Source organism: Hibiscus syriacus, unplaced genomic scaffold (assembly GCF_006381635.1).
Source record: "Hibiscus syriacus cultivar Baekdansim isolate YM2019G1 unplaced genomic scaffold, ASM638163v2 tig00110270_pilon, whole genome shotgun sequence".
Taxonomy (NCBI): domain Eukaryota; kingdom Viridiplantae; phylum Streptophyta; class Magnoliopsida; order Malvales; family Malvaceae; genus Hibiscus; species Hibiscus syriacus.
The window spans coordinates 515,516-568,033 of NW_024062656.1; the positions used below are offsets into that span (position 1 = coordinate 515,516).

The 52,518-nt window shown below is 33.5% G+C and overlaps 1 protein-coding gene and 1 long non-coding RNA gene across 2 annotated transcripts; one reads left to right on the forward strand and one right to left on the reverse strand.

Moving 5' to 3' along the window:
* Nucleotides 1-11,843: 11,843 nt before the first annotated feature.
* LOC120115687 (transcription factor bHLH147-like) lies at nt 11,844-12,873 on the reverse strand. Its single transcript, XM_039136317.1, has 2 exons — nt 12,782-12,873; nt 11,844-12,697 (listed from the first exon to the last, which is right to left on the reverse strand). Exon 2 carries the CDS (start codon nt 12,614-12,616, stop codon nt 11,975-11,977), a length of 642 nt encoding a protein of 213 aa, XP_038992248.1. The 5' UTR covers nt 12,617-12,697; nt 12,782-12,873; the 3' UTR covers nt 11,844-11,974.
* Nucleotides 12,874-18,563: 5,690 nt separating this feature from the next.
* On the forward strand, nt 18,564-31,906 carry LOC120115724. Its single transcript, XR_005515499.1, has 3 exons — nt 18,564-18,640; nt 29,930-29,933; nt 31,894-31,906. It is a non-coding gene; the product is annotated as an uncharacterized LOC120115724 (long non-coding RNA).
* The last annotated feature ends 20,612 nt before the right edge of the window (nt 31,907-52,518 follow it).

Genomic DNA, 52,518 nt, shown 5'->3' on the forward strand with positions numbered 1-52,518 from the left:
ATTTGGTCCTTAATATTTACATATTCAATCAATTTAGTCACTATTTTAATTCAATTAAATAAATTTAACTATCCAATTAGAACGTGACATGTGTCAATACATGAAGACAAATAAATTTGGTCCTAAACTTTCATAACTTACATTTTAGTCACTAGTCAAAATTTGGGGCATTACAACAACCTTTCAGCAAATGCAGCAACAACGCCACACGCTTGAAATCTCTGGACTTTTCTCTAAATTGAAATATTCTTCAATGAATTTGAACCAAAAGAAGGTAAGATAAGATGAAGAAAAATACTTAGATGATATTTTCGATTGAAAAAATATTGGAACGGCGGTAGAAAATACGATGAAAGAAGATGATAATCAGTTTGAAAGAAGACTTGAGGTTTATTTGAGAAAAAAGTTAATCTGTCACACTAGCCTTTTTTTACGACGATGAAAGGAGATGAATTAAAAGTTTGATGATTGTATTGAGAATTTTTAAAGTTTGGTGATGAAAATGGAAGGACCCTAAAACTTGAGCGGATCTTTCTTTTTTTCTAATACAAATTGAATTTTATTTATTCTTTTTCGTTTATATCTCATTCAGCTTGTTTGGTATTTGCTTTGCAATGGGGAACTAAGACCCTCCCTTCCCCTACATAATTATATTATAAGTAAGTTATATTAAAATACCTTTTCATCATTAAAATCTCTAAAATGGTTTTCAAATAATTGTTAATTATTATAAAATAGCCTTCAAATTTATTGAATAATTACAAATAGTTTTTGAATTTTTTAAAATTTATTACTATTTTATAACATTTAGTGATCATTTTATAACAATTGAACAAGTTTAATGATATTTTATAACTTTTAAATCTTCAATGATCAAAAAGATTATTTTAACGTAGTTTAATAATCATTAAAGCATTGACAGTTAAAATGAAAAAAAATGCACGATAATTTAACTCATAATATGAACATATTTAATTGGATTAACTTAAAACATGTTACAAATATGAAAAGACGATGTACATAAAGAACAAATTAAATCATTTGAATACAAAATATAATAAAATCATTTTGTATGTGATCAATACAGTTTAAGTTTGTCCAAGTTCAGTGTGATCCGAGATATATGAATTTAAAATTTGTTCAAATCCATCTTTATTTGTAAATGGCTAATTCAAACTCATTTTTTAATTGTCTATATTTTTTAATTTAAAATATATTTAATATAAATTTAATTTGTATGATATATAAAAAACCATGATGTATTAGAAAAATAAAAAGTTCATCGTATCTTAATTGGTCTGAAGTATTATCTAAGTGCTACAAAAACATTATCTTTAAATTCTCAAACATTAATGGAAACTTCTTCAAATCGTGTATAAATAATTGTTATGCATCAGGTAAGTTAAGAATAAGTTTAACTAAGACTATTAATTTAATATATCAAGAAAATATATAATTTGTTCTCATGATATCAAATATCTTGTAAAAAAATAATATAAACTGTTTAACTAAATTGAAAAAAATGATATATTAAAGGAAACAACAAAATATATTCTCAAAACTTTCTTCTCTAGTGATTTTCAGAAGAATTGTAATATAAATATTCATAGGATTCATTCAAGTAAAAATCTGAAAGATCTATTCGTTAGTATATTGTGTACTTCAAAATTTGAAGATAGTATTCAAAATCGAATTGTGAAGTTTCAAAGATCTTATACGATCTTTTTATGAGAAAAGGTAAATACGTATTGTACCCTTTTTTCGTTAACATACATTTTGTCCCATTAAGCTTCTTGATAAGATTTTTAACGAGGCTACATGTTTTGTGTATTAAAGATATTTGTACTCATTTTCTTTTACTAAGAACTTTTCTCATAAGTAAAACTTGAGAGATACACATTATCTCCAATGGACATCCAAGAGGTATTATGAACATTAGTTATTTGTGGATATTTGTTATGATTAGAACTCTATGAATTATATAAAATTTTGATGTACTTTATTATTAGAATTTTTTTATTTATTAAGATAAGAGTTATGTATTATATCTATGACTATAAATATATAATTTAAAAAAACATTATAGATACTTTATATTAAAAAAAGAATATATAATTCTATTTTTATTTCTCATGCCTCTTATTTTCATTTTTCTTATACTTTAATAATTTTGTAATAATTATAAGTTAATATATTATTTTGAAAGATTTTTTAAAAGACTAAAGTCAAAATATTATTGTAAGCATTAACACATCCATAAATATTATTTTAAAACAGACATATTTTTTAATAATATATTTTTCTCGCATATGATAAGTACAAATAAAATTCTAGAATAGATATCATTAAAAGAATGAATAACTAATTATAAAATATTTGGATTCTAATAACTACCTAAAATATATTTGAGTAATTTTGAAATAATAGTTTTTTATATATTGCAAGTTTTTTTTTTGGGTAAACAATAAAAACGGTCACTAATATTTGAGTAAGTTTTAGTTTTCCCTACTAAAGTTTAAAAGTAAAAAATTGATCTCCAACACCATGGACACTCTCTCCTCTTCAAACTCCATCGCCTGCAATAAGGCAGTTCCAATTTTTCGAAATTCGCAGCCTCTAGGCACATTGTTTTACTTCTGCCATCACATCTCTCCGCCTGTGGGGAATACTTAGAGAGTTCGGGCCGGGAAGCTCGTCTTTCACTTTGATTTTCCATTCTTCAATGAATTAGAACAAAAAAATCAATAACACCCTATAAAAGAAAGCATTCGAGTTCTTTGATCTTACTCAGGTCGGGTTCTTGTTTTATTGCTTTGTTGATTCATTGTGTTTCGTTCGAGAAATACAGTCCGCCTTCATTTCCTGTCCGGTACTTGTAAACTCAACCCCATTAAACTGACTGCCTTTGTCTCAGGTAGATCGAGACATTTCTCGTAAATCATAAAGTTCATTTTCCGGATGCAGGCATGTAGAGAGTTCTTATATCTCTTCCTATCATGATGTAGACATTCATCAATATCCTTTTCAGTGAAGTCACCATCTTCGACGTCTTTTAAATGCGGATTCCAAACAAGTTTCGATGAATAATTTACATTATTCGACAGATAGTTAATCCTTAATGCTTCCAGATTATACACAGTAACATCGAAACGATAATCCTTTCGTATTTGAAGACCAAGAAGTACCCAAGGCAGATGGAATATTATTCAAAAACATATTCCAACTACAATCGAGCCATATCTTTTTGTAATCTTTCCACAATTCCACTAGCCATTGGCGGATACCAGGAATGGTGAGCCTAGCAATCGAAGAGAGTTCATCGTAGAATCTCTCACTATACTTATTAGGGATCCGGGTACAAAAACCTAGTCAGAATCAAAGAGGTATCATAGTATTGGTTCATCAGTCAGTTTTATTGCACAAGAAACAACAAAAACGTGTTCTTATTGTTCAGACATTGTAGTTGAAACACAAATGCTAGTCACAGTCGTTAATTATCTTCGGAAATCTTCAAACTTCGAAAGTGAAATCGAATCTCAAGATTATGTACTATTTCAATTAGAGAAAGTGGCCCTTTCTTAGCTAATACATAGCTTATCAACGTGAGATCATTTTGACTACATGAATATCAAGATATGATCTTCAAACAATACTCGAAATAGACACATAAACGTATCCTACACTCTAGTCAATAACATGTCTTAAAAACCTCACAAAAACCCAGATATCAAAGAGAGAGAGAAAAACAAAGAAAAAGCAAGAATTTTAACTTTCTGAGTAAAATTCCCTCAGTTTCAGTCCTTTTGACATTGATGTAAGAAGAACAATGAATGTGAGATTGGTTGATTTTCTTGTTCAAAATATTTTATTAATAAATAATAAACATGAGCACCAGTGGCCAAGATCCTGGCAATTAACAAAAGCATTAGAGTTACACATGAGGTTGGTGGGTGGTTGCTGTCAGTTGTGACTCTTCGAGTTCAAACAAAGTATTCTTCTTTAGAGTCGAAATATGATAGTGGCTCTGAGAGCTAAAACCATGTACCAGTGAATACTTTTCAGACTTCTTGCTTGGTAGTTGTGCTAATGAAACTTCTTGCTTTTATTCGGTTACGTTTGCTTTCAGAGTCTGTGAAAACCAACCTTTTGAGATTACAATCTAGTGGATATTACCTATTTACCTTCCTGTTTTTGAAGAGGAGATGCAGTGGTAGAGGAGAGCATGCAATGGAGTATGAAGAGGAGAGAGTGTCCATACTCCATAGTGTTTTGGAATTTGAAATGGCTTTAATGATGAAAGGGTGACCTGTCAATGGCCAGGTAAACGGTCAATATGTCAAATAAGTTGGATAACTCGGCTTTCATTTACCTAAGTTAACGGTAGGGATCAATTTAATACAAATCAATAACGTTAGTGACCAATTTATTACTTCTAAAACTTCAGAAAAGAAAATAAAAATTTATTCAAACAATCAGTAACCATTTATTTATGTAGTTACCCTTTTTTTCTTCAATCATCCAATTGGATGGTGGGCTGGTAGGCCAACTGGGTTGCCAAAAAGGTTTACTCTATCTTCTGTTCGTCTAGGGGCCTCCTCCCTCCACCTTAATTGGTCTCTACTCCCTTTCCATGTTATCCTCTTAAATCCAAAATATTTTAAATTATCTAAAGTAAAAAACTAATATATTTTTCGATTCAATTTATCCCAAACCAGTCAATTTGAACTTAACAAAGAAACCAACTCTGTGGTCTACATGGAACCTCCATTCGGATGAAAAAAAGCTTTAGCTTGAAACCATTCAAAACATTTTAACGCATGTCCTTTTATTCAATTTCTTTTGCTCTTAATCGTTTTAGATAATAGTTCATGGATGGATTCAAGGGCGTTGAGGTATGATCGTATCTTTTGGAAATTTTAAATCTTTATATAGTTTAGATATTCTTTTTTATATTTTTTATTAATAATTTAATTTCACATTTCTTAATATCTTTTAGTATTCTTAAAATTTTTAATACAAATTTCTAAACTCGCACCACTATCGCTCCCTTAATAATATAATCACATGGTGCATGCCATACCCATAGTTTAAAAAAGGTAAGCAAGAGGGAGGCAGATAAGGGCATGGCCACAAGGGAGGGTTAATTAGTTTGCTTTTAACATGGCACATAAAGGTATGTTGAATGAAATACCGAAAGTGTCGGGCTAAACCTTCACATCTCCACATGTGACTCATCATATTTTTTCACATGTTTCTTTGAATCTTTATCACCACTTTTTTTCGGCAATCCTTTTATCAACCTTCTTTTTAACATGGATGATTTCATAACTTTTTAGTGGGTCTAAATTGAAATATAAATTTTATGAGAGTTAAAATATAAATTTATCTTTATATTACTTTATAATTTTATATTGATTTAATTGAAAAATAAGTTTTCAAAATATATCTTTTGTTTATTTTAGGTGTTTAAAGGTTTTTTTTCATGAATCAAGTGTTCTTGGTGGGTAAACGATTTGTTGTTATCTTTTAAGATTTCAAATTTAAGCACTGTCAATGCAGAAATATGAACATTCATTGTCAAATGGTTGTGAGTCTTTGAATAAGTACTAAATTGCATCTACCCTAAGATTTATAAAAAAAAAACATTTTTAGATTTTATATTATTAAGATTAAATCGTAATTTTATCATTTTAAAAATTTATATGTAATTTTATCATGGGGCAAACTATTTTTTCACTCATTTATTCTCATGTTTATATTTTAATAATCCAACTAATTTTTTAATCGTATCTAATGTAATATTTGACCTTTATATTTGATCAAAAGTTGTTAGTTTCGACCCCGTTAACTTAATAAAAATAATGATGTAACATGAGATGATAATAATTTTAATCTCTAAAACTTACACATTATATCAACCTAATTCTAATTCAAAATAATTTAACAAATTTTCTGTGCTTAAAACACAACCTGCTATTTTGTTGCCACTACCGTCATCGCCAATTCCTTACACTTCTCAGTCAACAATCGCCACCAATCCTCTGCAAAACCAAATTTTGATTTTTTATATTTCGATGTGGATATTTTAACTTATACATAGAATATGTATAAGTTAAAATATCCACATCGAAAGGATGAAAATTTATTAATCAAATGATTAATATTCAAAGTAAGAAAGTGATTATGAATCTTAATTATGTAATTAATAAAGTTTCTATCATTTCCCATTTTTATCATTCACACCAAGCAAAGCTTTAAAGTGAAGACTCATTCTTGATACATTTAACATGGAATTTGGTGCTAAGTGGCTGGTTAAACTAACAAAACATCTCATGTGTCTTAATGGTAAACGTTAATGGTGATTTTCATATATAATTAAGACAACAGCAGCTGCATGCTCTAAAACAGTTGCTCTTATCTTCGTTAAACAAGAAAAAGATTGGTTTGATTATAAAGCAAAGTAACAAATGGGGTGCCGCCAGATGATTTATAAGCATCACCGCAAAGCTTGTGAAACCCGACGCCCACCACATGCTCACCACTAAGCCAAGATGGAGCCATGGGGGATCATAAATATTTTTCTTGGCGCACACATATTAATTATTAAATTTTTTTGTATGAGTTTGACACACATAAAATTTTAGAACAGATAATCATAATAAAATGAACAATAAAAATTTAAATTCTTGGATAAGCACGTGTCCGCTTTGCATCAGTCACTGAATAAAGCCCACAATTCTCTCTTACATTTCAATCATACAGGTTTCATTTTATTATACCTTCGAATGAATTTAAAAAATTATCAGCTCTATTTTACCTAAGAATTATGGATAAATTCTTTAATTATCGAAATTTTCAAAGAATCTATTTTTTTTTAGAAATCTATGAATTTATAAACGTATAAACGTGGTTTTGATAAGATCTTTGACAAATTTTAGTAATTTATCAAAACGGAATCTAATTTGATTATTAAATCCACTTAGCTTATACGTCTACAAATAACCATCATGTCCCATAGTTGATATTTGCAATAAAAACCATTATAAATATCCTACAACAGAGTCGAAAAAGGAACTTTCACCTTCTAGAATGAATACCCATTTTTCTCCTTCTCCTTTATGACCAACTCTCTCTGATAAAGAAGTGTTAAACAATAGTCATCTTCTTATCGGTCGTTATTCTTTATCTAAATTAAAAAAAGATAAATCGTCAATGACGAACGAGATAAATTTATTATCATCAACACATTTCATAATTATTTTTATTGATTATAAATCTTGGTAGGGTGTTTAATTTTTAAAATATTAGATCATCTCTAATAATATAATTAGTTTATTGTTTTTTATTATTATTTTCATTCTTATTAAGTAGAATGTATCAAAATAAATAGAGGTAAAAATGTCCAAGAATCTCATAATGATAATATGAGATTGCCCACATAAATTGTAGTATTAGAGTTGTGATGTATTATTAAATCTTGATTTATTATAATTTTAAAGTAATTTTTTTCATGATTAGATGATGTGTATGTTTGACTGAAAAGTTTATAAAATAAAATTTTAATTTGTAATACTAAAAATTGAGTGTTGTGATAGAATATATTATACTATAAATTTATTTATATTATTAAGGAATAATTATTATCTCTTAAAGTTTCAGGTTCAAACATCACATATGTTAGGAGTATAAGCGTTAATTGTCAAATGATTGAGGGTATTTGAACATATATTTTTATTCATCCCAAATTTTATATGTCATGATAAAGGAATTAGTGTTATTCTTTGAGGTCTCGAGTTCGCTTATAAGGAATGCTAGGGGAATGACCATCAGGGGCGGACCTAGGACAAAAATTCAGGGGTTGCAAGAGCCCCAGGGGTGGCACTTTTGAGAGGTGACACTTTTGATAGGTGACACTTGTATTAATTTTGAGGGGTTTCTACATGGACTTGTTGTTGGAGAAGAATTTTGAGGGCTTGCCTGGGATACCCAGGGCACCACTCTAATGTCAAATGATTGAGAGTTATCTTTGAACAAATATTACTTTGTATTATCCATATTTATCAAAATAAATAAATAAGTAGATAAAGATGTGTATTTGAAAAGTAAATTACACTATCTATATATCACTCAATAATTAGTATATATTATAAATGTATTATTAAATTTTAAAGGCTTAACGGTCACCTTTGCTTTTGTAGAAGACTCAATTTATTATTTTTGCTCCTATCATAATTTTGCATCAATTTAGTCTTCAAAGTTGTTTAATTGCATCATTCTATATCCTACCCCTAACTTAAAACACCAAATTATAAACCTTAAGTTAATGTTTAGGTTTTAGGGTTAATGGTTTAAAGGTTATGGTGTTATAAATTAGGGTTTATGTTTTTAAATTAGGGATAAGGTATAGAATGATGCAATTGAGCAAATTCGATGACTAAATTGATGCAAAAATACGATAAAGACAAAAGTCGTAAATTGGATCCACTACAGGGGTAAAAATTGCCGTTTTGTCAATTTTAAAAAGTTTTGAACAAATCATTCAGTTAATCGATTCATACAAACAAGTTACTTTAATGTTAAAAAATAAAATAAACACTAATCTTTTAGTTTTAATTGGGTCACTCTGTTTCGTTTTTTAACTTTAGAGTTTTGTCTTGTTTTTTATAGATCTAATTTTCTTTTTTTTATATTTTATTTAGTCAACACAATAGCGATTTTGATGTTATTTACCGTCCAATAGTTTTATTTTCTCTTTGTTTCTTAATTTTTTAATAAGAATACTTCTACCTTTATGTCACGTTTTTCTCTATCTTTATAACATATTTTTTTGCCTTTGTGACACGTGTTTTCTTTCTTGGTTGTTTGGTTGTTCTTTTATTTATATTTTATCATGGTGGGATTTGACGATACCACGGACTGATCAAGATGACACATACTTGTAATCCTGTTGATATTCTCTTCTATAGACTCTCATATTGAATTTGGATGTGCTATTTTACATTTGTGGATAATTTCTCACGATGTTCGACTCTAATTTACAATTCTCGATGGTCTTTCAATAGATTAATCCCCTTTTGTGGTTCGCTTTCCGTTCCAGTCATATTTGTTCGTATCAATTTTTTGTTTGAGTCTTTTAGTTGGATTTTTAACCTTTTTCATATATTGTAACCCCATAGACCCGAAATATACGATACAACTAAATCTAACGGATTACAATAAAAACATTTTAAAAACATTTTCAACACTTTAAAAACTAAAACCTCTTTTAAAATATACTTATATTAGAAAAACCCAAAACGAGCAATATAAAACATTAATTATCACCAGTGATAAAATTAATACATACATCAGAGGTGATAGGAAGTAGGACATAAAACCAAAGTACCAAAATAATAGGCACATGCTACCAAAATAAAGGCAGTTCGAAAGATTAAAACATTATAACAAAATATATTGTATATGATATGTCGATCCTCCAAGTGTTGATCTGGGTTCCTATCCAAAATATCTGAAAATGGGAAGGATGGGGGAGTGAGCTAGGGAGCTCAGTCTGTTCCAATGGAGCAAAGTAAAACTTACGTATAATTTTAAAAATCAATTCAGTTTTATAAAGTGAAATTAACAGTATATTTTTCAGTAAAATCACCGAAGTGGTGGTGGTGGTGCACACACCGCTGGCCGATGATGGGGTGAACAGCGACGATATTGTTAGGTCGGGTTTGGGTTTTCTGGGAGGTTTGGGAGATTTCACAAACTGAATTCTGATGGGGAATTGAGAGTTAAATGAAATGGGTAATTCATGATTCAAGTCCTTGAATTGATGGGAATATGACGAAATAGATCCTAATTTCTCAAATTCTCATAATTTAGTCCCTCGAAAAAATCATAAAAATTATTAATATTAATCCAAAAATTTTGGGGTGTGACATATATGGTCCTTATATGATCTAAAGTGAATAATTTCAGTGTTATAGAAAAATGTCTAAATTATATAATTAGTATATGATGATAATTGTAAAGTATTATTATAATTTTTGATATTTTTACATTTTAATAACACTAGAAACTTATATTTAAAAAAATAGGCCACTCTCTTAATCAATGATAACATTAGATATTTTACTTATGGATCATTACAATCACGTTTCTTTAAAGGAGTTACAATCATGTTACTTAATTGTATTTAAAAAAATAATTATCATTATACATTGAACGATAAAATAACATTTTTATAATAATCGTTTCATTTGAACGTTAAAATTTGAGGATATGAAATGAAAATGAAACCGCGGCAAATGTTGACTGGGGAGAGTTAAAAGCGACTACTTTTTCTTGGTAAATCCCTCACCGACTCTTAAACCGCTTATCCATCAAACTCATTAGGTTCACAACTAAATTATGAGTGATTATTATCGGGAAAGTAGAGATTTAAATTTAGTAAAAGTACAGAAATCATACGCCAACTATTTAGTTAATAATATTTAGCAAATTAAATTTGTAAAGAAAATGATGATGAAGATGGCAAAAGTGAGATGATATGAGAATCATATGAAATCTTAAAAAGGCATTTGGATTTGCTAATTTCATGTCACAGTAACACAAATTTCATTAGGGTGTTTAATAGGTCGGTTTGATTCATCGATCGAACCGAACTTCTAAAATTTTATTAATCGAATTATATTTTTTAACCGTTAATCAAATCAAATATTTTTGAAAATAATTAATCAAATTGAACAAAGTTTGGTTCATCGGTGGGTTAAGCGAATTAATGAAAATTTATAAATAATATATATATGAACTGTTTTACATTTTCGGCTAATTTAGTTAAAAATAAAAGTTTAAACACTCTAATATATAAATAATATATAATATATTATTTTTTAATAATTTTGATTAATTCAATTAATTTAGATAACAAATTTAGAGCCAAATTAACCGATAAAAAAATCATTAACTGTTAATCTATTGAACTTAAAATTAACCGACCAATTAATCGAAAAAAACTTCGATTCAATCAGTTAAATCAATTTTAATCGAACTTTGAACACTCTTAAATTTCGCTGATGAAACTTAGGGATGATAACAAAAGAGGGTAGAGCAGCCCTGAAATGTTATTTGATATAAAATTTTATTATTATTAATATATATATATATATATATATCATTTTATGTTTTTATCACTAAAACGTTGGGAAGATGGATATTGCCTATCATATACATAAATACTCAATTTCATCACATAAAATCTATAGAAGTGACTACAATTTTGGGGGCAATGTTTACAAAATGTGGGGACATATACCCACATGATACCTGCCATGCCGGGAGACTTCTCATACTACAGCTTTGGCGCTATCCTATCGCCACCTTTTGGTCTATGCACATGCAGCGCCAAATTCTTAGTTTTGTTTTAAGGTACAAACATGCTTATCTTAAAATTTAATTTTTATTCAATTAATTATTTATTAGCGTTCATTCTTAAATTTTTTTTATTCATCTCATTTAAAATTTTTACATATATTCATCCTTAAAAATATTTCTAAATCCATCTCATTGCTTATGCATATGATTTTCCATTTTTCTTATGCACTCTTACCATCTTCCCAAATAAAGGGAAAAAAGAAAGATCAGTACATAGTATATTTTTGGAAAATCAACTGCATTTTGTATTTTTCAAAAACCATACCCACCGTAATAAAAAAACCAAAGTATGTAGCAAATTTTGAGAGGCAAATCAATGAGTAAATAACCCTACAGTTATTGAGTATTGCAATATACTTCGAACAGTAGCCTAATAGTTAAGGGAAATTCTCTGCTAATTCTTTTTTGATAAAATGAAAATATGAGATAAAGAAGACATATATTTAACAGGAGATATGATTACTTAGAGAGAGAGAGAGAGAGGCAAGGGGCAAGATAATAAAAATTTAAAGGAGATGAAGATGACTCCCCAGCTAAGCAAAATGAAAAAGTATTACTGACTATTCGGAGGTGATGGCGGAGGAGCTGAGCCAGAGGTGGTCGCACGGGATCCAGATAACAGCTCGGCCAGAGTAGTCATGGCTCGAACCTGCATTTCAAGCGCAGCTATATAATCAGTCGCTTCTTCAAGAATAACAGGTAACGGTTGCTTACGGCAACCGGGAACCAACCGGCCAAGAAACTTGACTTTTCTTTGAACAGCCGGTAAGCTTTTGGCCTTCAATTTCGAAACACTAAATCTCGGTTTCTTCGACCGGCTACACCCGGTGACGGCAGCCACGGCGGATCCTCTCTGTCTCTTCTGCTTCCTGAATTTCAGCTTAAGCCGGCTCGTCAAAATGGCCCGGCTCCACCTTGTTCTCCCTTTAGCAGCAACGGCCAAGGCTCTATCGGCAGCTTCACGGACGGCTCGGCCATCGCGCGGAGCCGAAGAAGAATGAGCGTCGATACTGATCTGGCTCAAGGCTTGAAGAAGCTTGGAGGAATAGATTTGCTGCTGCGCCTCTGATTTCCATCTGGTTATCTGGGACTGGTTATGGTTCGTCTGAATGTCTTTAATCATTGATTTCTTCTTTTTCCTCCTGCTCCGATCAGAATTCGGGTTTGTCACTGGATTCGTTACCATAGGCGCCATCACGCCAGATCAAATCCGCTCCCCGAATCTATCAATCTCTATCTTTTCACCGTATGATTGGGTGAATTGTAACGGTACCGTCTGCAAACAAAAGAAGGAAGGGATTTTGAGATAAAACAGAGATTCAAATTACGATTCCAGAAAAAAAACAACGAAATTTATTACCGATTTTAACGAAATCACAGAACGGAACGGAACGGAACGGGAAATGGAAGGATGGAGGAGAGGCTTATAAAAGGAATGGAATGAAAACACAGCATGCTGCAATTTATTTATTCTTTTTTTTTAATAAAATGATCGCCTATTATAAGGTTCTATTTTATATAGTTCATTTATTATTAAAAATTATAAAATAATCACTCGATTATTTATAAATTTTCAATTATCCTTTTAGTTAAAAAATTGATGTACGTTTGAGCTGGACATTAACATACTTACTAAGATATGATAAAATCATATTTTTAGTGATGTTTGTTGACACCGCCATTGTTTTCAAACATTGGTTCGATGATATAATGTTTCAAGCACTAGCTCGTATAAACGGAGACTCAATCCACGAAATACAATTCAAACGATTATGAATACGATTTTATCAGATCTCATTCAATATGTTACATCAAGCTCAAATAGCGACCAATTTTTCAATGAAAAAGACTAGTTGGAACATATGGTTAGTTAGATTACCATTTTGTAACTTTTAACACTTGAAGAACTCAACAAAGCAATGTCCTACAATAAAAGAATCATTTTTATAATTTTTAATAATTAAGGGACTCAATAAAGTAAAATCCTATAGTTAGGAGATCATTTGTGTACCTTATCCTTAGTTTTACTTGTTCTACACTTTATTTATTTGAGATTTCTTTTTAGGCTTAATTAGAAAATAAGTGTCCAAACTATACTTTTTTCTTAATAGGTGTCTAAACATTTTTTGAATTCATTCATGTACCTAATGTTACAAACATTACAAGTTTAGGTGCCCCGATTGTAACATGTTAAAAATCTTCGCTAAGGACACATGTTACATTTGGTAATTTTGAGAATTCTATTTTAAAAAAATAAAAATTTTTATATATAAAAATAACATTAATTTATCTTAAATTACAAAAAAACCCAAAACTCTAAATCTCTAACCCTAACTTACATCGTCATCCTTGTTGTCGATTGGTCATCGGGATCGTATAGGTCACGATTTGTAGCGTTGGGGTACACGAGCCGATTGGTTCCCGTTTCGGTGGCTTTTCATGGAGTAATTGGTCGTCGGGTGGAGGTGAGGTCGTGTGAAAGTTCATCGACGGAAAAAGAGTAATCAACGTGTCTTTAGGGTTGAAATTATGATTTTCAAAGTTTTTTTTATAATTTTTAATTTTTTTAAAATAATAACATTTTAATTTTAAATATTTTTTTGAAATATTAGAACTTGACACTTGTCCTTTGAAGAAAGAATTTAAATCATTATGGTCGAGGCATCTAAGTAATAACGTTAGACACTTGAATGAATAAAAAAAGTCTTGACACCTATTTAAAAAAAGTATGCTTTGGACACTTGCTTTCTAATTAAATTAAGCCTTCTTTTTATTATTTTGTGGTGCCAAGGTGATGGTCGGTCCATTTGAGCTGTTATGTTATGATTCGAGGCAGGGGTTATGATTACGTATTAGAATTGAGTTTGAAATCTTCACATAAATTAACATTGAGCCCTTTTAATAAAATTAATAAATAATACGTTAAATTGATATTAAAATTAATGTTAATTATTTTTCTAAAAATAATTTATTATAATTTAAATTATAAAATAATATTATAACATATTTATTTTATAATGTTTCATGAAACATTTTTATGATGTATATTTTGATAGAGAAATTATAATATTTTTATAAATTAATATTATTTAGCGTAAATATTATTCTGTATCAAAAATATAAGTTTTTGTTTAGTCTAGTAGTTAGATGCTAGAGGTAGCAAATGGGTCATATTGGGTTTGAGTCGGGTTATCTTGGTTTGGGTCATTTTAGGTATAGATTATATTTGGTTTATTTTATTCAGGTCGAACCGGATCTGGTTCAAAATTAGTTCGAGTTTATGGTAAATCGAGTCATATCAGGTAGTGAATCGGGTTAATTTTCCGGTGGATCAATTTTTGGGCAGGTTGACTATTGGATCATTTTTTTATTCGGATCAATATAAGATCGGTTGATTTTTTGGGCGAGTCAATACGGATCGGTTAGATTTCAGTCGGATCAATATCAGATCGATTGATTTTATTTGGATCAACCTTTGGAGTAAGTCAAGTTATATTGAATTGGTTATAAGTCTAATCAAGTATATGTAGAACTATTGATATGTTCTTGTAAAAATGTCTTCGTTTGTTATCTTACCATTTAGGCTTAATTTGGTTAAGTTTAATCAAGTATATATAGATTTTTTGTTCAAATTGCTTTCAATTCGGATTAATTTCAGATCGAGTTAAATTCAGTTCTGGTTGCTTTTCGATTTGAGTTAAACTTAGTTCAAGTTGTTTCGATTCGGGGTATTTTCAGCTCGGATTGCTTTCGGTTCGTGTTAATTTCGATTCAGATTGTTTTCTATCCAATCAAATTAGATATGGGTCCATATTGGGTCAGCTAAAATTTGGATCGGATATGGTTCATGTTTCTGATTAAATTTGAATATCATATTCGGATTAATATCAAGTATTGAGTTGGATAAATTGATTCGAATAATCAAGTTCGGGTCAAGTTTACCAGGTCTATTATGCTACACTCTTCCATTATAAGTAGTAGGTTTGATCGCTTTTTATATTATGTATTTTCTCTAATTTTATTATTAAGATAAATATACATGTTATCTTATTCAGATATATTAATTTATTAAAAATGACACACACACATATATATATATATATAACACGTATCGTTTATTAACGATAACAGATGATAATAATTGTTATAAAACGAATTAAAAGTTTAATAATTTTAATAAAATATTAAAAATATTGATGATTAAAATATAACACTTTAAAAGTTCAAGAATTACTTTATTAAAAATTGGTGATTAAATATAACACTTTAAAAGTTCAAGAATTACTTGTGTAATTTACCTTAAAATCACACATAATCAATTTTTTCTCTCTTTCCTATCACAAGGTTAATACGAGGGAAAGGAAATGTTATTTAGCTCTGAATTTGAGGTGTTCATATAAAGTTTTAATTAGTTGTCATTTATATTATTGATAAGATTTTTAATCGTCTTAGTTAGTACTATCTATATTGCATAATTTAAAATTTTTTTAAATAACTTTTTATTATACAGAGTAAATACAAAGTAATATTTATTCAAAGATAACTTTGATTTTGACAGTTACTGTCGTAACCGTTTTTCTGAGGGACAATCGTTTGATTGTTTTAAAAATAGTTACGACTTTTAATTTTGGAAAAATAGGTTATTTTGGATTAATTTGGAATAAATTTGATAGAATTAAAAAGAGTCGCCATCAACCTTTGGGTTAGGTAGGTCGAATACCTAAAAACGTCTTTTAAAAACAATTTTAAGAAAAGCATTTTTTAAGACAAAAGCTGGCCTGCGTTTACCAAAGATTCGTTTAAAACGAGTTCGGGAGTCGGTTACGCGTGGGGAAGGATTAGCACCCCCATAGCGCCCAAAATTGGTACTGGTTCGCTTACCCGTTGTCGTAAATGGTGAAAATCATGAATTAAATATAAAATTAAATTATGATCCATTTATTGAAATTTAATTAATTGCTTCGAACTAGTAATTTAAAGAAAATCTTTTAACTCGATAAATTTTTTGAAATTTGGTATCCTCCGTGGGAAAGCTATTCAAACTATTTCTCATTCATAAAAAAATATTCTCTTAGTGATAAAATACGAATTAAATATAAATTAAAAATTGACGTTTTGCATAAAAAATAAAAAATAAATTAATAGAACCACATTGACTCATTCACATAAAAATATTAAAATATATAAGAAAAATTATCATGCAATATGACATCTTTATACAAGAATTATATACATATTTTATATATATTATAACTTATTATATGAATGTGTTATAATCAATATGACTTAAAAAATAAAACATACCACATCAACTACAAATTTTAAAAAAACTATACAAATTAAAATATTGATTAAATATCTTTAGTATTTTAAATACAAACCATACAATAATTAAAGTGAAAATTCCAGAATTATACTATAAATGAAACTGACACAAAACAAAACACCATTGTAAGGAACTAACACACAATAAACCTTAAATATGCATAGGACTAAGAAACGTGCAGAAAATTAGATGTTAAATTCTAAACAACCAAAATTAAATAAACAAACAATTAGGACTAAAATAAAATATACATAAAATGAAGAGACCAAATTAAAACATCAAAGACTTGATTTTAGGACTAAAATGAGTTACAAGTAAAACCTAAATGGTTACATAACAAATAGGCCATGCGTGAAATATATATTTCCCTGACATTCATAAGACGTTATTTTAAAGATTAATAAATATTATTTTAAAATGAATTTGCCCTAATTTTATTTGTTTCTCCTCTGTGCCGTTTTTCTTCTTCATTCTCTTCTCCCATCTTTTTATTCTTCGGTATTATCTAATTGAAACCCTTCTCAATCCCGCTCATCTTTCTCGGCCGCTCACACCTCCTAAATGTTGGTCGGTTCCTAGCCCAAAAATCAACTCCACTTTCTCTTATACATATCTATGGTTGCTAATAACAGATCTTAGAAGACTTCCTTTCATTTTTTAGTTTTATTTTCTATTATATTTTTATTATGTTTATTGCAGATGTTTGATTCCTCTTTACCTCTCAAGATTATTCCTTTAGTCTTACAAAGAAAGGAGTGTGTCAAAAGAGTTCAACTATTGGCTTAAAAGGTAACAACTAAGTTATCTCTATTTATTTTAAAGTTTTGAAAGGTGAGAACTAACGCAAATACACGACAGACAAGGTTTCAAACGAAAAGAATTGACCATTCCGGCGACGTAAACTACCCAACAGCTTTTAAAAACGATAAGGATTCGAATAAACAAGGTAAGCAAAGAAATCTCTTCTTGACTATTCGTTTTTTTATTATGATTTTTTTATCTCTTACACTCTCAAATAGTGACTAATGGAAACCAACTATTACCTTCATGAATTACAGCAATTAAACTAGCATGCAACTGTCGTTCATTGGCGACAGTAACATCACCAAAGTGTGGTAAATTCCCGTGAGGGAACCCGAATCTTTGGTAAATAAACCCCCAAATCCTCTTTATTTATATTATTTTTTTTATATCAACCTACTTATTTTACTTATGATCAAACATGTGTTGATTTCTTTGGGTAATTACTGGAATATGAAAATGGTTATAACATAAAGAACAGATTGTTCTACTGCTGATTTGGGTTCGAAATAAAAAAACAAATAAAGTAATATATAGTGGAAATTGAAAACGAAACTAGGATTACCTCAAAAATACTTTTATTGCTTTCGAATAGATAGATGGATTCCCCTGTTTACAGTTCTTTCTTTAAAGAAAAAGAAACCCCTCTTTTTGTTACCAGTGTTTTGAATAAGATTCCGATCTTTTTTCAATTCCCCTGTTTTTCTCCCTCCCTCTCTTTTTTCTCTCCTCCTTTTATGGTCCATCCTCACCGAATCCCCTTGTTCCTTTCCTTTTTTCTTACGTTTGGTAAGATGTTGATGGGTTAGGTGAGATTTGTTGGATTTGCTGACTTTGGTGATGGTTAGGTAGAATAGTTGCGTGGGTCTATAATTCCACTAACAATTTTTTTAGCCTTCCATCATGCAGATAAATCCAATTGAGGTTTCAATTCCCCTGTTTTTCTTCCCTCCCTCTCTTTTTTCTCTCCTCCTTTTATGGTTTCCATCCTCACCGAATCCCCTTGTTCTTTCCTTTTTTTCTTACGTTTTGGTAAGATGTTGATGGGTTAGGTGAGATTTGTTGGATTTGCTGACTTTGGTGATGGTTTAGGTAGAATATAGTTGCGTGGGTCTATAACTTCCACTAACAATTTTTTTTAGCCTTCCATCATGCAGATAAATCCAATTGAGGATGGTGCCCATATCCTTGAATCTTGTCACTACTAGTATGGTGCACGTAATACGGCCTGTTGGTGAACATGTCGTGAAACTGCTGGGGAGATGTCTCGGGTCTGTATGTGGTATGCATCAAAATATTAATTAAATAATAATAATAATATTTATAATTTTTTTTAAGCCAGTCAAAACGGGTGTCTACAGCTGCCCCTCTTTGCATATTCTTGTGTTAACAAAATAGGGCAAAGATGAAAAAGACAACCAGTTTTTTGTCCGATCTTCCTTTTTTATTTAGCGTTTGATTTTGATATCCTTCGTTGTAAAGCGTTGGATTGAACAAGTTCTTCTCATTATGAACTTCTTCTCTCTTGTTGGATGAGTTCTTCTCATTATGAACTCTTCACTGAAAATGTTGATCCACCTCCTTCTGTGATGAAATCAAACCAAGGTTGAACAAGTTCTTCTCATTATGAACTTCTTCTTCCTCTTTGGATGAGTTCTTCTCATTATGAACTCTTCACTGAAAATGTTGATCCATCTCTTTCTGTGATGGACTTGAAAGGAACAAGTTCTTCTCATTATGAACTTTCCCCTTTAGGACGAGTTATTCTCATTATGAACTCTTAATTAGAAATGTCAATCCCTCAAGCGAGGTGTCACTGATTCAAAATGCCGTGAATCGAGTGATAGGTCGAACAAACTCTTCTCATTATGAACTTCTTCTCCCTCTGTCGGATGAGTTCTTCTCATTATGAACTCTCCATTGGAAACACTAATGCGAAGTTGGACAAGTTTTTCTCATTATGAAATTATTCTCTCTCGTTGGATGAATTCTTCTTATTATGAACTCTTCATTGGAAATTTTAATCCATCTCTTTCTTTGATGGATTTGAAAGGAACAAGTTCTTCTCATTATGAACTTTCTCCTTTAGGACGAGTTCTTCTCATTATGAACTATTCTCTGGAAATGTTGATCCCTCAAGCGAGTCACTGATTCGAAACGCCATGAATCGAGTGATAGGTCGAATAGGCTCTTCTCATTATGAACTTCTTCTCCCTCTGTCGGATGAGTTCTTCTCATTATAAACTCTTCATTGGAAATGTTGATCAATCTCTTTCTGTGATGGATCTTAATTGTTACTGACTCTCTCTGAATTTCTGTCAAAACATTCAAGCATTTCAATGAATATGAATGAATGAGCATGTTCCTATTTATAGATGCTTACTGTATGCATGATGGCATTTATTATTATGAACTTTGTGGTCCTGCAAATTTTCATTTTAAATGCGTCATTTGTCCTTTCGTTTGCACTCCACATTTTGCTTGGGCTATTTTACACAAATTCTCATTTCTCTTGTTCCCATGCAAATCCTTTTATGTTTCCTTTTGAACTGCTCATCTTTGTCAGCGTATCAAAATATCAGTGTTTTCAATGTGTTTTCTTTTCTCAACTCACATGCATTTTCTTTGGCTATATCATACCCTAATCTTTTTAATCATTAGGGCTAGAATCTCTAATATGGAAGTATTAATTCAGAGTAATACCAAAAATCTTTTATTTTTTAATGTCATGTCAATCTACTTATAAGAAGAATGAATAAAATTGGAACTTGAAATAACAAACTTCGAATTTACTGACAAGAAATTGAATTTACAAAGTTATGGCAATCACATGAATAATGGAAATTTAAAACCATAAGTCAAATATCCTTATGGATCATTAGCACGAATGTTCCTGAATCAATCCACTTGATATAACTATTGAGTTGAGCTTCTGTCTGGAGGACTTCGAGAATTGCCAAAATGTCTATAGATGTGAAGCTTCTCTCAAAATATCAGACCCTCAAGAAGATTTAGTTGTCTGATGCCTAATCTCAAAATGCTTTTTGAGCCGCCTTTTCAGGTTTTCAACTCAAAGTCTTCCTTTGGTTTCAAGATGTCCTTTGCGGATTTTCATCTCAAACCCTCCTTTTTCTCTTTTCATTTTTTCATTTCTTTTTTTCATTTTTCATTTTTTTTTTTTTTCATTTTTTCATCTTTTTATTTGTTCCTTTTTTTTCTTCAAGCATAGTACTTCTTGACAGAGTCTGAGTTTACTGGATTTCTCAATTTTTCTCCATCCATCTCTGCCAAGATCAACGCTCCCCCAGAGAAGGCCTTATTGACAACATATGGACCTTCCCAATTAGGCATCCATTTCCCTCTGAAATCTTTATGAATTGGCAGGATCTTTTTTAGCACTAGATCACCCTCTCGAAATTATCTTGGATGAACTTTCTTATCATGAGCTCTCATCATCCGTTTCTGATACATCTGACCATGGCAAATAGCTTTTAATCTCTTTTCTTCAATGAGATTCAATTGGTCAAACCGAGCCTGAACCCATTCAACTTCATCCAATTTTACCTCTTTCAAAATTCGAAGTGATGGGATTTCTACTTCCACTGGCAAGACTGCTTCCATCCCATATACTAAAGAGAAAGGTGTTGCCCCTGTCGAAGTCCGCACTGTAGTTCGATATGCATACAAGGCAAAAGGTAATTTATCATGCCAATCTTTATAAGTATCAGTGGTCTTTGTGATGATCCTTTTAATATTTTTATTTGCTGCTTCCACTGCTCCATTCATCATTGGACGATAGGTCACTGAATTAGAATGTTTTATCTTAAACTGAGTACAAAGTTCTATCATCATCTTGTTATTCAAATTAGTGGCATTATCTGTGACAATTCTTTCTGGCAATCCATACCGACAAATTATCTCCTTTTTTATGAATTTACAAACTGTAGATCTCGTGATATTTGCATACGAGGCAGCCTCAACCCACTTAGTGAAGTAATCAATTGCCACAAATATGAAACAATGTCCATTCGAAGCCTTTGGTGTAATTGTCCCAATGACATCCATGCCCCATATAGAAACGGCCATGGTGTGGTCATCACTTGAAAAGGTGACGATGTATGAATCTTATCCCCATAGATTTGACATTTGTGACATTTTCTTGCATAATCAACACAATCTGAATGCATAGTGGCCCAATAGTATCCATATCTCATGATCTTCCTGGCCATAGAAAGCCCATTTGCATGTGTTCCACATATCCCTTCATGCACTTCTTCAAGTATACCTTTTGCTTCTCGGGCATCCCACATCTCATCAAAACTTGATCACCCCTTTTTTGTACAGAACTTCCCCATCTAATACATATCCGGCAGCCATTCTCCTTATCTTTTTATCGATCTCAGACGCACATTGTGGGTAAGTTTGATGCTTGATGTATTGCAAAATATCATAATACCATGGACGACCATCTACCTCTTCTTCGATATCATAACAGTGTGTCGGGGTATTATACATTTGCATATTAATTGGCATCATGTCAACTCTTCTATTTGCTTGGAACAATGCAGCAAGTGTGGCCAAAGCATCGACCATTTGATTATCTTCTCGAGGGAGATAATTGAAAGTGACATCTTCAAATTCTTTTACCAATTCAAGGATCAATCTTCGGTATTCCACTAACTTTGGATCCTTCGCCTCCCATTCTCCTCGCAATTGATACACCACTAGTGAGGAGTCTCCATATACTTGGAGCACTTTGATTTTTCTTTCTATAGCTACTCTTAACCCCATGACACAAGCCTCATACTCTGCCATATTGTTGGTGCAAAAGAACTCCATCTGCTTGTAAAAGGATAATAGACATTTTCCGGGGAATCAGTACTGCTCCAATTCCTTGTCCTAAAGCATTAGATGCCCCATCAAATACAACCTCCAAGATTTATCATCTGAAATTGTTTCCTCCTTGGTTGTGATGCACATCAGATCCTCATCTGGAAAATTAAAGTTTAAGGACTCATAATTATTTGAGGCACGACTTGCAAGGAAATCTGCTATGGCACTCCCTTTGATTGTTTTTTGGTTCACATATACAATGTCAAATTCTGATAACAACATTTGCCATCTAGCCAATCTACCAGTTAAAGCTGGCGATTCCATTAAAAATTTCAAAGGGTCAAGCTTAGATATCAACCAAGTAGTATGGTATAATGTATTGCCTGAGCCTTCGAGTAGTCCATACCAAAGCACAACATAGCTTTTGAATTGGCGGGTATCGAATCTCACAATCAGTGAACTTTTTGCTTAGATAATAGATAGCTCTCTCTTTCTTTCCAGATTCGTCATGTTGCCCCAATACACGTCCCATTGAATTTTCAAAGACCGTTAGATAAAGGATCAATGGTTTACCAGGGACTAGTGATACCAGAATTGGAGTATTAGACAAATATCCCTTGATTATCTCCAAAGCCTTTTGGCACTCGTAGTTCCAAACTTCGGGGTTGTTCTTTCGAAGCAATTTGAAAACCGGGTCACATTTTTCAGTTAATTGTGAAATGAATCGAGATATATAATTTAACCTTCCTAAGAATCCTCGAACTTTTTTCTGTGTACGAGGCGATGGAAGATCTTGAATGGCCTTTACTTTATCTGGATCAATCTCAATTCCTTTTTTGACTTACCACGAACCCAAGAGTTTCCCTGACGTTACCCCGAATGTGCATTTAGTTAGATTAAGTTTCAATTGATATTTCCTTAACCTTTGGAAAAGCTTCCTCAAGTTTTGAATGTGTTCACCTTCAGTCCTGGACTTGGCAATCATGTCATCCACATACACTTCAATTTCTTTGTGCATCATGTCATGGAAAGAGTCACCATAGCTCTTTGGTAAGTTGCCCCAGCATTTTTCAAACCAAATGGCATCACTTATAACAAAATATTCCCCACATACTCACAAATGTGGTTTTTTCCATGTCTTCAATGTTCATTTTTATTTGGTTATACCCCGAGAAGCCATCCATAAAGAAAACCACGAATGACCAGCAGTGTTATCCACTAAAGTATCTATATGAGGCAATGGAAAATTGTCCTTCAGGCTTGCTTTATTAAGATCTCTGTAATCCACCACACATGCGAACTTTACCATTTTTCTTTGGCACAGGGACTATGTTGGCACCCATTCTGGATATTTTGCCGCTTGAAGAAACCCTGCATCAATCTGTTTCATCACTTCCTCTTTATTTTTAACAACATTTCTGGCTTTATTCTTCTGAGCTTTTGCTGAACTGGCTTACACTCATGCTTTATTCGGAAGCTTGTGCACTACTATATCTGTACTCAGCCCTGGCATATCTTGGTAAGACCATGCAAAGATGTCCTTGATTCTCGAAGAAGATCTATCAAGTCTTGCCTTATCTCAGCAGAAAGTGTGCTGCCGATTTTCACTTCTCTCTTATCATCATTAGTTCCCAAGTTTATACCTCAGTTTCTTCCTGGTGAGTAAAATCTGTTTGTCCTCATTTTCTACCAGTCTTAATAGCTCGTTAGGAACATCACATTCTACCTCATCTTGACACTCATTGATTTCTTCCAGACATATGGGCTGCTCAAGTTTATCTCAGTATTAAATTCATAAACATTCATGCTATTGATATGGTGACACCTACAAAGGGAAAATTGAATCGAATATATATTTTGAAGGAGACCAAAATTTATGAAATGAATGTAAAGAATAAAGAATAAAGAATGAAAATATAAAATAATGATGGTCATTTAAGAAACAAAAGATTGTCTTTTATTGAAAGCAAGTAGAGTTACATAGCTGCCCTTATGAAAATTCCTTAATACTTGCGGGCACAATATAAGGATTAGTACGGGTATTACTCTGAATTAATCTTAAAAACTATAGGGAGATCCTCTGCATCCAATTTTTCAGTGTTTCCCCTGGGAAGCAAGGACGAATTCCAGCCAAATATCTTCATGCTTTATCATCCCCAGTTATCATGTTAATGACCAAACCCTCCATAGCTTCATTGAACAAGTTTTGGCTTTCATCTGCTCTTCTTCGTCAAGCTCTCTGGTTAACTGTTGCTCTATATCAAACACTCCTCCAAACTTGAAAGAGCTCATCAGAGGAGGAAAGACATATGCTCCCATGGAATGTCCTCTCCTTTCAGTGTAGCTCTTCTTATTTCACCTTTCTTTTTCGTTTCTTTTTCTTTCTTTGCTGAAAATCAGGCTTAAATCCTAGCCCAAAGTGATCGCTCTTCATCATGACAAATTTGGGATATAAATCCCTTGCAGGTATCTACCAAGACCCTTCCTACTTGGCTCCTTTTCCTAGAGTCTCTCGCACAATCATCTTTAGTACAATCAGATAACGTGGCGAGGAATCTTGTTTCCTTTAGCAACAAAAGTAGCATTACAAATTCTAAGGCTCTGAAAGAACACTCTAGAGCATTCTCATTCGTCTCAATATATGGGGCTCAGTCGTCACAGAAGCAATAATTTCTTCCTCTGCCCCAATACTAATCAACTGCCATCTGACACTAATTTAATTTTTGGTGTAAGAACAAAGGGACTGCCCCTGCAGAATGAATCCATGGCCTCCCAAACAGCATTATATGAAGGGTTGATGTCCATCACCACAACAATATTTAGACAGTTGGTCCATCAAGTGGTACCTCTATCTTTCCAAGCACATCCCCTGAGTTCCATCAAAGGCTCTGACAATGTTTTGGTAGGCCTCATATGTGAGTTGTCCACCGGTAACCTTCGTAATGTGGCCATAGGCATAACATTAATGCAGACCCATTGTCAATCAAAACACTTGTAAGCCATGACCATGATAGTGATTGTGATATTGAGGGCTTTTACCGATCCCATTCCTCCATCAGGAATTTCATCATCAGTGAAAGTTATGTAGTTGTCAGCAGCTATGTGCCCTACAATTCGATCCAACTTGTTCACTGGTATATCCTCAGGCACAAACGTTTGATTGAGCACTCTCAGTAAAGCATTCCGATGTACCTCTGAATTTATTAACAAATCCAGAATCGAAATCCGTGCTTGTTGCTTGTGTAGCTGCTCAACTACACTATACTCACTATGTTTTAGAAACTTCAAGAATTCTTGAGCTTGTGTTTCTGTTACCGTCTCATTGATCATTGGTGGGGATTCCGTTGAATATATTATGCGGTACCACTACAACTTTTCCTTTTGCTTTCACTTTGTCTACTTCTTTCGATATCTCAGGAGAATAGCACCTCCCACTTCTTGTGAAGTGACCAACTTCATTCACTATTTCAGTCATCAAGTTGCCTCCTGTGCTTCACCTTCACTACTACCTTTATTTTCTCTAGCGAACCAGACTCCCTTATCATGAAACATTGGCAGTGTAGTTCCAAGGCACCTTGCGGGTGTCTTTAAATGAGAATGGTGAAGGAGCTGTGATTACAACTTTTGGTGTTGACGACCCAGAATTCATTGCTGGTTTCACAGTAATGACCACTGGCTTACTTGTTCTGTGAACGGGCTCAGAATTTTCTGTCGTGAAGACATCTTCTTCTCTTTTTCTTTATCTTCCTCAAAGAACTCTACCTCCTTATTATCCATCAATCTTTGTAATAACCCCCTGAATTCAGGCAAGCTGAATTTCATGTCCTTCTTCTTGGTGATATTTGCAATAGTGTCCACACTCATTGTCTTTGGCTTAGGATCTTGTCGAATCATGCCAGCCTGACAGTTGTTGGAATACCCAACTGAAGGGAGATTTAATTTCATGAACGTCTTTCTTTGCCTTCCTCCTATTATCCTCCTGGATTGCATTTATACCTTTGCCTCCATGATTCGGTAGTGGGTGTTTTTTTTACATCTGTGAGTCAAACTGTAATCCTCCTGTGTTAATGAGATTTTGCACTATCTTTTTGAAGGCAAAACAATTCTCAATAGAATGGCCAGCAATTCCATCGTGGAAATCACAATGTGCATTTGCGTCATACCAATGAGGGTACGGTGGTTGAAGAGGAGTCAAATGGTAGGGGCGTACCACATCTGCTTTTAATAATGAAGCGTATATCTCTGAATAGGGTACGGGTAGTGGTGTGAATGATACTTTTTCTCTCTCCTTGCGAGGTCCCTTGAAATTATTTCTGACGGTGTTCATATCATTCTTCTCCGCCCTTGATTGGGTTATTGTGACACTATCTGCAGTATTCTTGTGGTATACACTTGCAACTTCATTCTCCTTTTTCCGGTATACATGTTTTTTGGAGATAGACCCTTCAGCTACTTCTATCTTGCCACTTTTTATAGCATTTTCGATGAGCTCACCAGAGATGATCAAATCAGCAAAATTTTTGGTGGCATTTCCAAGCAAGTTCCCCAAGTATGGAGCTTTCAAAGTGTTGAAAAAAATTACAGTAGCTTCTTTTTCGAGTAAAGGGGGTGGACCTGGGCAGCAACATCATGCCACCTTTGGGCATATTGTCGAAAAGTCTCATTACTTCTTTTTTCCATATTCTGAAGAGTCCACCGATCATGAGCTATATCTGTAACATGGTGATACTATTCTAGGAATGCTTTTGCCAAGTCCTTCCATGATTTGATGTGAGCCCTAGTTAATTGGTTATACCACTTGGCGACAAAACCTGTTAAACTGTCTTGAAAATAGTGAATCAATAATTTTTCATCATTCACATGGCCAGCCATCCTCCGGCAAAACTAGTAATGAGAGGAAGGGCAAGTGGATCCATTGTATTTTTTCGAATTCAGGAACCTTGAACTTTATAGGGATGATCAAGTCTGGGACCAAACTCAGCTCTGGCGTCAGACCCATAGAACGGTTCAATCATTTCTACTGATTACCATTTCTTCCAATTTCTTCAACTTGAGTATTTGTTCATTGGCTTCCTTTTCAGCTAACTCATTTAGATCTGGAGTTCAGTGTTCATTAACAGGCTGATAATTGTTTGGGAATGCAGATCCCATATGGTGTTGCTGATTTCATTGCTGACATACATGAGGTCGTGTTTCTTGAGGTACCGAAGGGTGAGCAGAGATGTGTACAGGTGTGAAACCAGGAGGAGGACCAGATTCTGGTGTAAACCTTGGTGGGTGCTGGGAATCAGAAGTAAACCCCGCAGGATGTGATACCCCTGGTTCAAACCCTGAGGATATGATAAATCTTGCTCGGATGACGTTATTTGGCCATTCGTGATCCTTCTACCTATAGAATGTTTCTTAAACATTTCTTTCATCCTTGTAGTAGACCAGCTTGTGAATTTGTTATCTCTGCTTCCATCTTATTTAATCTCTCTCTCATTTCTTCTTGAGCTTGTTTTTGTTCTTGCTCAAGTTGAATCATTCTAGCTTCCATTTTCTTAGTTGTATTCCAAGTACGTACGGGTGTGAATTGAATGCCAGAATAACTACAATGATTGAAAATTATATTTTACATTATTTTTGGTGTTTTAATGAATGATGCATGTATTAATGCAAAATATTTAAAATAAATGTAATGCAGAATGAATGTATGTAAAAGGTATTGATCTCAAAAAGTTAATTATCATAGAACAACTTCCATTGGAACACAAAGTTTTTATTACACAATAGTTCACTTCTACATATACGGCCTAGCCATCCGATTAAGTTCGACAACTTCTTTAATCAACCAAGACATCTTCTTCCCAAACTCAGAAACTGGATTGATGTGATGCTTTTGCTTCGACAGCTAATTCCCAATGTATCTGGCAACTTCACTCATATGTATTATAGCCTCGACTACCATATTGCTTCTATCTGCACTCTGTTCTTCATAGAAATCATTCGATGTTTTCCACTGTTCAATAGTTCCTTGGAGATTTCCTTCTAGCTCAGTGATTCGTACTTGACAACTCTGCAGTGTGCTTTCCAGGCTTGAATTCGATTTCACAGTAAGGCATTCTCTTCATAACTTTCCTGAAGGTTACTTGGTCCCATGATAATCCTTCCTCGGAACAAGGATTCTTCGAGTTGCAGGATATAATTATCGAATTCTGTGATTTTTAGCCTGACATTGAGCCAGATCATCTTCAAGTCTCGTTTTTGTTTCCTGCATTCTTCGATTGAGACTCTGTATTTGTACATTTTTATCTCCACACCTTTTCATCCAGCTGTTGCTTGTCTCTTGTCTTGCTTCGAGCCTAGTATTGAAGTGTTTCTTTTGTAGTTCCCACATATTTCTTTTAATATCAAATTCTTCGATTTTTGTCCTCTAATATCAAGTTCGACAAGCATATTATTTATTTCAGTTTCAAATCCCCTGATCGTGATGGTCTTCTTAGCTTCTAGCTCTTTGACTCGATCTTTCTCCCTTTTAGTTCTTCCATAGCTTTGCGACTCGGCCTTGTATCTTATGATCCGCTCCTCTTATCAAGCTCAAGCTCTTCTATTTTTCTTTCCCTTTCTCCAAGCTCTTGAGTAGACAATCGTTTTTTTCCTTCAGATCTCTATTTCGATGTTTCTCTGCGTTTAACCTTTTGGTTAACTGGGCTGATGCTCTACTTGACCCAATTGTTTATCCTAGATTTTTACAGCTTGTAGTAACCCTTTTCAGATTTTTCAACTCCGAAACTACTTTTTCTTTTCTCTTTCTTAGCATTGCAAATTGCGGCATGAAAGTCAACATCAACTCAACATGAATTTGTCTTGTCGAATCTCTTAGTTCTTTCGACCAACCTTCTTTCTCAGCTTCGAATTCTGCTCTTAAGATCTCTATCTCCGATGGGACTATCTAATTCGTTCCTCCATAGTTATATCCTTACTTTGGTCAGGTAGAGGAATATTTTCATTCTTTCTTATAGACCTCCATTCCTCATAATTTGGCGTCAACATTACCTTGGTTGCATCGGCTCTATAGAAAGTCTTCTTCCATCCTCTAACTGCATCCGAGATGTTTTTCTTGTAATTGTTTCCGTAGAATACAAACTCAGATGAGTGCAACGCAGTGACTGGGATAAATTGATGGCCACCATATTGCCTCATAACCAAAAGTGGTGGTACCCAATGCTCCCCATAACCCGAGCAACATCACCCAATTATAGTCACCGCACTTATAGAGGAACTCACTTTGTATTTGCCAAGGGGCACGCCAAACGATATCCTTGTCTTGCATATTCTTAAGGGCATCTATCCACATGTCTTTAGTGACTCCTTTTGGCCAATCTTTCTCTAGAAATTCTCTCAAAGGCGAGTAACTTGTACTAAACCGATGATATGAAATTTTTTCAATTTTCCAGAAGTGGTTACGGATCCAGACATAGTAATTGCGCGCATCCTGAAAATCGACCACTCCAAGCCTTCGACAAGCATTCAAGGATCGAAAAGTCTCTGCTAAAATTACAGGAGCAGGGTTGATCCTTTTTGTAATTGCTCGAATAAATCCACAACTGCAGCCTCAATAAATCCCAAGGCCTTCGGGAAAATGACTAAGCCATAAATACCCAGTGCAAAGAGGTCAAATCGCACCTTCTCGTCAGGATGACTTTGAATGATCCTTTAATAGCAATCCAAGAAATGCCTTCACTTTCACCTTTTTGTTTGGTACGAGCAACCACCCATTCCTCACGCACTCCTGCGATTTTGGCTAATTGATTCTGAAGGGTTGAGTTTTGATGGACTTGGAATAAATCCGATTCTCTTGAACATCATCTATGCGCAACAAGGCAATATATTCTTCGATGGTAGGAACCATGTCTTCTTTATTGAAAGTGAAACAGTTGTACCCTGGATTCCAAATTGAATCAAGGCTCGGATCAACTCATCATCTATATCAACATATAACAGATAGGAAATATCCCCCATAACACTGGTAAAACTGCCGCTTCTTACTCGACTCCCATTTTCCCAAATGTCTCGTAAGTCCTGGATGTCATTTCTTTTAAGAGAAACGGAAGCATAACCCGCTAAATCTAATGTGATCAGCTAGCACTGTCCCCTTCCAATCTTTGCAATGCTTCAGCCCACTGTCGTACCTCAGTTTTGAACTACTTGATTTAATACTTTTCGTCCATTATTGAAAGCTTTCCAATTTGACGATTAACTAAAGATCAACACCCTTAATCTTGAATGATGCAATGCAATAACAAAAAAACACAAAAAAATGAAAATGAATTAGTACAAGTAAGAAAATTGAATACAAATAAAATGTCATTTAAAGATGAATATAACACCTACCCGTCATATATCTACCCAACATATTATACCCACAATGATTTTTCAAGAAATTAATCCTATATGGTATCTAGTTCGCATGCTGTTATTAAACAATATTTAAAGCAAAAAGAAAAAGTTCAGACGTTCTCCTTTGTGTACACCTATTTTGGGTACCTACTGACAGACATAGGTTCGATATATCTATACCTCAGGTGATCGTTCTACGGTTCACTATATGCATGGTTGCGTTTCTAACAGAAAAAGGTACTCGAATTGTCCTTGATGTTAGTGCCCCCTTGGGCTACCAAACCCTCAATCCTCACCCATTATAGGCTTAACGGATCGAGTTCAATTCGAGAGGATACATTCCATTAGTCTATGCGGAGAATAAATTCTCACGAAAACATAAGTATATGAATCCCGAAGTTACTTCTATACCTTAAAATCACCATAATCAATTTTTTCTCTCTTTCCTATCACAAGGTTAATACGAGGGAAAGGAAATGTTATTTAGCTGAAGCAATTAAAAACTTAAATAAAAGGATCATAAGTTAACTAAAGACTCGAACTCATAATTTCTACCAAACGACAATAAGCGACTTACAGACTGATTTAAAAAATTTCCCAGTGGAGTCGCCACTGTCGTAACCGTTTTTCTGAGGGGACAATCGTTTGATTGTTTTAAAAATAGTTACGACTTTTAATTTGGAAAAATAGGTTATTTTGGATTAATTTGGAATAAATTTGATAGAATTAAAAAGAGTCGCCATCAACCTTTGGGTTAGGTAGGTCGAATACCTAAAACCTTCTTTTAAAAACAATTTTAAGAAAAATCATTTTTTAAGACAAAAGCTGGCCTGCGTTTACCAAAGATTCGTTTAAAACGAGTTCGGGAGTCGGTTACGCGTGGGGAAGGATTAGCACCCCCATAGCGCCCAAAATTGGTACTGGTTCGCTTACCCGTTGTCGTAAATGGTGAAAATCATGAATTAAATATAAAATTAAATTATGATCCATTTATTGAAATTTAATTAATTGCTTCGAACTAGTAATTTAAAGAAAATCTTTTAACTCGATAAAATTTTTTGAAATTTGGTATCCTCCGTGGGAAAGCTATTCAAACTATTTCTCATTCATAAAAAAATATTTCTCTTTAGTGATAAAATACGAATTAAATATAAATTAAAAATTGACGTTTTGCATAAAAAATAAAAAAAATAAATTAATAGAACCACATTGACTCATTCACATAAAAATATTAAAATAATATAAGAAAAATTATCATGCAATATGACATCTTTATACAAGAATTATATACATATTTTATAACTATATTATAACTTATTCATATATTAATGTGTTATGAATCAATATGACTTAAAAAATAAAACATACCACATCAAACTACAAATTTTTTAAAAAAAACTATACAAATTAAAATATTGATTAAATATCTTTAGTATTTTAAATACAAACCATACAATAATTAAAGTGAAAATTCCAGAATTATACTATAAAATGAAACTGACACAAAACAAAACACTACTGTAAGGAACTAACATCACAATAAACCTTAAATATGCATAGGACTAAGAAACGTGCAGAAAATTAGATGTTAAATTTCTAAACAACCAAAATTAAATAAACAAACAATTAGGACTAAAATAAAATATACATAAAATGAAGAGACCAAATTAAAACATCAAAGACTTGATTTTAGGACTAAAATGAGTTACAAGTAAAACCTAAATGGTTTACATAACAAATAGGCCATGCGTGAAATATATATTTCCCTGACATTCATAAGACGTTATTTTAAAGATTTAATAAACATATTATTTTAAAATGAAATTTGCCCTAATTTTTATTTGTTTTCCCTCTGTGCCGTTTTTCTTCTTCATTTCTTCTCCCATCTTTTTCTTATTCTTCGGTATTATAATTGAAACCCTTCTCAATCCCGCTCATCTTTCTCGGCCGCTCACACCCTCCTAAATGTTGGTCGGTTCCTAGCCCAAAAATCAACTCCACTTTCTCTTATACATATCTATGGTTGCCTAATAACATCTTAGAAGACTTTCCTTTCATTTTTTAGTTTTATTTTCTATTATATTTTTATTAGTTTATTTGCAGATGTTTTGATCCTCCTTTACCTCTCAAGATTATTCCTTTAGTCTTACAAAGAAAGGATGTGTTCAAAAGAGTTCAACTATTGGCTTCAAAAGGTAAACAATCTAAGTTATCTCTATTTTTTTTTTAAAGTTTTGAAAGGTGAGAACTAACGCAAATACACGACAGACAAGGTTTCAAACGAAAAGAATTGACCTATTCCCGGCGACGTAAACTACCCGACAGCTTTTAAAAAAACGATAGGATTCGAATAAACAAGGTAAGCAAAGAAATCTCTTCTTGACTATTCGTTTTTTATTATGATTTTTTTATCTCTTACACTCTCAAATAGTGACTAATGGAAACCAACTATTACATTCATTGAATTACAGCAATTAAACTAGCATGCAAACTGTCGTTCATTGGCGACAGTAACCTCACCAAAGTGTGGTAAATTCCCGTGAGGGAACCCGAACATCTTTGGTAAATAACCCCAAATCCTCTTTATTTATATTTTTTTTTATATCAACCTACTTATTTTACTTATGATCAACATGTGTTGATTTCTTGGGTTAATTACTGGAATATGAAAATGGTTATAAACATAAAGAACAGATGTTCTACTGCTGATTGGGTTCGAAATAAAAAACAAATAAAGTAATATATAGTGGAAATTGAAAACGAAACTAGGATTACCTCAAAAATACTTTTATTGCTTTCGAATAGATAGATGGAATATTTCCCCTGTTTACAGTTCTTTCTTTAAAGAAAAGAAACCCCCTCTTTTTGTTACCAGTGTTTTGAATAGGATTCCGATCTTTTTTCAATTCCCCTGTTTTTCTTCCCTCCCTCTCTTTTTTCTCTCCTCCTTTTATGGTTTCCATCCTCACCGAATCCCCTTGTTCCTTTCCTTTTTTTCTTACGTTTGGTAAGATGTTGATGGGTTAGGTGAGATTTGTTGGATTGCTGACTTTGGTGATGGTTTAGGTAGAATATAGTTGCGTGGTCTATAACTTCCACTAACAATTTTTTTAGCCTTCCATCATGCAGATAAATCCAATTGAGGATGGTGCCCATATCCTTGAATCTTGTCACTACTAGTATGGTGCACGTGATACGGCCTGTTGGTGAACATGTCGTGAAACTGCTGGGGAGATGTCTCGGGTCTGTATGTGGTATGCATCAAATATATTAAATAATAATAATAATAATATTTATAATATTTTTTAAGCCAGGTCAAAAACGGGTGTCTACAGCTGCCCCTCTTTGCATATTCTTGTGTTAACAAGAATAAGGCAAAGATGAAAAAGACAACCAGTTTTTGTCCGATCTTCCTTTTTTATTTAGCGTTTGATTTTGATATCCTTCGTTGTAAAGCGTTGGATTGAACAAGTTCTTCTCATTATGAACTTCTTCTCTCTTGTTGGATGAGTTCTTCTCATTATAAACTATTCACTGAAAATGTTGATCCACCTCCTTCTGTGATGAAATCAAACCAAGGTTGAACAAGTTCTTCTCATTATGAACTTCTTCTTCCTCTTTGGATGAGTTCTTCTCATTATGAACTCTTCACTGAAAATGTTGATCCATCTCTTTCTGTGATGGACTTGAAAGGAACAAGTTCTTCTCATTATGAACTTTCCCCTTTAGGACGAGTTCTTCTCATTATGAACTCTTAATTAGAAATGTCAATCCCTCAAGCGAGGTGTCACTGATTCAAAATGCCGTGAATCGAGTGATAGGTCGAACAAACTCTTCTCATTATGAACTTCTTCTCCCTCTGTCGGATGAGTTCTTCTCATTATGAACTCTCCATTGGAAACACTAATGCGAAGTTGGACAAGTTTTTCTATTATGAAATTATTCTCTCTCGTTGGATGAATTCTTCTTATTATGAACTCTTCATTGGAAATTTTAATCCATCTCTTTCTTTGATGGATTTGAAAGGAACAAGTTCTTCTCATTATGAACTTTCTCCTTTAGGACGAGTTCTTCTCATTATGAACTATTCTCTGGAAATGTTGATCCCTCAAGCGAGGTGTCACTGATTCGAAACGCCATGAATCGAGTGATAGGTCGAATAGGCTCTTCTCATTATGAACTTCTTCTCCCTCTGTCGGATGAGTTCTTCTCATTATAAACTCTTCATTGGAAATGTTGATCAATCTCTTTCTGTGATGGATCTTAATTGTTACTGACTCTCTCTGAATTTCTGTCAAAACATTCAAAGCATTTCAATGAATATGAATGAATGAGCATGTTCCTATTTATAGATGCTTACTGATGTATACATGATGGCATTTTATTATTATGAACTTTGTGGTCCTGCAAATTTTCATTTTAAATGCGTCATTTGTCCTTTCGTTTGCACTCCACATTTTGCTTGGGCTATTTTACGCAAATTCTCATTTCTCTTGTTCCCATGCAAATCCTTTTATGTTTCCTTTTGAACTGCTCATCTTTGTCAGCGTATCAAAATATCAGTGTTTTCAATGTGTTTTCTTTTCTCAACTCACATGCATTTTCTTTGGCTATATCATACCCTAATCTTTTTAATCATTAGGGCTAGAATCTCTAATATGGAAGTATTAATTCAGAGTAATACCAAAAATCTTTTATTTTTTAATGTCATGTCAATCTACTTATAAGAAGAATGAATAAAATTGGAACTTGAAATAACAAACTTCGAATTTACTGACAAGAAATTGAATTTACAAAGTTATGGCAATCACATGAATAATGGAAATTTAAAACCATAAGTCAAATGTCCTTATGGATCATTAGCACGAATGTTCCTGAATCAATCCACTTGATATAACTATTGAGTTGAGCTTCTGTCTGGAGGACTTCGAGAATTGCCAAAATGTCTATAGATGTGAAGCTTCTCTCAAAATATCAGACCCTCAAGAAGATTTAGTTGTCTGATGCCTAATCTCAAAATGCTTTTAGAGCCGCCTTTTCAGGTTTTCAACTCAAAGTCTTCCTTTGGTTTCAAGATGTCCTTTGCGGATTCATCTCAAACCCTCATTTTTCTCTTTTCATTTTTTCATTTCTTTTTTTTCATTTTTCATTTTTTTTCTTTTTCATTTTTTCTTTTTTTCATTTTTTCATCTTTTTATTTGTTCCTTTTTTTTCTTCAAGCATAGTACTTCTTGACAGAGTCTGAGTTTACTGGATTTCTCAATTTTTCTCCATCCATCTCTGCCAAGATCAACGCTCCCCCAGAGAAGGCCTTATTGACAACATATGGACCTTCCCAATTAGGCATCCATTTCCCTCGGAAATCTTTATGAATTGGCAGGATCTTTTTTAGCACTAGATCACCCTCTCGAAATTATCTTGGATGAACTTTCTTATCATGAGCTCTCATCATCCGTTTCTGATACATCTGACCATGGCAAATAGCTTTTAATCTCTTTTCTCCAATGAGATTCAATTGGTCAAACCGAGCCTGAACCCATTCAGCTTCATCCAATTTCACCTCTTTCAAAATTCGAAGTGATGGGATTTCTACTTCCACTGGCAAGACTGCTTCCATCCCATATACTAAAGAGAAAGGTGTTGCCCCTGTCGAAGTCCGCACTGTAGTTCGATATGCATACAAGGCAAAAGGTAATTTATCATGCCAATCTTTATAAGTATCAGTGGTCTTTGTGATGATCCTTTTAATATTTTTATTTGCTGCTTCCACTGCTCCATTCATCATTGGACGATAGGTCACTGAATTAGAATGTTTTATCTTGAACTGAGTACAAAGTTCTATCATCATCTTGTTATTCAAATTAGTGGCATTATCTGTGACAATTCTTTCTGGCAATCCATACCGACAAATTATCTCCTTTTTATGAATTTACAAACTGTAGATCTCGTGATATTTGCATACGAGGCAGCCTCAACCCACTTAGTGAAGTAATCAATTGCCACAAATATGAAACAATGTCCATTCGAAGCCTTTGGTGTAATTGTCCCAATGACATCCATGCCCCATATAGAAAACGGCCATGGTGTGGTCATCACTTGAAAAGGTGACGGAGATGTATGAATCTTATCCCCATAGATTTGACATTTGTGACATTTTCTTGCATAATCAACACAATCTGAATGCATAGTGGCCCAATAGTATCCATATCTCATGATCTTCCTGGCCATAGAAAGCCCATTTGCATGTGTTCCACATATCCCTTCATGCACTTCTTCAAGTATACCTTTTGCTTCTCGGGCATCCACACATCTCATCAAAACTTGATCACTCCCTTTTTTGTACAGAACTTCCCCATCTAATACATATCCGGCAGCCATTCTCCTTATTATCTTTTTATCGATCTCAGACGCACATTGTGGGTAAGTTTGATGCTTGATGTATTGCAAAATATCATAATACCATGGACGACCATCTACCTCTTCTTCGATATCATAACAGTGTGTCGGGGTATTATACATTTGCATATTAATTGGCATCATGTCAACTCTTCTATTTGCTTGGAACATTGCAGCAAGTGTGGCCAAAGCAACGACCATTTGATTATCTTCTCGAGGGAGATAATTGAAAGTGACATCTTCAAATTCTTTTACCAATTCAAGGATCAATCTTCGGTATTCCACTAACTTTGGATCCTTCGCCTCCCATTCTCCTCGCAATTGATACACCACTAGTGAGGAGTCTCCATATACTTGGAGCACTTTGATTTTTCTTTCTATAGCTACTCTTAACCCCATGACACAAGCCTCATACTCTGCCATATTGTTGGTGCAAAAGAACTCCAATCTGCTTGTAAAAGGATAATAGACATTTTCTGGGGAAATCAGTACTGCTCCAATTCCTTGTCCTAAAGCATTAGATGCCCCATCAAAATACAACCTCCAAGATTTATCATCTGAAATTGTTTCCTCCTTGGTTGTGATGCACATCAGATCCTCATCTGGAAAATTAAAGTTTAAGGACTCATAATTATTTGAGGCACGACTTGCACAAAAATCTACTATGGCACTCCCTTTGATTGCTTTTTGGTTCACATATACAATGTCAAATTCTGATAACAACATTTGCCATCTAGCCAATCTACCAGTTAAAGCTGGCGATTCCATTAAAAATTTCAAAGGGTCAAGCTTAGATATCAACCAAGTAGTATGGTATAACATGTATTGCCTGAGCCTTCGAGTAGTCCATACCAAAGCACAACATAGCTTTTGAATTGGCGGGTATCGAATCTCACAATCAGTGAACTTTTTGCTTAGATAATAGATAGCTCTCTCTTTCTTTCCAGATTCGTCATGTTGCCCCAATACACATCCCATTGAATTTTCAAAGACCGTTAGATAAAGGATCAATGGTTTACCAGGGACTGGTGATACCAGAATTGGAGTATTAGACAAATATCCCTTGATTATCTCCAAATCCTTTTGGCACTCGTAGTTCCAAACTTCGGGGTTGTTCTTTCGAAGCAATTTGAAAAACGGGTCACATTTTTCAGTTAATTGTGAAATGAATCGAGATATATAATTTAACCTTCCTAAGAATCCTCGAACTTTTTTCTGTGTACGAGGCGGTGGAAGATCTTGAATGGCCTTTACTTTATCTGGATCAATCTCAATTCCTTTTTGACTTACCACGAAACCCAAGAGTTTCCCTGACGTTACCCCGAATGTGCATTTAGTTAGATTAAGTTTCAATTGATATTTCCTTAACCTTTGGAAAAGCTTCCTCAAGTTTTGAATGTGTTCACCTTCAGTCCTGGACTTGGCAATCATGTCATCCATATACACTTCAATTTCTTTGTGCATCATGTCATGGAAAAGAGTCACCATAGCTCTTTGGTAAGTTTCCCCAGCATTTTTCAAACCAAATGGCATCACTTTATAACAAAATATTCCCCACATAGTCACAAATGTGGTTTTTTCCATGTCTTCAATGTTCATTTTTATTTGGTTATACCCCGAGAAGCCATCCATAAAAGAAAACCACGAATGACCAGCAGTGTTATCCACTAAAGTATCTATATGAGGCAATGGAAAATTGTCCTTCAGGCTTGCTTTATTAAGATCTCTGTAATCCACACACATGCGAACTTTACCGTTTTTCTTTGGCACAAGGACTATGTTGGCAACCCATTCTGGATATTTTGCCGCTTGAAGAAACCCTGCATCAATCTGTTTCATCACTTCCTCTTTAATTTTTAACAACATTTCTGGCTTTATTCTTCTGAGCTTTTGCTGAACTGGCTTACACTCAGGCTTTATCGGAAGCTTGTGCACTACTATATCTGTACTCAGCCCTGGCATATCTTGGTAAGACCATGCAAAGATGTCCTTGAATTCTCGAAGAAGATCTATCAAGTCTTGCCTTATCTCAGCAGAAAGTGTGCTGCCGATTTTCACTTCTCTCTTATCATCATTAGTTCCCAAGTTTATAACCTCAGTTTCTTCCTGGTGAGGTAAAATCTGTTTGTCCTCATTTTCTACCAGTCTTAATAGCTCGTTAGGAACATCACATTCTACCTCATCTTGACACTCATTGATTTCTTCCAGACATATGTGCTGCTCATAGTTTATCTCAGTATTAAATTCATAAACATTCATGCTATTGATATGGTGACACCTACAAAGGGAAAAATTGAATCGAATATATATTTTGAAGGAGACCAAAATTTATGAAATGAATGTAAAGAATAAAGAATAAAGAATGAAAATATAAAATAATGATGGTCATTTAAGAAACAAAAGATTGTCTTTTATTGAAAGCAAGTAGAGTTAACATAGCTGCCCTTATGAAAATTCCTTAATACTTGCGGGCACAAGTATAAGGATTAGTACTGGGTATTACTCTGAATTAATCTTAAAAACTATAGGGAGATCCTCTGCAGTCCAATTTTTCAGTGTTTCCCCTGGGAAGCAAGGACGAATTCCAGCCAAATATCTTCATGATTTATCATCCCCAGTTATCATGTTAATGACCAAACCCTCCATAGCTTCATTGAACAAGTTTCTGGCTTTCATCTGCTCTTCTTCGTCAAGCTCTCTGGTTAACTGTTGCTCTATATCAAACACTCCTCCAAACTTGAAAGAGCTCATCAGAGGAGGAAAAGACATATGCTCCCATGGAATGTCCTCTCCTTTCAGTCTAGCTCTTCTTATTTCACCTTTCTTTTTCGTTTATTTCTTTCTTTGCTGAAAATCAGGCTTAAATCCTAGCCCAAAGTGATCGCTCTTCATCATGAAAAAATTTGGGATATAAAGTCCCTTGCAGGTATATACCAAGACCCCTTCCTATCTTGGCTCCTTTTCCTAGAGTCTCTCGCACAATCATCTTAGTACAATCAGATAAACGTGGGCGAGGAATCTTGTTTCCTTTAGCAACAAAAGTAGCATTGAAAAATTCTAAAGCTCTGAAAGAACACTCTAGAGCATTCTCATTCGTCTCAATATATGGGGCGTCAGTCGTCACAGAAGCAATAATTTCTTCCTCTGCCCCAATACTAATCAACTGACCATCTGACACTAATTTTAATTTTTGGTGTAAGAACGAAGGGACTGCCCCTGCAGAATGAATCCATGGCCTCCCAAACAAGCAATTATATGAAGGGTTGATGTCCATCACCACAAAATCAATATTGTAGACAGTTGGTCCAATCAACAGTGGTACCTCTATCTTTCCAAGCACATCCCGCTGAGTTCCATCAAAGGCTCTGACAATGTATATTGGTAGGCCCTCATATGTGAGTTGTCCACCGGTAACCTTCGTAATGTGGCCATAGGCATAACATTAAGTGCAGACCCATTGTCAATCAAAACACTTGGTAAGACATGACCATGATAGTGAGTTGTGATATTGAGGGCTTTTACCGATCCCATTCCTCCATCAGGAATTTCATCATCAGTGAAAGTTATGTAGTTGTCAGCAGCTATGTGCCCTACAATTCGATCCAACTTGTTCACTGGTATATCCTCAGGCACAAACGTTTGATTGAGCACTCTCAGTAAAGCATTCCGATGTACCTCTGAATTTATTAACAAATCCAGAATCGAAATCCGTGCTTGTTGCTTGTGTAGCTGCTCAACTACACTATACTCACTATGTTTTAGAAACTTCAAGAATTCTTGAGCTTGTGTTTCTGTTACCGGCTCATTGATCATTGGTGGGGATTCATCGTTGAATATATTCTGCGGTACCACTACAACTTTTCCTTTTGCTTTCACTTTGTCTACTTCTTTCGATATCTCAGGAGAATAGCACCTCCCACTTCTTGTGAAGTGACCAACTTCATTCACTATTTCAGTCATCAAGTTGCCTCCTGGTGCTTCACCTTCAACTACCTTTATTTTCTCTAGCGAACCAGATTCCCTTATCAATGAAACATTGGCAGTGTAGTTCCAAGGCACCTTGCGGGTGTCTTTAAATGAGAATGGTGAAGGAGCTGTGATTACAACTTTTGGTGTTGACGACCCAGAATTCATTGCTGATGGTTTCACAGTAATGACCACTGGCTTACTTGTTCTGTGAACGGGCTCAGAATTTTCTGTCGTGAAGACATCTTCTTCTCTTTTTTCTTTATCTTCCTCAAAGAACTCTACCTCCTTATTATCCATCAATTTTTGTAATAACCCCCTGAATTCAGGGCAATGCTGAATTTCATGTCCTTCTTCTTGGTGATATTTGCAATAGTGTCCACACTCATTGGTCTTTGGCTTAGGATCTTGTCAAATCATGCCAGCCTGACAGAGTTGTTGGAATACCCAACTGAAGGGAGATTTAATTTCATGAACGTCTTTCTTTGCCTTCCTCCTATTCTCCTCCTGGATTGCATTTATACCTTTGCCTCCATGATTCGGTAGTGGGTGTTTTTTTACATCTGGTGAGTCAAACTGTAATCCTCCTGTGTTAATGAGATTTTGCACTATCTTTTTGAAGGCAAAACAATTCTCAATAGAATGGCCAGCAATTCCATCGTGGAAATCACAATGTGCATTTGCGTCATACCAATGAGGGTACGGTGGTTGAAGAGGAGTCAAATGGTAGGGGCGTACCACATCTGCTTTTAATAATGAAGTGTATATCTCTGAATAGGGTACGGGTAGTGGTGTGAATGATACTTTTTCTCTCTCCTTGCGAGGTCCCTTGAAATTATTTCTGACGGTGTTCATATCATTCTTCTCCGCCCTTGATTGGGTTATTGTGACACTATTTGCAGTATTCTTGTGGTATACACTTGCAACTTCATTCTCCTTTTTCCGGTATACAGGTTTTTTGGAGATAGACCCTTCAGCTACTTCTATCTTTTCACTTTTTATAGCATTTTCGATGAGCTCACCAGAGATGATCAAATCAGCAAAATTTTTGGTGGCATTTCCAAGCAAGTTCCCCAAGTATGGAGCTTTCAAAGTGTTGAAAAAAATTACAGTAGCTTCTTTTTCGAGTAAAGGGGGTTGGACCTGGGCAGCAACATCACGCCACCTTTGGGCATATTGTCGAAAAGTCTCATTACTTCTTTTTTCCATATTCTGAAGAGTCCACCGATCAGGAGCTATATCTGTAACATGGTGATACTATTCTAGGAATGCTTTTGCCAAGTCCTTCCATGATTTGATGTGAGCCCTAGTTAATTGGTTATACCACTTGGCGGCAAAACCTGTTAAACTGTCTTGAAAATAGTGAATCAATAATTTTTCATCATTCACATGGCCAGCCATCCTCCGGCAAAACATAGTAATATGAGAGGAAGGGCAAGTGGATCCATTGTATTTTTCGAATTCAGGAACCTTGAACTTTATAGGGATGATCAAGTCTGGGACCAAACTCAGTTCTCTGGCGTCATATCCATAGAACGGTTCAATCATTTCTACTGATTTTACCATTTCTTCCAATTTCTTCAACTGTTGAGTTATTTGTTCATTGGCTTTTTCCTTTTCAGCTAACTCATTTAGATCTGGAGTTCAGTGTTCATTAACAGGCTGATAATTGTTTGGGAATGCAGATCCCATATGGTGTTGCTGATTCTCATTGTTGACATATACATGAGGTCGTGTTTCTTGAGGTACCGAAGGGTGAGCAGAGATGTGTACAGGTGTGAAACCAGGAGGAGGACCAGATTCTGGTGTAAACCTTGGTGGGTGCTGGGAATCAGAAGTAAACCCCGCAGGATGTGATACCCCTGGTTCAAACCCTGGAGGATATGATAAATCTTGCTCAGATGACGTTATTTGGCCATTCGTGATCCTTCTACCTATAGAATGTTTCTTAAACATTTCTTTCATCCTTTGTAGTAGACCAGCTTGTGAATTTGTTATCTCTGCTTCCATCTTATTTAATCTCTCTCTCATTTCTTCTTGAGCTTGTTTTTGTTCTTGCTCAAGTTGAATCATTCTAGCTTCCATTTTCTTAGTTGTATTCCAAGTACAGTACGGGTGTGAATTGAATGCCAGAATAACTACAATGATTGAAAATTATATTTTACATTATTTTTGGTGTTTTAATGAATGAATGCATGTATTAATGCAAAATATTTAAAATAAATGTAATGCAGAATGAATGTATGTAAAAGGTATTGATCTCAAAAAGTTAATTATCATAGAACAACTTCCATTGGAACACAAAGTTTTTATTACACAATAGTTCACTTCTACATATACGGCCTAGCCATCCGATTAAGTTCGACAACTTCTTTAATCAACCAAGACATCTTCTTCCCAAACTCAGAAACTGGATTGATGTGATGCTTTGCTTCGACAGCTAATTCCCCAATGTATCTGGTAACTTCACTCATCTGTATTATAGCCTCGACTACCATATTGCTTCTATCTGCACTCTGTTCTTCATAGAAATCATTCGATGTTTTCCACTGTTCAATAGTTCCTTGGAGATTTCCTTCTAGCTCAGTGATTCGTACTTGACAACTCTGCAGTGTGCTTTCCAGGCTTCGAATTCGATTTCACAGTAAGGCATTCTCTTCATAACTTTCCTGAAGGTTACTTGGTCCCATGATAATCCTTCCTCGGAACAAGGATTCTTCGAGTTGCAGGATATAATTATTGAATTCTGTGATTTTAGCCTGACATTGAGCCAGATCCTCTTCAAGTCTCGTTTTTGTTTCCTGCATTCTTTGATTGAGACTCTGTATTTGTACATTTTTATCTCCACACCTTTTCATCCAGCTGTTGCTTGTCTCTTGTCTTGCTTCGAGCCTAGTATTGAAGTGTTTCTTTTGTAGTTCCCACCTATTTCTTTTAATATCAAATTCTTCGATTTTTTGTCCTCTAATATCAAGTTCGACAAGCATATTATTTATTTTAGTTTCAAATCCCCTGATCGTGATGGTCTTCTTAGCTTCTAGCTCTTTGACTCGATCTTTCTCCCTTTTTAGTTCTTCCATAGCTTTGCGACTCTCAGCCTTGTATCTTATGATCCGCTCCCTCTTATCAAGCTCAAGCTCTTCTATTTTTTCTTTCCCTTTCTCCAAGCTCTTGAGTAGACGATCGTTTTTTTCCTTCAGATCTCTATTTCGATGTTTCTCTGCGTTTAACTTTTTGGTTAACTGGGCTGATGCTCTACTTGACCCAATTGTTATCCTAGATTTTTACAGCTTGTAGTAACCCTTCTTCAGATTTTTCAACTCCGAAACTACTTTTTCTTTTTCTCTTTCTTAGCATTGCAAATTGTGCGGCATGAAAGTCAACATCAATACTCAACATGAATTTGTCTTGTCGAATCTCTTCTAGTTCTTTCGACCAACCTTCTTTCTCAGCTTCGAATTCTGCTCTTAAGATCTCTATCTCCGATGGGACTATCTTAATTCGTTCCTCCATAGTTATATCCTTACTTTGGTCAGGTAGAGGAATATTTTCATTCTTTCTTATAGACCTCCATTCCTCATAATTTGGCGTCAACATTACCTTGGTTGCATCGGCTCTAGTATAGAAAGTCTTCTTCCATCCTCTAACTGCATCCGAGATGTTTTTCTTGTAATTGTTTCCATAGAATACAAACTCAGATGAGTGCAACCCAGCAGTGACTGGGATAAATTGATGGCCACCATATTGCCTCATAACCAAAAGTGGTGTGTACCCAATTGCTCCCCATAACCCGAGCAACATCACCCAATTATAGTCACCGCACTTATAGAGGAACTCACTTTGTATTTGCCAAGGGGCACGCCAAACGATATCCTTGTCTTGCATATTCTTAAGGGCATCTATCCACATGTCTTTAGTGACTCCTTTTGGCCAATCTTTCTCTAGAAATTCTCTCAAAGGCGAGTAACTTGTACTAAACCGATGATATGAAATTTTTTCAATTTTCCAGAAGTGGCTACGGATCCAGACATATAGTAATTGCGCGCATCCTGAAAATCGACCACCTCCAAGCCTTCGACAAGCATTCAAGGATCAAAAAAGTCTCTGCTAAAATTACAGGAGCAGGGTTGATCCTTTTTTGTAATTGCTCGAATAAATCCACAACTGCAGCCTCAATAAATCCCAAGGCCTTCGGGAAAATGACTAAGCCATAAATACCCAGTGCAAAGAGGTCAAATCGCACCTTCTCGTCAGGATGACTTTGAATGATTCCTTTAATAGCAATCCAAGAAATGCCTTCACTTTCACCTTTTTGTTTGGTACGAGCAACCACCCATTCCTCACGCACTCCTGCGATTTTGGCTAATTTGATTCTGAAGGGTTGAGTTTTGATGGACTTGGAATAAATCCGATTCTCTTGAACATCCTCTATGCGCAACAAGGCAATATATTCTTCGATGGTAGGAACCATGTCTTCTTTATTGAAAGTGAAACAGTTGTACCCTGGATTCCAAAATTGAATCAAGGCTCGGATCAACTCATCATCTATATCAACATATAACAGATAGGAAATATCCCCCATAACACTGGTAAAACTGCCGCTTCTTACTCGACTCCCATTTTTCCCAAATGTCTCGTAAGTCCTGGATGTCATTTCTTTTAAGAGAAACGGAAGCATAACCCGCTAAATCTGACATGTGATCAGCTAGCAAACTGTCCCCTTCCAATCTTTGCAATGCTTCAGCCCACTGTCGTACCTCAGAGTTTTGAACTACTTGATTTAAATACTTTTCGTCCATTATTGAAAGCTTTCCAATTTGACGATTAACTAAAGATCAACACCCTTAATCTTGAATGATGCAATGCAGATAACAAAAAAACACAAAAAAAATGAAAATGAATTAGTACAAGTAAGAAAATTGAATACAAATAAAAATGTCATTTAAAGATGAATATAACACCTACCCCGTCATGATATCTACCCAAACATAATATATATCCACAATGATTTTTCAAGAAATTAATCCTAACCATATGGTATCTAGTTCGCATGCTGTTATTAAACAATATTTAAAGCAAAAAAGAAAAAGTTCAGACGTTCCTCCTTTGTGTACACCTATTTTGGGTACCTACTGACAGACATAGGTTCGATATATCTATACCTCAGGTGATCGTTCTACGGTTCACTATATGCATGGTTGCGTTTCTAACAGAAAAAGGTACTCGAATTGTCCTTGATGTTAGTGCCCCCTTGGGCTGCCAAACCCTCAATCCTCACCCATTATAGGCTTAAACGGATCGAGTTCAATTCGAGAGGATACATTCCATTATGTCTATGTGGAGAATAAATTCTCACGAAAACATAAGGTATATGAATCCCGAATGTTACTTGCTAGGCCTGCACGGAGAATAAATTCTCACGAAGGCGTCGCTTTCGCCCCCACTTAGAAATGTTCGGAGCTCGGGTATAGAGCTTATGTTATGCAAATGCTCGTGACGTGTGTGAGGAGGAACATTCAACCCTTTGACTCAAAAGGAAAATGACACCATTCGACAAAACTTCGGACAAATCTGAAAACAAAGATAAAAATGTTAGTAAGACAATAATAAAATGAAGCAATTAAAAACTTAAATAAAAGGATCACAAGTTAACTAAAGACTCGAACTCATAATTTCTACCAAACGACAATGTGTAAGCGACTTACAGACTGACTCTCTAAAAAATATTCCCAGTGGAGTCGCCAAGCTGTCGTAACTATTTTTCTGAGGGGACAATCGTTTGATTGTTTTAAAAATAGTTACGACTTTTAATTTTGGAAAAATAGGTTATTTTGGATTAATTTGGAATAAATTTGATAGAATTAAAAAGAGTCGACATCAACCTTTGGGTTAGGTAGGTCGAATACCTAAAAACGTCTTTTAAAAACAATTTTAAGAAAACTCATTTTTTAAGACAAAAGCTGGCCTGCGTTTACCAAAGATTCGTTTAAAACGAGTTCGGGAGTCGGTTACGCGTGGGGAAGGATTAGCACCCCCATAGCGCCCAAAATTGGTACTGGTTCGCTTACCCGTTGTCGTAAATGGTGAAAATCATGAATTAAATATAAAATTAAATTATGATCCATTTATTGAAATTTAATTAATTGCTTCGAACTAGTAATTTAAAGAAAATCTTTTAACTCGATAAAATTTTTTGATATTTGGTATCCTCCGTGGGAAAGCTATTCAAACTATTTCTCATTCATAAAAAAATATTTCTCTTTAGTGATAAAATACAAATTAAATATAAATTAAAAATTGACGTTTTGCATAAAAAATAAAAAAATAAATTAATAGAACCACATTGACTCATTCACATAAAAATATTAAAATAATATAAGAAAAATTATCATGCAATATGACATCTTTATACAAGAATTATATACATATTTTATAACTATATATTATAACATATTCATATATATTAATGTGTTATGAATCAATATGACTTAAAAAAATAAAACATACCACATCAAACTACAAATTTTTAAAAAAACTATACAAATTAAAATATTGATTAAATATCTTTAGTATTTTAAATACAAACCATACAATAATTAAAGTGAAAATTCCAGAATTATACTATAAAATGAAACTGACACAAAACAAAACACTATTGTAAGGAACTAACATCACAATAAACCTTAAATATGCATAGGACTAAGAAACGTGCAGAAAATTAGATGTTAAATTTCTAAACAACCAAAATTAAATAAACAAACAATTAGGACTAAAATAAAATATACATAAAATGAAGAGACCAAATTAAAACATCAAAGACTTGATTTTAGGACTAAAATGAGTTACAAGTAAAACCTAAATGGTTTACATAACAAATAGGCCATGCGTGAAATATATATTTCCCTGACATTCATAAGACGTTATTTTAAAGATTTAATAAACATATTATTTTAAAATGAAATTTGCCCTAATTTTTATTTGTTTCTCCCTCTGTGCCGTTTTTCTTCTTCATTTCTCTTCTCCCATCTTTTTCTTATTCTTCGGTATTATCTAATTGAAACCCTTCTCAATCCCGCTCATCTTTCTCGGCCGCTCACACCCTCCTAAATGTTGGTCGGTTCCTAGCCCAAAAATCAACTCCACTTTCTCTTATACATATCTATGGTTGCCTAATAACAGATCTTAGAAGACTTTCCTTTCATTTTTTAGTTTTATTTTCTATTATATTTTTATTATGTTTATTTGCAGATGTTTTGATTCCTCCTTTACCTCTCAAGATTATTCCTTTAGTCTTACAAAGAAAGGATGTGTTCAAAAGAGTTCAACTATTGGCTTCAAAAGGTAAACAATCTAAGTTATCTCTATTTTATTTTAAAGTTTTTGAAAGGTGAGAACTAACGCAAATACACGACAGACAAGGTTTCAAACGAAAAGAATTGACCTATTCCCGGCGACGTAAACTACCCGACAGCTTTTAAAAAAACGATAAGGATTCGAATAAACAAGGTAAGCAAAGAAATCTCTTCTTGACTATTCGTTTTTTTATTATGATTTTTTTATCTCTTACACTCTCAAATAGTGACTAATGGAAACCAACTATTACATTCATTGAATTACAGCAATTAAACTAGCATGCAAACTGTCGTTCATTGGCGACAATAACCTCACCAAAGTGTGGTAAATTCCCGTGAGGGAACCCGAACATCTTTGGTAAATAAACCCCAAATCCTCTTTATTTATATTATTATTTTTATATCAACCTACTTATTTTACTTATGATCAAACATGTGTTGATTTCTTTGGGTTAATTACTGGAATATGAAAATGGTTATAAACATAAAGAACAGATTGTTCTACTGCTGATTTGGGTTCGAAATAAAAAAACAAATAAAGTAATATATAGTGGAAATTGAAAACGAAACTAGGATTACCTCAAAAATACTTTTATTGCTTTCGAATAGATAGATGGAATATTTCCCCTGTTTACAGTTCTTTCTTTAAAGAAAAAGAAACCCCCTCTTTTTGTTACCAGTGTTTTGAATAGGATTCCGATCTTTTTTCAATTCCCCTGTTTTTCTTCCCTCCCTCTCTTTTTTCTCTCCTCCTTTTATGGTTTCCATCCTCACCGAATCCCCTTGTTCCTTTCCTTTTTTTCTTACGTTTTGGTAAGATGTTGATGGGTTAGGTGAGATTTGTTGGATTTGCTGACTTTGGTGATGGTTTAGGTAGAATATAGTTGCGTGGGTCTATAACTTCCACTAACAATTTTTTTTAGCCTTCCATCATGCAGATAAATCCAATTGAGGATGGTGCCCATATCCTTGAATCTTGTCACTACTAGTATGGTGCACGTGATACGGCCTGTTGGTGAACATGTCGTGAAACTGCTGGGGAGATGTCTCGGGTCTGTATGTGGTATGCATCAAAATATTAATTAAATAATAATAATAATAATATTTATAATATTTTTTAAGCCAGGTCAAAAACGGGTGTCTACAGTTACCACTCACACCTATGACATCTATGATGTTTGAACTCGAGTCCTCAAAACATTATTACAATTTATTTACAACAGAAACCAATTAGTTCGTGCATTTTAAATTATTTGGACCAATATCAATACAAATTTACTCACAACAATGGCTAAAATATCAAAAGAAATTCAAATTTTAATCATTATTCTTGAAAAGGGTTTTGACGACATAATTAAAATATGATATCATTTGCATTTCTTATGTACCGTTATTGTATTTTGATTTAAGTATATTATAAATTTTATTTTTTAAATATAATTTAATTTTCAATTTAATTAAGATTTTAAATATATACTCGATTAAATATTTATATTTTAAAACTTTATCAATTCATTTATTTGACAATTTAAGTATTAAATTAATTAATATTACATGTCATATCATGATATTTTTATACAATATTTAAAAAATTTATTAATTTTAAATATTTTTTTAAGAATTTTTGAAATATTATATAACAAACTCGTAGTATAGGCAGTATAATAGTAATATCTTAATAATAAAATGATTAAAATCTAATAATAAAGATTGATAAAAAGATTTAATTACGTAATTCGAAAATTTAAAAATTAAATTAGATATACAATTTATAAATTTAATTAAGTTTTTTTTTAAAAAAAATTAAAGACTCCATATTTTTCTATCTTAAAACATACACAAGATGCTTAAATATTAGAAAGAAAATGAAATAGTACTACATTTAATTTAGCATGTTTTTAAACCAACTTTTTCCTACAACTGCCTTTACAGATTTACCCAATCAAATTGGTTGCCTTACGCCAAGCAAATGCAGTGCACACTGCACAAAGCAACAAATGCCAGACATATTCCGAATATTCAAAGCAAATTACAGAAAATATGCAATTTGCTTAAAATGAAAAACTTGCTTTAAAACTCGACTCGCTACTCTGCAGGGAAAAAGTTAGACGGCTCGTGAGATGTGTATATAATACCAACCTCTAAAAGCCATAAACTATAATTAACATAAACACAAATTTGCACCATCAATCTTTCGTTAAGCTAAATACTTTCTACATTTAAACAACTTACAAATTCTCAAGTACCTAGGGTTAATTCTTTTAATAATTTGGCTGTCTGGATGGTTATAATATAATATATATTAAAAAAAATTAATCATTTATAACGTATACACATTCTGTAGACAAAACTACCCAAACCTAATATATTTGACAATACCTATACCCCATTTAACGGCGGGTGTTAAATTTAGCAAATATGGATGATTGCCAATTGATAATTTTATATTTTTACTACTATAAAATTGATAGTCCTCTCCTTCATGATAATACAATTTAATATATTATAGTTTTATAATATCAACATAAATGATTTTCACTTCTTACTTCGGATATTATAAAATTTTAAAATTTATGTTAATTTTAAGGGACAACGTTCACTTTTAAGATTACATCAATTTGAACAAAATTACAGTTAAATTTTAAGATAATAACTTTTTATGACGACATTTTAAATCATTTTGTTTCATCTATTATATTATTATTATTTGCTAATCAACACTAATAAGGTATAATTGGATGATTTAGTGGTGTGGGGTTCTACTAGATGACTGGGAAACCTGGTCCCATTTAAAACTTTGTTTTTTCGCATGCAAATGATTATTGGAGGTGATGATCCACACAAAAGAGAAAAAAATAATAATAAAATAGTAAACAAAGGAAAAAATTAAAATGCATGTGCAATTGTGGGTTGTTTCCTGGCATTTTTCTATCTTCGGCTTTGTTTTATAAATTTATTGGGAGAGAAGGTTTGGAATCTCCCCCCTCCATTTCTAAGGTGTGGACAGTTCTGCTCTCTATATTTCCTGCCATGGGGTCCCATTTTCTCTATTGCCAAACATGTTTATTTATTCACAAAAAAATTACTTATCCCATCAATCTTAACACCAAAGTTTTCACTACCCAAATGGTTTCCTAGTAGTCAAGTTATAGTTTTAGTCCTTTTATTATAATTAAGTTTGAGATTTGGTATTATACTTTAATTTAGCATGATTCAATCACTAACTCTTATAATGTTATAGTGGTTAATATTACCTATTTCACTAATTAATGACATTATAAAAATAGAAGGAAACTTGTAAGAAAAAGGTAAAGGGATCAAATTATGTCAAATTTAAATATTTGAACTATATCCCAAATTTGAACATAGTAGAAGGACTCAAACTAAATTTTACTTTTCTAATCAATAATCAAAAAGGAAGCTTCCGTTTTATGTCACTCTTCTCATTTACTACCTGGTATCACAACCTATTCTCCCATCACAAAACTGTCTGTTGGGATAATTATCAAACTAGTCCTTTTGACAAAAGTTCAACTAGATTCATTGTAATGGAAGATTTCAAAGCTACATGACAAAATGCAATGGTTTGAAGAAAATGGCCCGCCCATTTAACCCTAAATAGAGTATTAATTTTAAATTCATATTAGATCTGTATATTCTACCTATATTCATATTGGATGAATCAAGAGGGCTGGCAGGTCTATGTCTCATGAAAAATCTTAATTTAGATATTTTTTATTAATAATATGTTTTTTTTTCTAAAATCTTATAAGTATATTTTTTTATAAAATTGTATAAGTTCATCACTAATATAAAATCACGTATATGTCTCTCAATTACCTAATAACTAAATCATATAAATTGAATCAAACAATTAAAAATAAATAAAAAGCCAGCTGATATTTAAAATAATTTAATTCTAATAAAAAAAGATTTTGTACCGAAAAAAAAAGTTGACACTGAGATGTGCGTGCCATAGAGACTGCCTCCCTTGTGCGAGGCATAATAAAGCAATTTGAGCAGAAACGGGGGAAAAGCATT

Excerpts from the sequence above, each read along its gene's own strand:
- LOC120115687 (XM_039136317.1), bottom strand. The coding sequence starts at position 12,616 with ATGGCGCCTATGGTAACGAATCCAGTGACAAACCCGAATTCTGATCGG.